We start from the raw sequence: 72,089 nt of genomic DNA, 5'->3' as shown, positions 1-72,089 counted from the left end.
GCACAGCAGAAGATCCAGCTGACATTTAAGAATTCTCTCCACATCTCCTCCTCCAAAACCCCCATGACTCCCTTGCTGGTCCATTGGCTATAAAATCCATTGCTTTGCCACTTAATGATTTAGCCACTTCCTGCTCTACAGTAAGTTCAGAGACTGTGGTTGTAAAAAGCAAAAATACCTTTAAAAACTTGGTCATCATCTGTCCTTCAAGGTTGACTTCTTGTGCACCTCCAGACCTTCAGATCACCTCTGCACCTAGAGTTCTGAGAGCATGCTTTGTGCATGTTCAATTGCCTCACATAGCTCTAAGTTGGGTCTCTGTCAACAACTTAGAGACCCAACGGCAACAGCTGTGCATCAGGTCAGGAGTCTAGGACCAGGAGCATGCTCATCGTTTCTTCTTGAAGTTCTCCTGATCAAAGAACAAGCACAACTGCGTGCTGGCGCTACAGAAATTATGATCTAAATGTTGTCGCTGTTTACTGTCACCAGAGAGCAGTGACACAAATATGTGGAAGGGTTTGTTACTTATGGTTTGGTCTGTGCTGTTGTTGATCTTTAAAGCTCAGAATAAAAAAAACTGCACTGTGGTTCTCATACTGCTTTTTGATTATTTTTTTATTTCTTCCTGCATTGGGCCAGGGTTTTTGACCCAGTGTTTTGATTTTGGTCTTTAAAGTTTCATCATGTCATCCTTTCTCTATTCTGTGGATACTATCCAGGGGTCACGGGCTGCCCCTTCCTATGTGAATGTGCCTAAAGACTTTCACAGACTTACAGCTATAAATCCAACATAGGATTTCAAAGCAGAGACATACTGTAACATCCTGGGGTGTCCGAGGAAAAACATTCAGAGGAAACCATTGGAACAGCACTGCTTGTAATGAAAACCTATTTGGCCACACCAACACAACTGCTGCTCATCCCAACTTTGTTCTCTTTTCCAGACTAAAATTCAGGTTGAAGGGTTGCTGTTTTGACACAGCAGGACCTCCAGGAAGCAATCTAAACATAGCAGGAGTTCTGGGAGTTAGCTAGCCCTGTACACGGTGACCACTTCAAAGCAGATGGGAGCCAACCAAATCTGTCTTTGATTGTTAGCACTGCAGAACATTCGGATTGCACCTTTCTGAATCTTCTGCTTGTGCAATAAGATATTTTTAAGGATCCACAGCTGCAGACAGCTTGTTCATCTCATAGTTTGTTCCAACGATAATTAAACAGGCATCCAAGACTTTGCTGGAGATACTTTTTTTAACATCCAATTATTTTTTTTTTCTTCTTTTCATGAATGTGTTAAGAAAGCTCTTGGAACTTTAGTTTTGAGAAAAAATAACCCTCTACGGTGTAAGTCATCATCATGACAACCCTTACCACAAACCTTAATGCCAACTCTAACCCTAGGCGATGAGAATATGTAACTATAGTTTTTATTAAATTGTTCCCCAAAGTCTAGGCAATCAAGGAACAAAGAAAACAATCATTCTGACTATTGTGCCAATAACTACCTTTTACCTAAATATCAAGTACGGTGGCTTAGACCTCAGGGAATTAAAGTTCTTGAAAGTTTTCATGACAAACAGCTTACATTTTTCCAAGAAGGGACATACATCATATGTAGACTTTGCTTCATCCAATAAACACCCAACCTTTTTGCTATTCGGCCCAAGCCTGGTGTATGGAGAACAGAGACAACAATGAGTGCAGTTTGCTTCATGAACCTGCTCTTATTTCTCAATTTTAGATGTATGAAGCTATTATATTTCATCATGTCACACATTCTAATTTCTGGTTTTCTCTTTGGGAGAAGCTTCTTGCATTTTACTGCTTACTTTGTTTAAATTTTGAAGTTTTTTCTCTTCTTCTGTTTCTTGCTGGAGTCTAAAAGTCTGTTTGACCCTAAATAAGCCTAAAACAAGCTGACAACAACTTGTGTCTGAGCTCAGAGAGGAAGAAGTGTTGAACATTATTAGGTCCATCAAACACGAGTGCTCAGAAAATCAAAAACACGAAGGAGGGAGAAAGGACAACATCCAAAACGTGCAGCAAATTTTCTCATCAAATCAAAAGCAAGCTATGGAAAAACTAAAAATAGAAAGCAGGAGGAGAAAATGAGGGCTTTTCACACATTTGAGCTGAAAGTTTCCAGAGTATCGACTATGGAAACATCATCACTATGGAAATAAACATGTTCATCAAGGACAAACTGCTCGAGGATTTGGATCCTGTGATGTTTAAGAGTCCAGCAGACATCAGTCATTCCTGACAGCTGAAAGTTCAAAAACAAAATGCTTAGAGGATTCCTGCTGAAACACCACCACACTCTTAGCATTACACAACACCCCCCCCACCACTCCCCCTGCCAGTGGCAGACGCCCTCAGACATCGGTGCGTTCGTGGTTCTTGGTGTCCGGGGATGGGCGTCCAGGTACGCACCGGCTCACTCCTGGTGGCTGCTTGTCGGGGCCTGGAGCCTGGGGCTCGCTCGGGCCCCTTCGGGGGGTGGGGTGCCCTCGGCCTCTCGGCCTGGGGCTCGGTCACTCTGGCACAGCTGGCTGCCGGTGGAGCTCACGGGCACGTCACTGCAACCCCTGCTCTGCGGCTGCTGTGACCCCTCATCTGGGGCTCTCCTCAGCTCTTTCTGGGAGAGTGGCACGGTTGCCCCTCCGTTGGTCTTCCTTGGTCTCTTGTGCTCTGAGGGTCTCTGGATGTCTGGAGCCTGGATCTCCTCCATCTCTTCATGCCCTGGAGGACGGCGCTATGGCTCCCCACACCCTCTAGCAGATCATTACATGAAGGAACCTTTTGAATACAAGCGCACTCATGCTCACAGGTGTACACACGGGGGCTCACACACACAAACTACACCCTTTTTGGCTCCTACCTCAAAGCACACTGTGTGCTGTCGATCTTACGTGCTGCACAATAATATCCAATATTTAGTATTTACTGTTATATTCACATAGATTATCGCGATGATGTTGTTTATTATATTGCTCTCTTTTTTGCTTGTTTTCTCTTTTTTCTTTCTCAACAGGTGATCCAGGTGATTGATATATATTTATGTATTTTTTGTCTGTTTGTTTTGTTTGTTTTTTGCCCTTTATCACCATTCCTCTTCCCCACTGTTTTTCTTTCCCTACCTCTTTCTTTCTGCAGCGATTGTGGCTCAAGAGTTAGGCGTTCGCCTTGTAATTGGAAGGTTGCTGGTTCGAGCCCCGGCTCGGACAGTCTCGGTCGTTGTGTTCTTGGGCAAGACACTTCACTCGTTGCCTACTGGTGGTGGTCATAGGGCCCGGTGCCGCCAGTGTCCGGCAGCCTCGCCTCTGTCAGTGCGCCCCAGGGTGGCTGTGGCTACAATGTAGCTTGCCATCACCAATGGGTGGATGACTGGATATGTAAAGCGCTTTGGGGTCCTTAGGGACTATTAAAAGCGCTGTATAAATACAGGCCATTTACCATTTTCTCCCTTTGCTTTCCTCCAGTCATGTCTGTCCCGTGTGTAGCAAGTGAAAATAAAATAAACAATAAAAACAAAGTTCAATCAAATGGACCAATACGGCAAGGCCGGGATGGTCCATTTGGTAAAGTTAATCCGTTGGGCATCTTTCTTGGCCTTTAGACAATAATTCTGATGGCAAAAGAACCAAATGGGACAGGCGGGGAAAAAAAACAAAACAAGTCCTTAAATATTCCTTCTGTCAGAAGCTGATGAAAAAATACAAAAATATTTTCCCTTTTGTTCCTTTATCTGTTTGTCATCAGTCTCCCTGAGTGTCTGAATTTAGTATGTCAGATGATGAAGAAAGAGATCTATCAGCAGCCACATCATTCTCTGCACTAAGACTGTTAGCTGAAAGTACTGTATGCAAAAGTCTTGAGTCACCCCTCACTCCTTTATATTTTTCTTGGAAAATGGGAAATAGGTGCACTGATTTATTGAAACATGTATTCACAGAAATACAGTATGTCAGGCAAAAAGTTTGTATGGTAAATGGCCTGTATTTATATAGCACTTTACTAGTCCCTAAGGACCCCAAAGCACTTTACATATCCAGTCATCCACCCATTCACACACTGGTGATGGCAAGCTACATTGTAGCCACAGCCACCCTGGGGCGCACTGACAGAGGCGAGGCTGCCGAACACTGGCGCCACCGGGCCCTCTGACCACCACCAGTAGGCAACGGGTGAAGTGTCTTGCCCAAGGACACAACGACCGAGACTGTCCAAGCCGGGGCTCGAACCAGCAACCTTCCGATTACAAGGCAAACTCCCAACTCTTGAGCCACGATCGCCCCGTGTATAGTTCTAAAGAACTTGAAAATCAAGATTTTCAGACGCTTTCCAGATAGGATTGTATGGTGGATCAAAATTTGATGACATTTTTCTTCATTCATAATTGCAAACAAGATCTCCAACACCACTGGTTGAAATGGAGCTCCGAGCTATGACAGAGCCTCCGCTGTGTTGTAAACTGATTTTCAGCCCAGTTCTTGTTTAAGTTTGGCATTGTTTGGCATTTTTCAGAGATTCAAATAAAGATATTTTCCATATACTGAAAGTAAAATAAAAACATTTCAACAAAAAACAACAAAATATTTAAAAATGTAATATAAAATGTATGCTAGTAGTAGTAGTAGTAGTATATATAAGGATCAAAGAACTATTTACACAAATACATTTTAAGAATGAAAACAGAGAAAGAAAGAGTAAAAGAGAAAGCATCACATTTAAAACCAGGAGAAACAAATAGACAATGAACCTGAAATCTTATTGTTGTTATAGCTTTTATTCACCTTTACCTCTGCTGTCAGTAAGTTGTTGTGATAATGAGTTTGACTGACACCTTCTGTATTTGCTCACTACGGTGGCCCCTAGAGATAAAGCACGTACAAACTCCAAAACACTTGCAAACTCCAAAACACATGCAAATTCCAAAACACATGCAAACTCCAAAACACTTGCAAACTAAAAAACACATGCAAACTCCAAAACACGTACAACTCAAAACACATGCAAACTCCAAACACTTGCAAACTAAAAAACACATGCAAACTCCAAAACACGTACAAACTCAAAAACACTTGCAAACTCCAAAACACATGCAAATTCCAAAACACAACGGAAGTGCTCCAGGACGCTAGGGGCAGTGTTGAGCTTTTGTTACCTAGTAACTACACAAGCCAGGAAGTACCAATGACCGGATTTGGGGTTTGCAGCCTTAAAGGCCGCATTTTAAGGCCGATTACGTCACAGCGACAAGAGAAGGCTGTCCCAATTCAAAGGCTGCTCTACATGCGGCCCTCAAATGCGTCCTTAATTTCCCTGAATTTTAAGGATGGGTCGGTGTAGCCTTCATGGCCCAACATATCCCAGACTTCATAGTGCGGTGGTGGTGTGGATAATTTTGCCGAAAAAAAAACGGTGGAAGCGGAGCGGAGGAAGAGTAAACTTTCAGAAGTAAGTATTGAATATTATGTCACTTATTTATGCGCAAATATTTTTTTAATGAAGAACATTAAACCATTATTGTTGGCCACATGTCGGGAAAGTTATGTGACATTAGCGATGTCTGTACTTTCAGAATTAACTTGGTCTTAAAGCCTTTACTTTAAAAAATATATATATAGTCGACCTTAATCTTACAGAGATTGTGATGATTTTGTGGATAATTAAAGTCAGTCACATATCCACAAACACAACAGGCTGAAAGTCAGTGATGCTGCTCGGTTTGCAGTCCTGAATATCACGGCCCAAGCAGGATTCACTGCACTGTTAATGTTAGCTATGTTATATTGCTGCCTCTGTTCAGTGGTGTCAAGCCAAACTGACTTTAACGTGTGTTTGAACGAGCTGACGGTTCACTCGTTAAGCTGAAAGAAAGATGCTTTAATCGCAGGAGTCACACATGTGTTCACTGTACCATCTGGGAACTCTTGTTTCGTAATAACACAAACACTAAATCCTCCTTCTTTTGTGCTGTTTTGTAGCAGTGTATACACCTGAGACTTTCACCTGTCTGTCTGTCCTGCACTCGCTCTCTGTTTCTTTCTCTCTGATTGTGTAATAAAAGTATGAACATGTGTTTATAAGTTACACTTGTGTTTGAATCCTGCAGCTTATCACACATTTGATTTCCATGTGTGACAACTGCAAGTGTCCAGAGTGAGGACAGACTGAGGGACACACTGCTGCACATCATCTGTGAGGCTTTGCACCCCTGATGATCCACCAGGACAAACTCAACAGTGTGTGAGGAAGAGGAGGAGGAAGAGCCAGCAGCAGCTGACAGATGGAGAGAATAGACAGACTGTTCCCTGTTTGTGAAGGACTGCTAGAAAAGTTTAAAATAACTAATTGTCTGTCCTGAATCAGTCTTATTAGGTAATGTTCAAATCATTTTATCATTCCAGTGTTTTCAGTGTGGGAGAAAGTACTCAGGGCCTTCAAGTACTCATAGGCCTTCACACTATGAAAGGCAGCAACAAGTTTAATATTCAGAAACCTAAAGTATGTATCAGCAGCAGAATGGACCTAAAAATAAATGTTTGTTCCAGTTCTATGAAGCTTTGAGTATTTTGGATCAGTAGCACTGCTGTGTTTGTTGCATTATATTGCTGTAATTGTTTATATGCTTTATATATTCTGAGGTAAGTTGATCTATAGTGTTACATCATATTCTATAAGGATGTTATGTGTTTGTATACTTTCTGCCCAGTTTGACCCATTTAGCAGAAGCCAGCCTGTTTAAGGCTCTGATATCTATTCTGTATGACTTAAAGCAGTTATGACATGGTCTGATTTTCTCACCCAATAAAGGAATATTTCATATATCAGTCTACTCTTCATTTTATCAGAAACAGTTGTCACAGCTTGTACATTTTCTTTTTATAAATATATGTAAGCAATGAGCCAAATTTAGTAATGCCAACATACTGAAGGAACAACCTTTGTCTCTTATATATGATACACCTATATATGCACTGTCAAAGATACTTGTCTTTGAGTGAAGATTTAAGGTGATAAGACATATAAATAACTGCAACTTGAATCTGTACTGAAGCTCAGTATTTGACACAGAGTTCATGTTCACTGCTGTAATAGCTAATAATGATTAATATAATAACTATAATATTGGCCATATTATATTTACATTACCAAAGTGATATGACTTTAGTCTCATGAACAACATCAGCTAATTCTTATTTACTAACTAATCTTGAAATAACTGTTCAGTAGAGAAATGAAGCCCAAAAATCATGTTTTACTGTCCTGTGGTCTCAGCCTCAGATACTTATCAAATCACACAAAGCTCTTGTAGAAACAAACAAACAAATGAACAAAATATGTTCTCCCTCATTTCTGTCAAACCAAGTTGTATGACACGTTTCCAGCGGTTAGTATCACGGTTGCTAGGCAACCTGGGAAGCGCGACGGAGACTAGACCGTCCAATACAGACAAACTTGCCGTTTATTTTGCAAATCGAGCTCAACACTGCCCCTAGCGTCCTGGAGCACTTCCGTTGTGTTTTGGAATTTGCACGTGTTTTTGAGTTTGCAAGTGTTTTGGATTTTGCAAGTGTTTTGGAGTTTGTACGTGTTTTGGATTTTGCAAGTGTTTTGGAGTTTGTACGTGTTTTGGAGTTTGCATGTGTTTTTTAGTTTGCAAGTGTTTTGGAGTTTGCATGTGTTTTGGAATTTGCATGTGTTTTGGAGTTTGCAAGTGTTTTGGAGTTTGTACGTGCTTTGTCTCTAGGGGCCACCGTAGGCTCACCTCGGTTACATTCCTCCATCTGACAGCAGTCAAGGGGTTATTACAAGAAACCTTCTTGTAAATGAAAACAACTGGAACATCCAGACTTTGTGTCATCAGACTGTCAGTCACTGTTAACACTTATGTTTATCAGCATTTAGTAAGTGTAAGTTGAAGCATACCATATTTAACTTACAGTTTACATTCTTTACCACAGAAATTTTGAAAACATTAGTGGTATATTTCATCCGTTCTCATTAGAAGGAAAAAAAAACCCTGTGAGACAAATGATTTTGTAAAAAAAAAATCCTTTTATTTTAGAAAAATGTGACTGTGCTAGCTCACAATTACACATCATGTCTGAATAGTTTTTTCTCTTCACGCTATTATTGGGTGAAAAATTATGGCTTGTTAGGGTTATTTTAAATCAGTGGAAAAAATAAATAATATAAAGAAACTTTCAGAGTGGCCAGACAGATTTAATAATTGGATAGAAAGAAAGAAAATATTAAGGTATATAATATCCTTATTTATAGTAAAAGTTTATATAAAACTGGGAAAGTTATGGAAAAACACTAAAACAGAAACTTGGAGTAGGATGATTTTTTTTTTTTTTTTTTTATCAGAAATTTACATTTTACATTTAGAACACTCGGGTTTGGTCAGAATATTCCCCTCCTGTGCTGGCTGTACATACCACATAGAAAACACAATACAAAACAAAACATGGAGGAAAACAGAAAGCCCGAGACCTGCATGCAAACCAATAGAACATGATCCATCAACTTTGCTTTAAAGAAGAATTTTGGGGTTGAGAAGCCATTTGAGTCACGAGTGACATTTTGAAACAGTTGTTTTGGATTCAAGCGTTCTAAAGTGACAAACATACACCAAGCCTAAACATATATGAAAACAAATATCAGTGGTTGTACTATCAACTACAGTTAGTACAAATCATTTAGTTCATAGCAACAAACAGAAAATTCAAGTACGGTACTTAAAAAGAGAAAACATAAAGACAGATTTTAAGAGGCTGTTTTGCAGATGAGAACTTCTATTCTATTTATTTCATCAGTCATAATAATTTGTCTCTCTCTTAGCACCTGGTTCATAAAACGGGAAGTCGTGAATTTTTTATAAATGATTGCTTTCATGTAAGTTAACATCTTGTGCAAACATAACAGCAAATGAATGAAATTTTCAAAACTTTCTCAGTGTAATTTACATGATATTATAATACCTCGTCAAAACCATAACTTCTTGGGGAAAGCTAGTAACTTGTCAGTACACAAAAATACCTGATTTGACCACCAACACCTTCTCAGAACAAGTCAGTCACCTGTCTGAATAACACAGTAACTTGTAACCTGTAAAATAATGTTTTACATTGGCAGAACAATAATAGTTACTTGAAACACGATAGGAATTTGTTCAAGCAAGATAGTAAGATACTGCCTTAAGAAAACAAAAAGTGCTATATTTATCAGAAACATAACACCTTGGTAGAAAACAATGTGTTGAAATGAGATAGTAACTTGTGCAAATACAATAATAAGAATATTAATTTCTTGAGAAAAGGAGAGGAACTTACAGTCATGAGAAGAAGAAAGTTTTCACAGAAGTGTAGTTTTGTGAAAAACCAAGTGAACCCAATGATTTACTGGCTTCTAGAGGGGGATTCTACAAGATGTATGGATGGAACTTAAAGTAATCGGTTTCTGTTTGACATTATCATGTCCCATCATTGTGTAAGAATTTTGGCCCACTCCTTTTCTTTGATGGTGCTTCAGCTCATTGAGTTGTGCACAGCTCTCTTAAAGCCCCGCAACAGGATTTCAAACAGGTTGAGGTATGGACTTTGCCTGGATCATTGCAACACCTTCATTCTTTTCTTTTTCAGCCATTCTGTTGGAGATTTGCTGTGTTTGAGATCATTGTCTTGCTGCATGATCCAACTTAACTGCTGGACAGATGATTTGACTTTAGAATACTTTGGCAGGCAGACAAGTTCATGGTCACCTCAATGACTGCAAGGCCCCCATGTCAAGTGTCTGCAAAACAAGCCCAAATCAACACCCTTCCACCACTGTGTTGACGGTTGGTATGAGGTGTTTGTGCTGAGGTGCTATGATTGGTTGTCTCCAAACATGATGCAGTGCATAATGGGTAAAAATCTCCACTTTGGTCTTGTCTGTCCAAAGGACATTGTTCCAGGAGTCTTGTTGTTTGATCAGATGCAACTTTCCAAACCTAAGCTGTGCTGCCATAATCTTTTTAGAGAGAAGAGTCTTTCTTCTTTCTAAAAAGATTTGCTGAGATGTCCACTCCTCTAAAGATTGTGGCATTGTGTTAACATACATCTGAATGCCCAAGACAAGTAAAATGCCCAAACTTTTGCTTTTGAAGAGGTCACACTCACTAAGGATCACTGACTAAAATGCATTTAATTAGCAGCACCTGTCTGCTACTTACCCTCAAGAATAGATAGTCTGGAAGAAGACAGTACCTGCACCTGTACCTGTACTTATGACTTGTCAGAACATGACGGTGCCTTCTCTGAAGAAGAGAATAACTTTTTGGAGAATGATAACTTTCTTGAACTTCACAAAGATATACAACACAGTGACAGGCTATGCATGTTCAATACATCAGTTAATGTTCCAGCAAGCACTGACTAACAAATGTAAACATTCCCATTTGCAAAGTGACTGATTGGGTGAACATGAAGCAGAAGAAAAAAAAAAGGAATTTTGCTGATTCAAGCATGGTTTTATAGTGATGTATATATTTAAAACAAGGGCTCTGAGATTCTACACATCATATCCCAGAAAAAGCTACCAGAGCAGCAAAGGCACTGATGGGGATGAGCGTTGCAAGTCACGGCTGTCCTGAAAAACCACGTCAGAAAAACAGAAATTAATACCAAAAGACACATATTAAAATAATGTTACTGGTGCAAAAATTAAAAACTATACTTCAGACGCGCTTCTTTAATATGACAGCAGTGACAGGCAAGTTGGGATATTATCAGAAACCCTTGAATTTAAGCTAAGGTGAAAGTGTAAGACAGAGGTATGCAGCTGTGAAACTGTTGAGAGGTTAAAAAGCAGTTACTGAAGTCTTTGTACAGAATAAATAAGCAACACAGTGAATACAGGAAAAGTTGAAGTTTCAAGGTAAGAGAAGAGGCAACCTCAAGGATCCCAAGTTCATTTCAGGGTCCCTCAGAAGTAAAACACTGTTCTTAGAAAATAAACTCCAAGATTGTTGAACATTTGGTCACCTTCACCTCTACTCCCTTCCTCAACACACAGACGAAGGCAGGTTTCTGTAGAGAAATTAGGACATTTATGCAGGTCAATGAAACGTTTTTCATCACATAAACAACTAAACTAAGCTTTTATTGTGCAGGAATGTCAGCAAATCTAAGGAGAAAATCTGAGGAGTTAAACATTTCCCAAGCTGAGATGTTTGCAGTGATGCTAATCCCTTTTAGCCACTCTAGATAAAGTCTTACTCTTAAGGAAATACATGGTGAGAATTGTTCTCTACATTTCCATCAAATACTCATTCTTTGGTCAAGACTGGGAGGTCAGGAGATACTTTTGGTTCTATGTATAGTTCGACTCTGAGACAACCTTTGTTGTTTTAGCTATTTACAAAAGAATATTAAAGTTCTTGTAAGAGTTCACTTTTTGAGGGGTTTAACAGAAATAAAGCAAGAACCATTGAAGAATTAAATGTATTTGTATACATAGTCGACTGTTTTCAGACACTCAAATGCAGTTGAGCAAAACAATGAAAAGCTGGACAAAATTCATAATATGTGTTCTTCTTCATTTAAGCAGATTGAAGATGTGGAGATGGTTCCAAGTGAGGAATTTGGAAGCTGCATCTGTGCAGCAAAACAGTATGTCCTCAGACTGCAAGTAAAATAAATCCATCAGAGAAAACAGTGGGAACATTGGGCAAGCATGAATCACAAATGTGTTCATTCAGAGAACAAAACAACACACTGGTAAGTTCACCAACATTAAAACCTGGACCTTCACAAAAGACAACAGAGGGTGATGAGTCCATCTCCATGGAAAATCCCTTCACAAGATCCAGGCAAGTGGCCAACACTCTCCAGGAAGTAGATACATGAATACAGAAAAATCACTTAATATAAAAAGATGAGTTCACAGGGAAAATCCAGAGGGTTCCTGTATCGACAGAAGCATAGAACTCAGGAACAGCGTTCTTTGGAAAAATGAATCAGAGATCAACCTGTAGCAGGAAAAGCTGGCGGTAACGTGGAACAAATCATGACCTGAAAGGCACACCACGAGCTGGAACACATTACAGTTGGAAAGCAATGCATAGATATTAATGGCTTCAAGTGGCGCTGCCGTTTAATGTTGATATGTTACAAGGCAGAAGAAAAAATATGTTATCTGTTCACGTTAATCCAAATGTAGGGAAACAGTAGAATATTGAACAATTAGACCTGAACCCAATGGAGCCAAATTTCACTATTGAAGACAAAACCAAAGCCAAAAAGAGCCGTGAATAAACAAAAAGTGAAGCAAAGAGGATATAACTTGTTTAGTCAATGAGTTCATTGTCCGCAAAGGATTCTCCAGAAAGGGTTGCAAATCAACAATGTAGCCTTAGTTTTATTTGAGACCCTGAAAATAAAGGATGGTTTATGCACTGTTATTGTTAAACTGCTCAACTTAAAGTCTGAACTTTGAGTCTATATTAATCTTCATATTCATCATGTAATCATCATATAACTTTAATATGTTCTGGGACAAAACTGAAATAACAAATTGCATATTTCCCTAAGACATGGTCATCTTCATAGACACATCAAGAAATGTAGAAGCAACATTTATTTCAGCTGTACATGACCTGTACAGATGAAATCAGCTTAGCCAACATTTTCCTAGTGGCCCAATATTTTTCAGACTTTCCAAAACCAACGATTTGACTTTATTCCACTTTTGCTTTCAGACATGTTCACAGTTTGCCTGTTTTGTTACAAATCAGTGAACAAATTGGAAACAGCGGCAGCAGCCCAGGGTTGGAAATCAAAACCAAGTCCTAGAAATCTACAAACCTTTATTAAAAATGTAAAAGAAAAAAAGAAAAAGATTTATGTGTCATGAGAGGAGGAAAATTAGAACAATGCTCCTGGCTGGGTCTGGCTATATTGTCTGAATATAAGCCAAGATCAACCAAATATCAGGACAACAGGAAGGAATCGCACATGGTGTAGATTTGTCTGTGGTTCAAAAATTGTATTTACAGTTAAATGCAGACACTGAGGTGTAACTATCAGTAGGCATAATGGAACTGTGACCACGCTCTTCATCCTCAGAAATGATCTAACTTTGCCATGTATTTACCTTAGAGAATGGGGATATGTTTCAGATAATTACTATCTCTGCTGTCCTGTAGCTTTAACTCTGTCACATTTTCCAGTGTACTGTAAATTAAATTTCAGTGGGTGGGTTTGTTGGTACCTGGTCAGAGGCTGCTGGATGGTTATGTGCTGGAGCTCCCTCTCCTCTCCAGGAATCTGGTCCACCAAACAAGAGAAAATTGGATTAGTTTGCTGGTTTTGGCTGCTGACTGATGAGGTCCAAACAGGCGACTTCCAAACCACAAAAAAACCCCAAATTAAACCGAAACATAAACAGGCGAGCAGAGAGAGGAAGGAGGATTATTGTTTGTATGTTTCTGCACATCTGAGGTCAGAGATAGTTTAAAGCCACCCGCCAGACCATTCCTGCTATTTTTAAATGTTTCCAATGTTTTTCCTCAACTCAACTCTCATCATGATGGAGATTAGGCTGAGTTTAAAGCAGTTTGTTTGGTCTGAAGCTTCTGCACAGGCCGTTAGTGTAACCGCTGAGGAAGTTTCACTGGGTTTTATTTCCCTGGAGTACAAAAGATATTTTTCATACACTTCATGATGAGAGTTTAAAATCATCAACTTAACCACAAAAACCTACAGAGTAAACTCATTACCAGTGGCATGGAGTTTGGATATGATTTGTTTGAGTTTGGCTTTCATTCATTGTATTTTTCATTTTAACATTTATGTACAAAGCATTTCTAAGTTATATTGAAACATTCAGTTTTTTTCCGGTTGCACACTCGTTTTAGCATTTCAGAAATCATTAAATTCCTCGCTCCATGTTAGTCATACTAGGATTAATCAGAAAATGCAGCTAACATGAAGATTATTTCTTTAGCTCTTTTTAAATTGGATGTTCACACCTTCAGCTTATGTTCACTCTACAAACAGCAATTAAAAAGCTTACATTTGAGTCTGTCGCACAAATTCTGCAAAGTGTTGATCCCTTGCGCACAGCTCGATTATCCTCAGGCGTTCTTGAATCTCCTGCAGAGAGGTTAGAGGTCAGCACAGAGAAAACATGTTTGTGTGAGAGTCGGTCTAGAGGAGAAAGAGGAGGGGAAGAACGAGGATGAGGAGTTCTTGCATGTAAAAATACCCGTCTGCGTAGTACAGACCTCCTGCTGAGACTGAAAACCTCTGATCCAGAAAAATGTCACAACAGTTGGCCGGCTCTGTCTGAGGTGTCAAATTGATTTTACTTGAAGTAAAGCTTTGTGTAGGAGGTGAAAGTCACTTCCTTTACCAGCTGCCCTGTGATCCAGAACTATAAAAATCAAACCCATAAACTGGGTCCTCTTGAAAAGTTTCCTTTTCTAAACATTGCTGATGTTATAAAATCAGCACCCTTATTGTTCTTGATACAACATGCTCAGTAGTTACCCAATTCTATGCTACATAATAAATTTTTCAAAATCCTAAAACTAAATAGAAATTCATATTTTTCCACTCAATATCTGACACTCAGCTTGTTTATTTAACCTACCGTTTTTTTTTCACTATTTGAGGGCATGTTCATGGTGTTCCACAAGGCTCAGTTTTGGGCCCATATTTTTTTGCAAATGCAACAAATTCCCCCTGTATGCAGATGACACCCAGCTTTACGCAGCAGAAATGTTGCCTTTTCCTACCTCTTTACTGAGTGTGGTGTTTTGATAGATGTTTTTTATCTCTTCACTGCTGAGGTCTTTAGAATCGCCTACACTGGCAGAGCTGCTGAAGTGAGGGAGCCCGCGATCAGACTCATGGTAGTACTGGGGCACGTCATCATTGTAGCGGCGGTAGTACTGGGCAGTAACAGGGTCACTCTCAAACATCGGGTTGAACTTGGTGGCACGTTCAAGTGTTGGCAAACTGTCACCTCGCCTGAAAGACAACGCAAGTTCAAAAAGTTTGCTTTCTAGAAATGTATTTTTTCTCATTTAATTTGTTGTTAAAACTCCAATGATATTGTTGTACCGTAAGGGGTCCTCTGTGTCCTCCCCATCATACTGCTCTTGTAACGACCTAGCCAGGAAAAAGATAATCCCAGCCGCCACCATCAGGAAACCAGCCACTGAGGCAATGGCGATGCCCACCACCAATGGCTCGGAAACATACTCTTCACAGTGTTCACCACGATACCACCAATTTTCTCCAACACGACACCTGCAGCAAAGATTACAAATTTGTAGTACAAATTTGCCGTAAAAACACCAAAGATTATACTGAAATGGTCTAATGGTATGCTTTCAGGCTTTTTCAGCCCTCTTTTATTTAATATTTCTAGAACTGGCCTAGCAGTAATGTAAGCAATACATTAAGTAATGTAATGCTGTAATTTTCATTCAGTATACAGCTGAACATCTAAATGCTTCACAGGTGTCCTTCAACCTAGGAACATTTTGTGTTCATATTATTTATATTCTCCAAAGTGCTATGTAGCTGTTTGCAGATGAAAAAGGTATTTATGTTTAAGAACAACTGAGACAGATCATACAAAGTGCCTTGTATTTTGTTATAACATTAATCACATATTCACATATTCACAAGGGCCACAAAGGACAATTTAATTTTAGAAATATATAGTGCAAATCAAAAAAACTTAAAACTTAAAAATGCAATTTTGTTGATAAGAAAAACATATCGAGGTAATATAAGCAGCTTTTATTTTGGAGGTAGTGCCCTCTCTTAACATTTATCTTTAATTGTCAGAGACCGTGCATAAAAATACTGACTTCATATCATAAAAGATACTTTATACCAGAATTCACTACTAGCTAATTTCTACCTGCTGTACCTGCAAAGGATCTTTTTACTTTCAATGGGGGAAAAGTACTACCTACATCTGTATCTACAGGACATTAACTGCTTAGTAAGATGCATTTTATTTGAAGAAAGCTGACTGTTTTCTCTTTATTTTAAAGTCTTCAAATTGGTGCAAGCAGACATATTGCAGTATATTTATACATTGTAAACTAATTAAATATGTGGTAATATACTGAAGAATGAAACCAATGAGGCATAAAATACAGAAACATTGTGAAACAAGAACAGCGATATTTAATTTTCTCTTACCTGCAGATGGCACCCTTGCCAGGGATGATGTCACATTTTCCATCATTAAGGCAAAAATCGTGTTGCACCTCACAGATGCTCTGACATGGCAGGCCATCCACACTGAGATATCCAGCGTTGCACACACACTCTGCTTCACTTGACCACTGATTCACTATACACCTGGAAAACTTGTTACATGCCTGGAACTTACAGGGATCAGCCCGGTCACCTAAGGAACAAACAGTGGAAAATGAAAGGAGCAATTAGAAGACACAGTGTCATATGAAACCATAAGAAAGAGAAGAAGATGCCATCCCACATAAACAGAGGTAAGGGTTCAAAGAGCTCTAGTAAACTCCAGGCCTCAGTAGTCTGCATCTGGTCAGCACTCAAATGACAAAATGTTTGTTGGCCTGGTCTTAATAAAGACAAAAGCAGCACAAGGATAAATCAGTTTATGTTTATGTACTTCAGCATACCCTAGAAAGTGCTGGAAAATCTTAGATGCTTTTCTTAGGCTTTTTCAAGTCTTTTTTAACACAACAATCAATGACTTTAAATATTTCCCATGGAGACACCAGACCAGCAGCAATAGTCCTGACTGTTTGTATCTTGGGAAAATCCTTAAGAGTTCAAGAACAACCAACCTAACTAACCTTTATATGACCCAATAAGGTTGACATGTGCTTGTGCAATGGAAAACCTGCCTCAAGAGTACAGGGAAGATGAGAGGAGTAAACTGATTATATGTACACAGTGAGTCCTGATGCAGTGACTCACTGCTATAGCTTAGGGTGATCAGGCAGTGAGGTGCTCCTCTGATTGGCTCAGACAGATTACAGAGCTACAGCTCAGCAGCAGAGGTGGAGGGAAGATGGAGTAATTCCTCCGATAACAGTAAATAAAATCTCATTCTTCTGTGGATAAATCCTAAACTCTGCTGAAATGCAAACATGTATGTCACTGGAGTGGCAGATTGGGTTACATGTAAGTCTTGAAACACTATTACAGCAACAAAAAACTTTCTTTTTGGACCTCTTGGTGGCAAATTGTTAATGATGTGTTAAGTGATTGTTCCACTCAGAGTTGTTGTTTTTTGCCAAATTCCACTATTTTAAACTTACACCACTTTCTTAGTTTTGGACCTGTCAAACTACTGTCTTCCTCATAGGATTAGAGACATTTTATATTCTCGTTGAATGTTATGATTCTGCAAAAATGTCCTGGTGCTAATTACATAAAAACAAAAATAATACTTTTCAGGAAAACGGGACAGTTATTTTAGCAACATAGTATACAGACCTAAAGAATTAAAAGTGAACCACAGTGTTAATCTGAATTTAACAAGTAAAATGATTTCTCCCTCCTTTTCTCCCTCCTACACCTGTTTAAGAGCTTCATTTAACACATACGTCTTTACACTCCTTTCAAAACCCAGATAAGAATCCTCACTGTCTACACTTAAAGACCTGCAGTTACTGCAACTATAAAAACCAGTCTAGGCTCAAAGGAGCAGCTCTAAGCAGCGGCCATGATGATGTCCCATCAGGGTGAGTCAGTGTGTGCTGCTACTGATCACGTTTCTGCCAGACAGATTATCTCGGGTATTAGATCGCAGTCCTGACAGCTGAAGCCTGTCAGAGCTGCTCAGACACTGCACATACAAATTTAGGATTTAACAGTCTGAGGAGCATCATGGCAATAAGTGCACAAGTAAACAGTAGCTTTGATTTCATTTCTCCACAGCAATAAACACATCTGACTGTATTCCACTTTATTCTACATTAAAAATAACTTACTGGAAAAAGAAAAACTATCATTACATGACTGGAAAATAAAGTTCTGTGTTCAGATTTTGAAGGTATTTATTTATTCATATAGGTATTGAAGGGATCGTTTCTGTTTACCCTGAAATTCAAGCCTTAGATGCATAAAACCATGAATCAACTGGATAAAATTTTTAATTAATTCTGTACATTGTGGTTAAGTTGCCACATATAGAAGACAAATGTGTCCTGGTTTGTCCCTAACACCTAATCAGTTTAGGGATGTTGTTTTTCGTGAAGCCCACTGTGATCATAATTGAAATATGCTAAAACTGGAAGACATTGATAGATACATTCAAGATGCTGGTATCATAATTTTAGTAACTGTATTAAAATTCAAGGGTCTGTAGTTTTAGAGAAAAACATTTTCAACTTATGAAACAGTTATTTTTAATGAATGCAAACTGAATATTTTCAGAATAAAGATAACACCTCAGTATCAGTTTTAGAGACCCACAACTGGCAAAATTAGCATCTTCATTAAAGCATTAGATGTAATTCTGCACGAGCCTGGTTCTCCCAAAGGTTCCTTCCTGTTCCCTTGTAACAGGAAGGAACCCACTATCGCAAAGTGCTCACTCATGTTGGTGGGGGGGTGGGGGGTCATCTAATTGTTGGGTGAACTGATTTGAATTGAATCCTACCTGACTCAACATCAAGTGAGTACTTGTCAATTGCGAGGTTCATGGTCTGATAGGCAGTGTTGGCAAAGTCTTCCAAGATTAAATAGACAACATTGGTGACTCCTCTGTGTACTGGTTTACCAAACCTCATCCTACTGTTTACCACAATGCTGCCATTTCTAAAGTTAAGGATCTCCAGGTTCTGGAAGTTGTTCAGGTTTGACTCCAGGTATGGGACCAGCTATGAGGTGAAGATAAAGATGTGTTAGTAGCATGGCATATGAATCTGGAAGGTTCCTATTCACTGAGTCATGATTCTTTGAATCCTCACCAGCTGGAGGAAACGCTGCTCCAGAGCCTTGTATTCCGGGGAGCTCTTGTTGAACAGGTCCATTGAGAACACCATATTGGTCACCCTCAAGCTGAAGAAAATTGTTAACGCCCTGCCAGGTCGGGTTGGCAATGCAATGGCATCTAAATCAGAGGCCTGAGCTCCACTGGAGAAGCCACTGCTTTCCCCTTCAATCGACACCCCGCCATACTGGAAGACATCAAAGCTGACAGCGATGCTGGGCACATCAGAGACACCATGTTCAAAAGGTTGGAGTTCAGTCACAGGAACGTGGTCATCAACTTTCTGCACAGAGGAAGGAACAACGACTGCTGGTTTTGACTGTGGATCTGAAAGTAGAGTGTGTACTGGGGTTTCACTAAGATCTTCATGTCTTGTGTCCTCACTGAAAACCACAGCTGGTTTTGACTGAGGAACCTTTGGAAGTGGTGTGTTTTTTGAAGCTTCATTATGATCTTCATGGTTTCGATGCTCATGGTGAACCACTGCTGGTTTCGACTGACGACCATCTAAAGACGGAGCCCTCACTGGAGCTTCAGGAACATCTTCATGGTCCTGATGAGGAATCACTGCCGGTTTTGACTTAGGACCATCTGGAGAAGGAGTGTTTACTGGAGCTTCAGGAACATCTTCACGGTGCTCATAATGAATCACTGCTGGTTTTGACTGAGGACCATCTGGAGAAGGAGTGCTTACTGGAGGTTCAGGAAGATCTTCATGGTTTCGATAATCAAGGTGAACCACTGCTGGTTTTGACTGAGGACTACTTGAAGATGGAGTGCTTCTTGGAGCTTCAGGAAGCTCTTCATGGTGTTCATGGTAAACAACTGTTGGTTTTGACTGAGGACCATCTACAGGTTCTGCGCTTACTGGTGCTTCATTAAGATCTGTATGCTTTGTGTGCTCATGGTGAGCCACTACTGGTTTTGACTGAGGACCATATGGAGGAGGAGTGCTTGATGGAGCTTCAGGAAGATTTTCATGGTGTTCATGATAAATCACTGCTGGTTTTGACTGAGGAGCATCTGAAGGTGGTGTGATTACTGAAGTGTTAGTAATATCTTTATACCTTGTGTGTTCATGGTGAAACACTGCTGGTTCATTGTGAACCAGATGGTCTAACCCATCTGGAGACTGTGTGCTTATTGAGGATACAGTAAGCTCTTCATGGTTTAGTTGCTCATGATGAATCAGATCATCATCATCTGGCACTGAATCTGACACTCGAGTGAATGGCGAGTCCTTCTCTGGTGAGAGTGCAATGCTACTGTGGTGATCTGGCCTTACTGATGAAGTTGGGACTGGAGTAGTAGTTGTAATGGCGATCATCACCTCATCCACAATCAGGTCCTCATCTTGTACTTTATTTGCTGGTGCTGTTGTTGTTGTCCCGATATGCTGTTCTTCCAAAATTTCAACCTGATCTTGGGCTTTTATTCCTGCCAGTAGCAGTTCAGGTTTTTCTGTAAGAACTCCAACTATTGATGGTGCATCAGTGATGGCATCAAAGCTGAAATCATTGCCTGTGATTGTGTGTGGGGTAGCAGGGCTGTCCCAATCAGGTACTTTAGGTGGTCCAGATACAACTGTAACTTGAACATCTACATTCTCAGGTCCATTTTCTGCATATTTAGATTCAGTCGTAACCATTGAAAGCTCTATTGTTGTTTCACTAGGCACTTCCACCTCTTCAGTGGTTTTATGAAGCCCAATAGCTAAATCCGATGGTCCAGTAAAAACAGCTTCCTCCTGAGTCCAAGCCCCAGGTTCAGGAGAATCTGTAACTACTCCCACAGGGGTTTGAGGCTCAGTCAAGGAGTAGTCATCATACATGCCAGACGCTTCCACTGTTTGTACAGAAAACTCGACAGCCAGAGTTTCTTTGGGTGAAAAAACAGGTGCATGAGTTGTGGTTGAGTATCGGGGATCAGTGCTTATGTGCGGAGTCACCAGGACCTCATCCAGAAAAGGTTTTTCAATATGTCCTTCTGACGATGCTTCTTCAAAAACAGGAGCTGCTGTTGCTTTTAAAATAAATTCTACTTCCATGTCAACCAAAACAGATTTCTTAGTAGTTAATGGTTCAACAGCAACCTCGCCTAAATCAATGTCCTCCTCTTCAGTCTCCTCCAGGTCAGGCGGTGGGAGCATGTCCAGGCTTCCACCTTCATTGTCACTGAATGTCACTGAAGTCTGCCAGGTCCAAAGATCAGCTTCCTGGTCGTCTCCAGAGGACCCAGAGCCAGAACCATCATTCTGAGTGAGCCCAGGTATTGTCTGCTGGTTTACAGGAGGGGGTTGTCTGGCTGCAGAGGAAATTTCAGGACTGACAGCATCATTCTCTCGGTTGGCTTTGTCACTGGCAGGGGGAGAATTACTCAAGAGGAATCCCTCATCTTCAATTTTTCCATCACCTGTAGAAACGAGAAAATCAAGAACAGAACAGGTTTATTATATATTATTATATATTCTTGTATATATATAAAATATCTAATATTTTATATATATATATATACACACATATATGTATATATATATATACCTGTGCACTGGTCAATTTTTCCTGATTTTTTCAAAATCATCCCTTTGACTATTAAACCAGCATTTTCTTGCTCTTTGTAAATCTAAAATATAAACAACAAACTCCAATCTGCAGAATTCAGAATCACCTTCAAGAATTTAGATAGTGTTCAATTCAAGCCTTAGAATTTTTGACCAAGCTATTGAACAATTATAAGATAAACAAGTGTGTTCACACTATACTTCAATTTAAAATTCACTATCCTGTGCAGTAAGTAAGAATTTACTGTTTCGAGTCTCCAGATCGAAGGTCTTCTGTGGAAATTCAGGGTTCAGTGGAGACGCTGTACTCTCATCAAGCAAAAAGACATCATTCTCGCTTGTCCTGTCAAGCTGCGGAGCTTTCCACTGGCTGAAAGGATCGAACAGGAAGTCCTCCTTCTTTGAGAAAACATCATTGTCATCCGCCTCATGCGTCGGTGCATCGGGAGGCTTCTCTGCAGCGAGGACATTGTCCTTGAAACAGAAATCATTTAAAGAGTGTCATCGACATAAAATTGTATATATTTTACTAGTTTCCAAGAACTATGATTTGCCATATTCTTCATGTGAGAGAGTTAGCAGAACAGTATAAATGCACACTCATCTCATGTTTACTTTAATTTTTTATCAACAGTAATACAGCTGGATGCTTGTACTTTATAAGATGGTCGATACTTTAAAGGAAATGAACATATGTAGAACATGTACTGATAATTTTAAGTATGTTTAAGTTCGACTCACCATGTTGTCAAAGGTGTCAAATGGTTGACTTGTTGGTTTCACAGGAGGCAACAAGTTCTCTGCTGCAGAAAGAAACAGGATCAGTTAGAGTTGAAGATCTGTCTGATGGAATATATTTATTTGTTATCGTGAAAAAGAGTAAAATGGATTTGCACTCAGTTTTGTTTTGAACTGAGCTTTAAATAGTTTTTGGTTTTATTTGAGTTGTTAAAAGCTTATTATTTATTTCTCAATAATAATATTAAAACACTTGAGGTAAAGTGTCGGGTATGGTACCATTCTCCAACAGCAGTGGGTCACCCTGTGTCTCCAGGCTATTGTTGGTCATGAAGTTGTCTTTGTGCAGAGCCTCAGTGATGTAGTTGCGGAAGTCAGTGATGGTGTAGACAACAGTGGGCTGCTCAGCGGAACCAGGGTAGTTCTTCTCCACAAGGTTGTTCTGCAGAGAGATGAAATCCAACGTGTCGTTGGCAATCCCACTCCCATCCACCTCCAGAGTGATGGCATAGTGCACAAGGACCACCAAACCCCTAAGAGGACGAAAACAGGACTGGTCAGCTTGTTTCACGATACTACAGGAACCTGAATCTCATCAGGTTAGTTTGGTAGGGAATTATCAGGCAATATTGGGAAATTATCTTGACATCAAGATGTCTTTTCTACACTAACCCAATGCCGCTGAATCTTTGATTTTATTTATTTTTTGCTGTGTTTTACTTGGATCTATTTGAAAGAGTAAGTGTAAACACAAAAAAATATTTTATTTTATATCCTGACATATGCAGAAAATAGGTTTAAATGTTAAACAAATTTCTTCAAGTTGCATATAACTAAATTTTTGCTTGATGCAATGTGCATAAAGTTAAAAGATTAAAACTGTTAAAATAATTTTTAAAAAGAGACTTTTTCATTTGATTCAATTTTATATGATAGATTATGCAGAAAAAATGAATTGGGCTGAAATGTCTGTATTCAGGTTGTGTATACTGTTTTTATAAAGTAATAAAGTAACTAATTACTTTTTAAAATAAGTAATCAGTAAAGTAACGGGATTACCTCCTTGAAGAAGTAATCACTAATTGGTAACTAATTACTATTTTCAAGTAACTTGACCAACAGTGATCAAGACATTATCTGGAAATGTTAAAAAGATGTTGCTTTATTATCCATAAATTATCACAATGTCAATTAAGATAAATATTGGCAAATTGTTATGAGATTATCACTAACATCTGAGGAAATTATATCCACTGCAGTTCTTAATAAAACCTGCAAGTTATAAGGCTATATTTAGTGAAAAGAGTAACTTTTTACTGATGTCTGATAATGTTGTTTCAGCAGTTTGTTTCTTTAAATCACAGCTGACATGCAAACATCTATAATCTGATGATTTTACAGCCTGACTGTTTTCCTCCTGCAGCTCTCAGAGTTCAGGTAGCTTTAGGGGCTCACAAAGACAGACTAACCTGAGGTGGGGTTTCCCGGACAGAATAACAGTGAGCCTGTCATAAACCTTTAACGGTAACACTACAGGGTCTACAGGTGGCCTGAAGCTACCCAACGACTTATCCCACTTAAGAGGTGATTGACTGTTGGTAAAGACATTAAGTGGCAAGTAGAGCAGAGCTACAGCAGAGCCGTTATTTACTTCAAAGGGTAGGTCACAGGGGTTGTGAAGACATGATGACGTGGAGAGCATGACATTTGGACTCATAATCTACAGGGTACCTTATCTCCACACGAGCTTTGAGAAGTTACTTTACTGTATTGTCTGTATCAGGTAGCGAATCTATAAAATCAGGGGATAATAGAAAAACTAACGTTTGTCCAACTTACCGCTCCAGATCCTTCTGGGGTCTGAAAAAACAGGCAAAACACAACATAATATAACTAAAACAATAGTCAATGACTTATTTTAAAATTTGTATCTTTTCTTTAGCAAAACTAATTTTACATGAGGGCTTGATAGGTGCTCTTTTTGTACTGTATGCCAGCTGAATTGTACCTGAATTCCACAATGTAAACCGTCTTGAAGCCCGGCACTCTATGAAAGGCGTCTTCAATCTGTTTGTCGAAGAAAGGAAGAAAACATGAGTGAAAACCTCTAACATCAGAGTCAAACCAGACTTTTGTGAGGCCAAGTTAGCAACTTATAACATATATATATATATGTGTAAAAATAAAGCCCTTTTATGAGATCACAGCTTTTTCTATTGGTTGAACAACAAGTGGGTGAGGCTTCTGTTTCTCAAATGACTATATTAGGGGATATCCATTTTTAGGATGTCGTGCAAAACCAAGGGTAGAAAAACATTGTGTGGAACTGAGCATTTAGAAAAGTCTGAAACTCACAGAGATTTCTTATATGTACACTGACCTCAGTGCACTCTAGGTCTAATCCAGGTTCTGTTTCTAGTAGAATAGGCCTGAAACACCTTATCCAGGAAGTGTTCAGCACCAAATCATCATGTTAAATCATCCGAGTGGTCACAAGAGCCAAGTTTATAGTTTCACAAGGCAGACTGGTCCTAGGTGTGAGGCTAGACTAAGAGTGATTATGAATATCACTATGATAAACTACAACAGCAAAAACCAAGTTATTCTGCCTAGGACAAAGTTACCAAGCACCTTACTCTAGTCCCAGGCCAGGGTTAGTAGCTTAGGATTGACTGCCTGGTTGAACGAGCCTTAACCCATGGGCTTCAGTGTATTATGGACTGAGCAGTCAGGGCATGATATTAGAGGCAGAGCTGATGTTGTTTTGCTCGGAACTGCTAAAGAACTGATGAATATTTCTGGAGAGAAGGTGGACTTCTCATTTGTCAGACAGTCTCATAGTTGAGATGAAAATAATCTCTTTAAATTACTTTTGGCTGTGAAATGTGTGCAGCTAAAAGCTGCAACGAAGGATGAGTGGACTCAAACTGTCAGAGAAAGAAACATTGACCTTTACTTAAGACTGCAATCTGTAAAGATTTAATACACTGTGAATAATCGACTATATAAATATATGGCTTTAAGTTGTAACAGTGGAAGTAAGTCTTTTTCCATATGAGTATTGTTCATGTCAGCCCTTTTTCTCCTTTAAATTATCAAGAAAAATGATCTGCTGATGGTGAGACGTACTCTGAAGACCTGCTAATGTTCATAAAGCTGGAGGTTTATACAGTCTTCTCAGAGAGTGACCACTGTGTGCATTTTTAAACACGTATTAGCTCTTCAAGTTGGAAGTCTTCCCACTTTGTAAAACCATCATGGAAAGACAAACTGATAAATTGTTGGCCATTCGGTTTCTTGATGCCCAGTTAAAGTCATGCTTATCTGGATAAAAACCAGCATTTTGCATTTGCCCTCTGCTTCTTCTTCTTCATGTGTGTTTCTGTGCTGCAGCAGAGCTCCTGCTGTTTCTATTATCCACTTCATACTCCCTCATTAACAAGCCTGACCCCGATACTCAAACCATAAACTGCCTTCCCGCGTCACTAACGTGGAGTGGAGCCTGAAAGCCTCCCGGCAGTTCGGGAACTCACCGGCGCTCTACTTTCCTGGCAAAGCAGCTTTTTTTCCAGCAGCTTGTGGTGACTCACTGCTAGTATACTGTACTGTATGTCCTCTGCAGTTTTCCAGCTCTGTTTCTGCCTCATCGGCTCGTATAGCCGATTGCTGGCAGGGGGGAGGAAACTGAGCTCAAAAGCGTGAAGAATCCGAATGCGTGAAAAACAGGCAAAAGCCTTTAAAGACACAGCCAAACTCCTGAGTCTGCAGTTTGTGGGAAACCACAAGCAAGTCAGTTTGGTGATGAGTAAGTATGGTGGACGTCAGAGAAAGTAGTTAAAGAGAAGGAAGGAGGGAAGAAGAGGTGTCAGCAGGAAGCACAGAACCAAAACAAGGAGGAACAAAGTTAAAAACATTCTGAGATAAAAATCATTTCCAGAAAATCCCTGCTGTTTCCAACATAAAATAGCTCACAGAGTACAAACAACAATCATTGAGAAGGAGATGCTCCTCTTTTTAGGCCCCTAGACTCTAAACTGCTACTTTCATATGTTTGCATTTGCTTTGAACAACTTTGTGTTCAACAGACAAAAACTACAGTTACATTAAACAGGTCTCCTGGCACCTATAGCCCCAGGTACAGTAACTTGACCCATGTGTAAAGGGTTAGATAAACCGACACCAAGTAAGTAACAAAGATTGCAGTTCCTCTAATGCAAGGCTGGGGAACTCCAGGCCTCAAGGAACAGTGTCCTGCAGATTTAAGATATTACCCTGGGTCAACACACCTAAATCAAATGATTAGTTTATTACCAGGCCTCTGGAGAACTTAAAGACATGTTGGGGAGGTAATTTAGCCATTTAAATCAGGTGTTTTGGATCAAGGACCCATCTAAAACCTGCAGGACACCGGTCCTTGAGGCCTGGTGTTCCCCCACCCCCCTGTTCTAATGTCTACTTGAGGCTGGCTCCAGCAGTGATTCAGTGTTAGAATATCCACCTTTACAGCAGAAATACACATGTTTACCCGATACAAAAGCCTGTTACAAAAAAAACCCTAATTTCCCCCTTCATAACAACTATACAGGGGATAATTTTTTATAATTCATCTTTTCAAATTGTATTAAGACTCAAGGTTTGTATTATTAGAGGCATGACCTCGTAGACTGGCAGACAGATGATGACATATGGAGCTGTAGCTGCTAGCTGTCTTCCAGGCTTCGTGTCAGCAAATTGATTCCCTAGGATAGACTGTGTTTGTGCTGTTGAGCTTTTTGGAGCATTTTAAATGTAATTGTGTGAGTACTAGTATGGCTGTTCTATGCTTAATTGTACTAATAGGCCATTCAAGAAGTCTCTTTTGGTGAGCGAAATTTTGGGATTTTATTTATATGTTAATTAGCACAAATGTACAAGTATTTGTGTCAGCTTGCTGAGAAAACTAGCTAGCATTTGCCAATAATTTGGGACTCCACTCTGACTTTGACATTTTCACTTCCTACTCCAAAAAAACACCGCACCACCAGACCTAATATTAAGCCTTAAAAAGAGTTTTCAAATCCATTTCACTCACTGAAATAAACTCAATTAAATAGCTGCACTGATTTCATGAAAGATTGACCACAGATTCTAAGGTTCTTCTTCAGATTTGTTGAGTCATTAATATTTGCATTAATATTCTTGGTTTATATGAATGAAAAAAGAATCACACTCCTTCTCCTACTCTTTTTCATTTGACATTTTTGGCTGTTATCTAATGCAAAGAATTTGCAGTCAAGCATATAAAATTCTTTAGAAAAATACCCGTGAGTATACTCTTAATGCTGTATACAAGTCACTGTTCAGGTAATGACTACAGCAGGTATGTTGATATCTCAGAAAGTCATGTATATCCAACCCAACATTTCATAGTGGTAAAGCATCTTAAAAAGTGCACTTTACATGGCATGTCTGCACAGACCCCTTCATATATAGAGCAGATTGAAAATATAGTTGACTCACCCTGCGTTTGAAGTGTCTGGCCAGCTGCTGATACTCAAAGCTGCTTGGGTCTCTCAGCGCATCGTTGTAGGTTTCCTCTTTCAGTTTCATGCTCAACTCTACCACCTCATCCTTCAGGGGCCTCGGGGGCAGAAGTAACGTGTCTATCTCATTGCCAATCTAAATTTGAAGGTAGGCATACGGATATAGGGTTGGTACTGGAATGTCATGTATGAAGGGATTACCTCAAGTCATCTGATTAAACATATCTTCTTACCAAGTTCTCCTCATCATCATCCAACTTGAAGCCATTGTTTCCAAAAAAGTTGCCATTTACGTCATAAACCCTCTCTGTAAGATCGGGAAAGTTGCCATTATTGTATTCGACCACATACTTGGTCGTAACCTCCAAATAGGAAGTAGGGGTAGACTCCTCAGTGGCACCCAGTGTAGTACTTTGTGTTCTCTCTTCAGTGAAATCCACAACTGTTTCTAGGGTGATGGAATCAACTGACTCAGGTGCCACTTCTAGTGGAGTCTCTGTTAAGATTTCATCCACTTCTTCAGTTGGGGAGTCACCCTCAGCTGATTCTTGATCAGGGTCTTCTAAAGCTACCGGGATACTGCCCTCATCTGAGGCACCATCTTCCTTACTGGGAAGCTCTTTAGGAGACTCTGGGGTGACCTCCTTAGGGGTTTCTACCTCTGAAATTGTGCCTGGTTGGGCATCAGTGACAGCTTTTGGAGATGTTTCAAGTGGAGCCTTTGAGATTTCTTCCTCACTTCCCACTTCAGATCCACCTGGAGGTTCCACTGTTATCTCAGGTGCAGATGTCTCTGTGTCTTCTGGAACAACAACAAGCACAGGAGTGATTTCCTCATCAGATTCTGAAGGGGTCTCTGTAACTTCTGGTGAAGTTTCATCTGTTTCTGGATCTTCAAATCCAGCTTCTTTCTCCGTTACCTCATCTAAGCTCTCAGAGGCAGCTTCTTCTCTGTCCTCAAATGTTTCCCCTTCAGCTGCTTCTTGAGTTTTATTGACAGATGTTAAAACAAAATCAGGTTTATCATCCTCCGTTATTATTTTGGGTTTTGATTGTTCTATAGATTGTCTTGTTGGTTCATTTTTTTCACCAGTTTCTTTTATAGATTCAATTTGGGCTGGTTCTGTTGTGGCTTGTGTTTTTTCTGTAGTATCTTTGATGAGTTCGCCTTCTCTTGGTTCTTCTGTGGGTACTGCTTTGAGTTCTGGTCCTTCTGCTTCTTGAACTGGGTCATTTTTGAGTTCAGGTTTCACTGCCATTTCTTCACTTAGTTCTGTTTTTCTTGTCGGTTCTCTCTTGGGTTGTGGTGACTTCTCATGAATCTCTTCTACGGATTTGGCCTCTGTCACTGGTTTTTCTATTAGTTCTGTCTTTTCTGTGGTTTCTTTAACAGGTTCCAGTTCTTGTGCCAATTCTTCCAGAGGTTTAGTCTCTTCTCTGATGACTTCTACAAGTTCTACTTCTTCTGCTGGTTCTATTGTGGGCTCAGTCTCCTTTGTTGTTTCTTCTATGGGTTTGACATCCTTTGTAGTCATTTCTGAAGGTTCTACTATATCTACAATTTCTTCCACAGGTTTGAGAGGTTCAGGTTCATGTAAAGTTTCCACTAAAAGTTTTGGTTGTTCTGTAGTTTCTTCCTTTCTTCCTTCCTCCTGTACAGTTTCCCTAAAGTCATCACTTGTATCATCTTCATCTTTAACTGGTTCTCCTGTAGCTTCCGATATTTTCCCTTCTATCTGTGTTACATGTTTTTCCTCTTCAAAAGGTATTTCTACAACTACCTCAGCTCTTTCTTCTTCTGTTTTGTCTGTTGCGACATCGTCTGAGGTTATTAATGTACTCTCCATTATAACTGTTGCCTCTTCAGCTTTTTTGTGTAGTTCTTTTGCTGCTGCTGCTTCTGGTGCTGTTACTGTTACTGTTTGAACTGCAACTTCTTCAGCAACTGTATCTTTTGGCCCTTCTACACCAGTCTGTGTTATTTGTTTAGTCCTATCTACCAGAACAACCTCTTCTTGTTTGACTTCTGCTTTTACCTCCTCTTTTGACACCACTGGTATTTCTTCTTTGCTGTGTTCCTTGGATGTAGTTATCTGTATTGTTGGTGGTTCCTCTGTGACACTATATTTTTCACCTTTGTTATGTTCTAATATTAGAACAGGCTTAGAAGTAACCTCAGCCATTAGTGTTGGTTTGTCCTTCGGAATGTATTCAACTGTTACTTCCATCTTATGTGTTGTCGTCAGAATTGAGGCCTGGGAGGGGACTTCTGTTTCTACATTTGAGGCAGATCCTTGTTTTGGAGTCACATTATTGAATATTTCAGCTTCTTCTTCTGCATCTGTTATCAGTAATACAGTTTCTGTTGCTTCTGTGATGACTTTGGTTACTTCTTGGCTCACCTCTACAACTGCCTTTGAAGGATGTTCTACTGGAGGTGCATGTATTTTGTCTTCAGCTTCTTCAGGAATTGGAAGTGGTATTGCTTCATCAATTGGCTCTTGTAAATCCTCTGAGGGTTTCTCTACAAAATCCTCAGTGAAAGTTTTGTCATGGATATCCAGAGATTTTTCTGGAATTCGTTTAATTTCTGTCTCAACAGCATCCTCCGTGGTTGCCTTAGGGATGTGCTGTATCATGACTTCTGAAGGAGCCTCAGAGGTCACCTTCGGATGTACCTTCTGCCCTAATTCCTCCAATGTGATAGTTTCTGATGCTGTGGTGGGCTTCTGAAGAACCACAACAGTTTCTTCTGTGGGTGCTTCATGGGCCACAACCTCTAATGGAGGTTTCTCACCTTTTGGGGTAACTTCCTGAATGACCTCAGAGTCAACTATGATCACATTTTCAGGGATGATCCCAATGATCTTGTCATCTTCAACTACAGCCTCCTCCTTATCTGATATTTCAGGGATAGTTTTGTCTTCCCCAATTTCCTGATCGATCCAATCTAAAGGCTTATGTGTAACAGCGTAATCAGCCTCTGTTGCCACCTCCACAGAATCCTCAAGCAGGCCCCCAACACTTAAAACCTCAGTGTTAATGTGTGCCGTAGACTCTTGATGTGGAACTTTAGTCACAGAGACCGGAAGAACCCAAGAAGTGACTTCAAGATCTACAGTAAGATCGTCTTGCTTGATTGTGATTGTCTCTGATCCAATGATGATGTCACTCTCTCCTATAGTTGCAAAAAAAAGAGAAAACTTGAAGGAGGAGGACAAAGAAAAGGTAGCATTTTAAGCATTACAACCAAATTCTACTGCAGAATTTTTAAATTTTGCTCACCTTATTGTTGATACACTAATCTCGAATACAACAAATAACAACATCAAAACATTTCTGTATATATATTTAACTTATCAGATATCCCTAAATGGGTTCTTTGTAACAATGAGGGTAAGTATAAAATGCTTAAAAGAACTGAAGAGAAGAGCACCAGTTTTTAAGAAATACTCAGTTTATCCTCGCTATTGCAGTTTTCAGCTTCATAAAACAAGGTGTGTCCTTCGCCTCTTTGTTCCTGCTTGTAATTGACATTGACTGCAGAGCTGAAGAATGTTACTTAACAATGCTAACCTGTGACCTAAAGTTCCACTGGAAGTCTGCCATGTTTTCCCTCTGGATAAAATAACTTCCAGGTCTGCCAACAAGTAACTAATCCTTAAAATGATCTGCTAAAAAAAGGCTGCAATTCATGACTTCTGACAGCAGGGGTTCTGTTGAGAATCTCATTGAGATCTGGGGACTATCATGAACGTCACCGACTTCATGAACCAAGAGTGTCATGAAAACATTCTGCAGTTTTCTTTCTATTGGATGTCAATGTGAAGACCTCATAGCCGATGCACTTTGACAGAAATCGTACTGATGATGACATGAAACAAAAACAAGGTCAAAATGAACCATCTGTAGCTGTGATTTCACTAACCCTGATAGTTGTCCTGCAATAACTCTGTCATGTCCACATTTCTGCTCCCAGTCCTCTACTCAGTCTCCATCCATTGACCAGACACTTGCCCGTAAATAGGCTTACAGATCTATTCTGAGAGTGGAGCGTGTCACGGGAATCAGCCTCCTGCACCCACTCCTACTTCACATAAGTCAGATTTGGTTGTAAGGTGAGTGACTGTGGCTGCTGACACTTTGTGCCACCAATTGGGGTTTCAACAAAGACTTTCAGTGGCTCGTAAAAGAGTCACCAGTAAGGCACTAATCTGTATGCACATCCAGTCCATAGATTCCTTCAGCTAGTTGTAAAGCCCATTCATGAATATTTGTTAGGGCTATGCCAAAGATGGCAAAACATCCCTAAACTAGAAGTTTTTGGCATGCACGGGGGCTTCTCAAATCAGTATTTTCTTTTTTCAATTTATCAGTTTTAAACCAAAGTCCTGGTGTCCTGGTGGGTTTATCAACTTCCTTGACCCACAATTTATTAGGGTACAATAGATAATGATAACACCCTTCTCTGTACAAGTTGGCTGAGATATATCTTTGGAGATGCATGAATCAAGTAATCAGCAATGGTCCACCTTGTGTACACGTGTAGCTACATGTTGAGGCTACAGTGAGCCGTGATTGGCTTTTGTCCAAAACGTGTTTCTGGACAAAGCTGAGCTTTCTGACCAAACAGAGTAAAAGGCTCTGTCTGCCAAGTTACTAAGTTACTACCAAAAATATCTTCATGTACTTTGCGTTCTTAAAAAAAAAATTGGTTAAAGTTAAGGACGTTTTGAATAACTGGCTTATACTGACCAGAGCACAGAGCTCAAAAGACAAATATTGCCAGATGAACTGATTACCATGATGGGAATTATTTCTGATACACTGGAAAATAACTAAAGCATCTAGTAGTATCTTAAGAATAACTGCTTATTGTATTAAAAGCTCATTAGAACATTGAAAGGGTAATGGAGACTCCCTGATATCGAAAATATTTACCTGGTGAGATCTCGGTCACTGCATCTCCAGTCTGAGTGGTCGGTGTCTCCGAGCTACAAGACAAACAGAGACAAAAAGCAAAGCATTTAGCAAAAACGTGATTTATCTCCTCTAGCACTCAGCTGAGAGAAACATCATTTAACCAGTAGGACAGTGCCAGCTTCTTTAATACTAATGCTTTAATACTTCTGTTTTTGTCCTCTTCTGTGATGGTGTGCTGTGAAGTCTAACTTTGTCTAGTAAACAAAGATTTGATGTGCTACAAAAGACATATAAAGCATGATAATGTGACTTCTAAAGGGGAACATCATCTGTTTTAAGGTTTCTATGTCCTTCTTGTTTCCCAGTTTAGTGAGAGAACAATTTTAAAGTCTCATATTTATGTCCAACATTTACCAAACCCTACAAGTCCACAAACCCTGGAGCCCCATTCATTGTCAATGTACACAAAACATCTGTGAATCCTTAAAATAGTTGGCATTCCCCTTTAAATTTATTAAACTGCAACAATTCCCATGCAGCTGGACTGAGGCATTTTTATTAACAAAAACCACACAACTGTAAAATAAATAAATAAACATGCAGCAAGCCAAAGAAAGCAGAGATGATAAACAAGCCACACACGCGAGCACTTCCCTTTCTCTTCTCCAACCTCTAAAACTGGCCAGCGTCCTGCCAGAGTAGAAAGCAACAAAGCTCAGTTTTCTGTCTCTGGGATGGAGTCATTAAAGCTCTTCAAAATCTCTAGATTAGACTAAAGTTGACATTTTTTTATTTATTTTCTACTCTGATACATTTTGATCTTAGTGCTAATGCCAACGAACACTGTCAGATATATGCTGTAAACATAGACATAGTGTTAAATAATGAGTTAACCACTGTTCTTTCAACTGTCTGAACTATGTCATGCATTTATTTACTACACACAGCTCAGAAAGTCTGATGTTTGCCCCTCAGCTGGCTTCCAGAAAAGGGGGTAGGGTGGGGTGGGGGTGTTAAAGAAACAGTTTAGAGTACAATGTCAGTCACATGTGTTTAATCTCTGTAATATTCTCAATATTTATATTTGTATATATATATTAGGACCTGATTTCACTTTGTAATATATTGCATTATTTAATTTAGTTCAGTCATTTACCCTCCTTATTGATTTGGAGCAATTTCCTTAGAAATTTATAGAGTATTCTGATTCTAAAGGGCTGCATAGAGATTTAGCAATTATAAATAATAAGTAATAAGTTCTGAAATCCCAGAGTCAGAATATAGAGCACTAAATTAGCAAAATAGGTCTCCTAATTCCACTGCCTGACTCCAGCCCAGCTCTGTGGTTGGTGTTCAGTGTCTGCAGGCCTACCTGCATGGAGTAGGGCTGATGGGCACACTGCAGCAGGTGATCAAACACAACATAGATGTAAATACACAACCACCACTTTTAGTTTTTGAACTAATCACTGCTGGTACAAAAAGTCTAACAAACCATTTACTTCAATGTCAGGTCCTCAGAAATCTTATTGATTTAATACTGATTAAACTTAATTTAATACTGTTAGGCTATACATAGTGCATAAACTCATAATTTTCTTTGAACTAGCGTTGTACAATGTGTTGTATTGAAGTGAGATATTTTATTTTAAAGACCACAGACTTATTAAGTTAAAAATAATGTTCTAGGAAAGCAATAAACTAAGAATTACATGTATCCATCCATTCTCTTCCACTTATCCAATTCAGGGTGGCAGGGAGCTATCCCAGCTACCATAGGGTGAGGGGCAGGGTACACCCTGGACAGGTCGCCAGTCTGTCGCTGGGCCAACACATAGAGACAGACAACCATTCTCACTCACATTCACACCTGGGTAATTTAGATTCAGCAATTAACCTAACCCCACTAACTGCATGTCTTTGGACTGTGGGAGGAAGCCAGACTAATATGGACGCAAATATGGGGAGAACATGCAAAGTCCACACAGAAAGACCCTAATGGTTGAATTATACTTAGGACTTTTTTGCTGTGAGGCAACCGTGCTAACCACTGTGTGACCGTGCTGCTGAATTACATGTAATGGTAAATGGCCTGTATTTATATAGCCCTTTACTAGTCCCTAAGGACCCCAAAGCGCTTTACATATCCAGTCATCCACCCACACATTCACACACTGGTGATGGCAAGCTACATTGTAGCCACAGCCACCCTGGGGCGCACTGACAGAGGCGAGGCTGCCGAACACTGGCGCCACCGGGCCCTCTGACCACCACCAGTAGGCAATGGGTGAAGTGTCTTGCCCAAGGACACAACGACCGAGACTGTCCAAGCCGGGGCTCGAACCGGCAACCTTCCAATTACAAGGCGAACGCCCAACTCTTGAGCCACGATCGCCATGTAGACTGTTTATAATTAGCAGTATTATCAAAGTTGTTGATTAAGATTTTGTTGCTTGAAAGCTTTCAAAGTTCAAATCGTTAAATAGTCCTGTCTGACCTGACAACATTATTTACTGTTTTTTACTTTTTAAGATATCCATGGACATGACACGTCACTTAGTGATTTGTTAAATTTATATTTGTACAGTTTACACAATAACACATTTGACTGTCTAATTGCTGGTAACTTACATGTTCATTGCAGCAACCAGAGCAACTCTCTGAAATACAGAAAAACACATAATCAGCAAAGAATATCACCAAAATTTACAACTTCTCAAAGAAGCACGAACATGGTTTGCTTTAGCCTGTTAATTTTAATTTAACGTGGAAGGGGAAGAATGGAAAACCACAGCAATCTTCTTTTTGTAAATGTATAATGATGAGAACAGTGGAGAATAAAACGTTTTGCACCAATACCACTATCTGAAAGCAGGGCTGCAACTTATAAATATTTTTATTATTGTTTAAGATATCAATTAATGGATCAATTATTAGCTTTAGTGGTGTTCTTACACTCCTGATGAGACTCCGATGCTCCTCTGATTGGCTGAAGAATCTGCCTATGTCCATGACACTGATGGAGCCATCCATGCAGCGGCTCACCCAGCCCTGGTACTCATCCCGCTCGGGCAGCCGATCCCAGAAGATCTTAAAGGCCTCCCAAACTGTCTCCTGACACACTAAAACACACAGAGACACCAATTACTGAAGATAATAAGATCCTGAAAGGTAAAACTTACTGTTGGGTCCACATTAAAAAACAAAAGTTGTCTGTAAGGCTGTCATTTGTCAGGTTTGTGGTCCTCACAAAGCTACATGACTATTTTAGACATAATCTTGCCCTAACAAGCAGCTTTTTGTCTGCCTCCATTTTTTTACTTCAACAACTAATAGCACCCCTGCAAGCTCTGACTGATAGGACTTTTAACCTATATCTGACGTAATGTAAATGTGAAAACTCAACAGGTAAATCATATCAACCCTCAAGTCTGAAGAGAAGAGGAATTATTGTTGGATAACACCTCCCACCCACTCCATGACATGCTGGTCAGTCACAGGAGCACGTTCAGTGAGAGACTGAGATTACCGAAAAGCACCACTGAACGACACAGGAAAGCTTTCCTGCCTGTGGCCATCTCCCTGTACAACGCATCCACTTAACACACTGTTTGCTGCTACAACTACACATGTTTCTTTTCCAGCTATTTATTTATGAGTGACTTATGTATGTATGTATATATATGTATATATTGTACTATTCTTAGTTAGCGTATTGTCTGTCTTGTCTTAATGTTGGTTTATAATGGAGCACTGTAACAAAAAATAATTTCCCCCAGGGATCAATAAAGTATTCTGATTCTGATTATGTATTTACTGTGTTGATACTTGCAGAAGGGCTAGCTGCCTTTTATTTTTACTTATATGGACAGTGGATACATCTTTTCTTGAGTGAGTTAAAAATTCCTTTATAATAAGAATAAGTGAATGTTTTCCATAAGCTGCTGTGATATTTTCCCAGATTTCTTTACTCAAATAATACTTGAATACATTTGTGAAAGAGTCAAAAAGATTTTTTTGGGGATGAAAGGGAAATTATCACAGAGGAATCTGCAAAAAGACCCAAGGTGGTCGAAAACAATGGAAATCAAAAAAGAGACTAAAATTAGACTATAAATGTATATAAATATCTGTAATTCCATATGATTAGAGGCTTCTTTAGATAGTGCTCTGTTATTCAACCAAGTGGTGCTCCACTCAAGTGTTTTTGAGACGGTACAACATTTCCATATTATCAATCAGGTCCACATCTAAAGCAAGTACATTTTAAAAACACCTTTGTCTTCAGGCCAAGATCCATCCACCAACAAAAAAGCCACGGTGCTGCTTCTATTTGTTGCTTTTTGTCACTTTGAACACATTTCTTAATGCTAATCTCCTGGGGCTACAGTGGACATATAGTAGTTGTAGTAAGTTACATAATAATGTGAATGTGCTCAAAGAAATCAATGAATCTGAAGAGAAAGAGTGCAATGGAAAAGAAACGAGGCCTAAAAAGAGCTGGAGGGAAAGAAACATGATGGATGGTTGATGAGATGTAATTTCAACCACATCTGCACTTTGAGGAAAAAAAAAAAATAAATTCATCTGAGCAGAGCTGAGGTGATTGATGAAACCCTGTAATAACGTCTGTTTCTTCAGCAATATCACATTGCTGTTGCTTTATACAAAGTTTGAACCAAGAATACCACCCCCCCCAAAGGAAAAAAAAACTGAATGTGTGAATGTGTTTAAGGGGTTGGTAGTTATTGGTGTGGGATTAGTTTTTAGTTAGCATCATGCCAGCAGAAACCACGTCCAAGCATTGATGAAATCATAAGCATAACTAATTTTAATGTTATAATCATGCACATGACACAGGAACAGTATGTGATCAGAGAAATTTAAATCAAGGAACAAATTCCAGCAATGAAGGTCAGAAAATAGCATCAGTATAAACGAGGAAATACTTTCTGTTTCTGGCATCAGAGAAAAGAAACACAGATGTTTCATTTGCTATTTAATTAAAAAGATTTTTTGTTCTGTACAAAATGTCATTTATGAGTCTGTTTACATGAATTCAATCAAATCAACAGTAAGATTATGAGGCATATGGAAGAAATCCTTTCATGCCAAAAGCATTCAGTGCTTGTTTCTGAAACCTTCCCCGTTGTGTTTACTTTGGGCTTTTCTTTCCCATTATTACTAATCATTGTATTATTTTAATATGTTCAGGTTATGAGACGGATGAATTACGAAGCTGTTGTATTTGTGGTTCTTTGTGTATTTGAGTGCATTGTGTTAAATCCTGTTGCATGACTCCTGCCAACATTTGTTGTAACAGCAATAAAGTTAATTTAGTTCATGTGTTGGTCCAGTTTGCTTTGGCTCATGTTGCTGCTATTTAAAAAAAAAATCTGAACTTTTTAATGATTGTTCTGTTTCTTTTGACCCAAATAGAGACTGGGACACACAGAGACATGTGTGTCCCAGTCCCAGAAGCTGATTGTTCACCTTGGAACCATGTGAGCTTTACTCAGTGGTTTCTTTAAGTGCTTAAGTCTGTGTTGTTGTGTTAAGGTCTAAGCCATAGCTAGACTTAAATACAGAGAGATGTTTTTTGATTGATATAGAGGGATAAACTTGATTAAAGTCGAGATTTGACTCATGCTTTAAATCTGCTCAGAAAATCCCAGCAACTCAACACAATTGACAGAACTGAAACCAAAAGGCCGAACGAGCTGATCGGCTTGTTAAGAAACAGTGCATCTGGCGTTGCATGACCTCTGACCTCTGCCACAGAGGTGACAGCAGACTTGCTGCTCAAGCTTATGCTTTGATCAGAGCCTAAGTGAAAACGCTCTAGCTTTGAAGAGAAGATGAAGGGGAAAACCTTGTCGCCTGCAGGCACAAATATCAAAATTAAGGCAGGTGAATCGAAAGAAGTGCAGATGGGCGGAGAGATGTACCTCTGAGATGGAAGTAGCTGAGGTGGTTCGCAATAGCTTGGTCGAACGTCTCCTGAGAGCAAAGCTTGACTCCGCTGGGAAACAAGACGTCCCTCTTCCTTCGAGTTAGAGCACCGTGTCGTCTGTATAACAACTCATCAGAGGCCGCCATTGGCTCTCCTGTAGATTCTCCACTCTCCTCCAAACCCACCTCCAGCTCAAAGGTGGCATCTGTGGTGTAAATTAATATTAGTGCTGCTTTATACTTAATATTAAGGACAGCTAGTACATGGCACTGCTTTACAGGTACCTGACTGTTACCTTAAAGTTACTTCATATTTAAAAACAAATTATAGGTTCTGTCTGTTTTTGTCAGGTTTTTTATTTTTTTATTTTATTTCTGTTAGGACCGGAACTAACAGTGCTTTAAATTATAATCACCTAATCAAAATATTTGCCAAATAGCCTTCGGTTGATTGACTAGTTGATAAATCAGTTGATTTTAAGGACGCAGGTTTAAACTTTATTGAAGTTTATTGTTGCAGTTTGAGTTTGACCTCATTGTAACATAGTAAGTTACCACACTGAGTACCAGAGGTATAATTCTATTGTATTTTCCTCCTTAAACTCTATCCCATCCTTCCCATTTTTAATGTGTCACTGGTCTTCCTTTGACGGCCACACCTCCCCAGATTAGGAGCCGCTGATTAAAATGGCTCCAGCAGGAAAACACTACTGAAGATTCGATGTGTCAGGATCAATAATCTGATCAAAGTAAATAGAATTAGTGCTACTCCAAACTTTCACTTGACTGATGGTGCTGTTTTTCCCCGTTATGCAATTCTTCAGCTCATACTAGAACATTTTTATTAAAAGAATCAAAGCATGTGATACATCGGTCATGACTTTTACTGTGATATTTTGCTGATGACACTGTGCTTTTACTTTGTAAAGCAGCACTATCATTCAGAGCATTTTATCAATAAAAGGAAAGAAATAACTGTTAATGACATCAACATACAGACCTGTTTCCATGTACAAGCAGCATGAAAGCAGCATGGCCCCAAGCACCCACAGCACCAGCTTCCCACACTTTCCAGCCATTTCTCAAAAAAAAAAAAAAAAAACACCTCCCCGAAAGATCCACCCTGGACTCGCTGCTCCTTATTTCCACGTTCTCAGCTCATCAGCAGCTTCCCGCTCATCCATCCACCAGATCTCATGGCAGAAGAAACAGAAAAAGAGAAGACAAAAGAGATCCTAAAGTGTGTGCTGTCTGTAGGCCGCTTCCTCTCAGGTGAGCAGATGGGACTTTGCTGCTGCTGCCGGAGATTTTTTTCCTCTTCGCTCTAATCCTATTTGTTAAGCTGCTGGAGTGGATGACTGTCAGAGCCACGGTGCGACGGGCCAGTCAGAAGGAAATCAAACAAACAGGCTGTGTCGGGCAAGGAGACAGTGCACAGGGTTAAAACTTAGTGGTAAAATATAGAGTTAAGCCCAAGAAAATGTGAGGCGACAGGTTAAATCCAGACCTAGGTAACAACATTAACCACCACAACCATGCTGAGAGAAACAGAAAATAATCCTAACTAACAAATGACTGAAAAAAAAATTATGACGCCCTGTCAGATAATCCAGTTTATTTTGTTTTTGTGCTCAAATGCAGCTCTTTAAAGTCCAAGATACATTATCATTAAAATAAATCTTCTACAAAAAAGGTAATTTCCTTAAAATAAAATGAAGTTCCACCAAAACAACTGACATTTGTGAAGGAAAAGTTCTTCTGTGGTGCAACCAGAACGATGACCATAAATTATCCTTTCCTTTATTTTTCTAGGAGCAAATTCAATTTCCACTAAGACAAAGTCGCTGGCTGATTCCAGCTACAATCCAACTCAAATGCACCACAAGTCAGTCAAGCAATAATCCAGCTAGATTGCATCAGAAATCAATAACCAGAATAGGTCCATAATCCAGTCTGAGACCAGTTTGAATTCAGATGGAATCCTACCAAAGTCTAGTCTGGTTCCATTTTTAGCTCAGTAATTGTTATGTTTAAAATATCCTGCATTTATTTTCTGGAGCTCCATACATTTCCTCTCCACTAAGAAAAAAAATTGCTGTCTGAATACATCTACACTCCAGCCTGGTGAAATACTAACACGACTGATTCTAATAATGACCCTAAATTAGTCTTCTATTTATATTTATGGGATCAAGTCCATTAAGGCAATTTTTTATCTAGAATGCATCATACAAGAATCGACTGAGCTGAGATTGAGTGGTTGCGTTTATAGTCACATTTCTGATCCAGTAGGACAAAGTTAGTGTCTAATTCCAGCCACAATCCTGCCAGTTTACAATGAAAACTCAAAGAATGTAGCCATAATCCAGTCAATCCATCTGAATTGACTGGTTGTATAAGTGACCATGCATCCTGTACATATTTTCCTGGGGTTATGTCCACTGATTCATATTTTCCAGCAGAATCCAGTCAGAAATCAGCAACATTCCAGGTAGATTACAGCCAAAATCCAACCAGTACGTGGTTTCAGTACAATCCATCCATCTTAAATCCAGATGAAGTCAGTGGTGGCAGTGACAACCATAAATATGTCATATGTTTATTTTTCCTTGAGTAACATTACAGTCTTCACAGTCATTTTTAAAAAAAAAAAAAAAAAGGGAAAAAAAACCAAAAGACTTAAGTGACACTAAATATAAAATAAATTCTCAAAAGCTCCTGAGAGCATGAATAACCCAGTCAACCCATCTTTACTCAGATTACTTTGTTAGGTTTTGCATTTTTCAGATTATTAATAAGGTTTAAATGATTTATTCATTGTATTTTTTATGATTTCAGCAGAACGTGCTAACATGTTAAAGATTAAGCTCACAATCGTTTTCAATACCATTTTAATCAAAATCTTCCTGTATTTTAACATTTTTTGCAGTCAATAACAAAAGACAAACAAACTACAATACATGACAAAAATCAAACCACTTAATTTTGCATTACATGTCACATGTCCATATTAACATAATTTACATGAAATATACAAAAATGATATGTATTATTATCTTTACATGATCTACTTTATCATATAGATATTTTCTACAGACATAGTGAAGAAACCTAAAGAAACATGCAGGTTGAATGACAACAAACGGAGAAGGATTTATTCGAGCTATGACTTCCAGTTTTCCGTCTTCAGGGCTCACTTAGATTATTTTGGGAGGTCTCATAGGGGCCATAAATCTGTCTAATCTCAACCTCCCATCGCTAAGATTAGCCGGTTCTATGGCCTAAAGAGGAAAGAAAAAAAAAAAAAAAAAAAAAAAAAAAAGGTCAGTCAATCAGTTCAGAGTCAAACCAGGACCAGAACCAGAGAAGAGACAGAACAGAGCCCCAATGCATCCAGGACCAACGCCCGAACAAAAGAGGGTTGGACCAAGTCTAGATGTAAGAGATACCAGAGTCCATCCAAGCCTGGGACCAACAGAGGGCCACACTGGGCTGGACTATGACTCAGGAGTCAGGGGCTCCCTAACAAGAGTCAACTGGAACCAAAAAGGGACCAAACTGGGCTGAACTGATGTCAGACCAAGGCCAGACAACAAACACATTTAGACCAGGAGAGTACAGGCCGACATTTCTAAGGTGTCTTTAATGTTTTTAAACTTAACAAGTTTATTTTGGTTAGAAAACTTTATTCTCTGACAGCCGTTACGTTGACATGCGGCGGCTCTATGGTGCATCCCACCTCAGTTAAAAAAGTTTTTTTGGGCTCCATAGAGGTGAGTAATTAGCGGTCATTATGCTCATCCACTAATCTTGGCCTCTACTGTGGCGCTCCTGTCTTTAAATGTATAAGCCCTCCTTGAGGCCGGCGCCCCCTCCTGTCTGATCCACTTAATAAGCGGTAAGCCGATTGGTTCTCAGTGGGGGGGCGCTCGGCTAAAACCACAGAGATTACCCAACTAGCCCACACAATCGAACGAACACAAAAGCAGACATAAACATGTTTTAACACAGACACAGAAATAAAAACATCGCATCATGTTCGAACAGGAGACGACTAAAACATGAAGAAACGGAGAAAAATAAATTAAAAAACGTGAATTAAAGAAGTCTGAATGCTAGAAAACACCAAGACACTCACTGGTAGTAACCCAGTGACCTCTGACCCCAGCTTAGACAAACACCAAGGACACACTCTCCTCACTTCACTCACAACTGATTACCAATTAATTCATCAATTACACGCTTCACTCTGCAGCACGCCAGCTCCAGGCTTTCAAAATAAGAGCCTCACATTGTAAAATTTAAATAAATACTTTTATTTAAAAACCAGAAAGTGTCAGTATAAATTTATGTACATTCACAGACATATAGTTTGACTGAGTGAAACAGGAAGCAGTCAATGAAGCAGCAGCAGCGGCGGTGGCGAGTTAGCGGCTCGGCAACGGTTTTAGCTCCTCCTCCTTCAGCTGACTCTGGTGCAAACTCATGATTAGACTCCGGATCTCATCGCGCTTCTGTCGCGCTCGCTGCCGCGGAAACCAGCTCTCCAACCGCAGCGGGATGTCAAAGTGCACCACAGGGTTCTGGAGGAGCCAATCAGAGAGCTCGATTAAGCCTCAGACCATCAGGACATCAGACAAAGCGCACCATGAAGATGATAACAGAGCGACGCGAAAAAAAAGTTTCTGTAAGTTTATAATAATTCTAATTAGGGCTGCACGATATTAGGAATACCTGCGATGTGCGATAACTGTGATCAATACTGCGATAACAATATGACTTGCGATAAAATAAATAGCAAAAAAAAAAAAAAAAAAAGATACATAATTTCCATTTTACTGCAACAGTTTTATTTAATGAAAGCTGCTGTATTAGCAGTGTAACAACAAAGTGCACTTTAACATTGAAACATTGCCCCCATAAAAACATTTCTGAGGTTTGAATTCTGAAAGACATCCTTCCCGGTCTCTAGAATTCATTTTAAATAAACATAACTTAAATTATACTGCAAATTATCTCAGTGCAGCTGTTCATCATTTTACCACTCACCAAGTAGTTATGATGCAAGTCAAAACTGGAGAGAAAACTTTACTGTAGTTTTTTACTGTAGCTCAGTTCAAACATGACGGTCTTGCGGCATGTTTCATACATTTGTGGAATGGCAACATGGGAAAAGTAGTTTCGTGAGGGGATGCGGTATCTCCGGTCCACTTTATGTATCAGACTGGTGAAGCCCTCTCTGCTAACTGTATGTATAGGCATCATGTCTTTGTCACAAAATGTGTAATGGCCTCTGTTATTTCTTTGTACCGCTTCGGCGTTTTCTCATAAGGAGATCCACTTGAAAAACTCTGATACAGAGACGGCTGTTGGACTGCTGTGCTCTTTGTCTTAACATTAGCAACCTTTGTTTGGCTAGCCCTGTCTTTCTGGAACTATTCAAACAGTTCTGTGGTTGTATTAAAGATGATGGTGGAGTTTCGTGGCAACCACCAGAGGAAACACGACTAGTGTTCGGCAAGTTTTGCAGAGCACCTGTGTTTGGAGAACGTCGTCTTTATCAAATCCAAAGTACCTCCAAATAAGCAAGGTACTATTTTTTTCTTTTAGGCACGAGTTCATAGTCAGTAGCGTTCTCGTCATGCGTCTCGCTCTCAGCCTTTACAACTATGACTCGTTGCTGCAGCGTTGTTCGCTCCCCACCTGCGTAGGAAGCGGGCCTCTAATCCATTTGATTGGTTAATGCCGTGAAGGGCTCTGTTCGACTGGTCAAATGTGTAAAGGGGATTCTTTGATTGGTAATTTTTTTAAAGCACGTGTGTAAACATTTTAAGGTACCCAATTATCGCAGTTTACGCCGTCTTTTGCGATGGGCCCATCGCGCAGGCTGATATCGCGATGACAATAAATTTTCAATTTATTGTGCAGGCCTAATTCAAATATTATTTTTAGTCATAACGTCAGAAAAACGCACTTGAAATACGATTCAACACATTTACCCCCAAAAACATAACAAATAAAAGGAACCTAATTAATATTTTCTTTATCAGCATCATTCTGTGATTTTACACATTTTTTTCACATATTTCAATAGAATTTTTAATGTGTGGTAAATATTATTATGATACAATTTATTAAAAAAAATGCCAAAAATAAATAATTATTTGGAGACTTTGTTTTACATTTTTATAATTACAATTTATTGTTTTCTAGATAATTAAATACATTCTTGACATGCTTCACACAGTTTATTACTCTTTTGTTCTCTATATCTTTTGTTAAAAATATTCACACCTGTGTGTGTGTGTGTGTGTGTGTGTGTGTGTGTGTGTGTGTGTGTGTGTGTGTGTGTGTGTGTGTGTGTGTGTGTGTGTTCACCTGTAGGAAGCTCTCGACATACTGCAGCAAATAGAGTCCACAGTCGCTGCTGTTGTCCTGCTGAGGGACTCTGCAATTGAAGCTCTTCATGGTGTCGGACGTGAACAGGCGAGGCGACTTCCTGCGGACCTCCCACTCCACCTGCAGGTAGCTGAACAGAGAGAGGACCTTTAACCCTGCAGCTTGGTGGGTCACAGTTAAATATGTTCAAATACCACAGGGACGTGAAAGCAACTGTGACACTAACATAAAACCCCAAACATTTTTACTCAGTGAAACTAAGTCTGAACGTGATCAGTTGATCAATAATATTCCCTCACTTTATTAATTTGCAATTGACATTGATTTAGGTAATTGTGTTGACATCATAATACCTTTTAATTAATTTTTGGTGCATGTATTAAGCATTTCTTTCATTATTTCTTTATTTATTTTTTGTACTTTTATTTAATTTTTTTATATAATATTATTACATTTAATAATATTACCGTATTTTTCAGACCATAAGGCGCACCAGATTATAAGGCGCATTAAGCAAAGCAAAACAGTCAAATAAGTCAAACTTTACTCAACTTATTCTTCTTGCTTCCTCCACTTCCGTACCATTGATGTATTAATGTTGAATTCTCTCGCTGCTTTATTCCCATGTTGTTGCAGTATATTAATGACTAACCTCGTATTGTGGATGGATTATCTCAGTTGTTCTCCTGACTGAATTTTGGTCCATTTACAGCATCCTGCCATCAGATTGCATTTGTCTCTAACATCGGGAACCCTCTGGAACTTTTATTGAGTGGTAAAAAGTTAGCGTTCATCAACCAGCTTTACTGTGTTTATGTTATGCTAACACAGCTGTGTCGCTAGCAATCACGTAACACATCATTATATACCAGCTAGCCCAACTTCAGCAACCCTAAAAAAAAAAAAAAAAAAAAAAAAGTCACTGCTGTTTAGTTTTGTGTTCATTTATGTTGGAAGTGATAGCAGAGCTGTACATTTTAATTCTTTCATAAATCTCTCAGTCAGAACATGGTATATCATGTTTAGGTGGAAGCTAGCGAGCTAACTTCATGCTAACTTCTAACTCCCATTAAATTTAATAAATTCTGTTTTCATGGATGCCTGGATGTTAAACTTAATTGTTACACCTGTTAAAGCAGCAACGCTGATCATTTTATTAAAGATGAAAGAATTTAGACAGTTTTTAACTCTCAGTTATGCTGCAGTGTTCGTTTGACTTTGGGACCTGAGGCGGATGTAGTTTTGGACCCAGATTACTCTGCGAGGCTCCTGACTACGGTAGCTGTAATGCTCCAACAATCCATCAAGCGGTGCAGCTTCATAGCTTACCCAAGTCGTACTAAAACATTTTTTGATAGACTTTTGAGCGCCCACATAAAATCAGTTCGAGGACAGTAAGCACAACCAGAATTCATACACAAGGCACACTGTCAATTTTTGAGAAAATTAAAGGAAATTAAGTGCGCGTTATAGTGTGGAAAATACAGTATATAATTTTTTTCATATTTTTATGGGATCCTAAATATTTTCAACAATTTATTACATTGGAAATAAAACAAATTATACAATTATTTTAGAAATTGCTTTAAAAATATTTTAATTGTGTTAACTATGTTAATATTAAATATTTCATTAAAAACTAATATAACATTACTGATAAATGTGGGTTTGGTTTGTTTTCTGTCCTCTGTGCGTGCTGAGGTGGAACTCACTCTCTGATGAGTCTGCAGACGTTGTCGTGGTACGACAGTTTCAGTGAGTCCATGACCAGGAGGCAAGGCCTGCAAACGATGACAGTGTTACACAACCATGGAAGGAAACTGGACAAACTGCAAATAATACAAAAAAAAAAAAAAAAAAGAAAACGGTCCACAAATATAAAAAACTGAACAAAAAAGGAATAAAAACTGGGGGGAAAATGGAAATCTGCATGAAATGTCACAAAAGTAATGAGAAAAAGCAAATAAACTCAAGAAAAATGAAGAAGAAAAACATGAAAAGGAACATCATTGACATGTGTCTGGTAAAATAATGAACAGAAACCTCCATGATTGAAACGAAATGATGTATAAACTTGATAAAATCTGTCATATGTAAAGAAAAAGTGACAAGTTAAATAAAAAATAAAAAAAAAACTAGAATAACATCTGATCATTTCTGATTGATTTCGATGTAAAATCTCATGTGGGTGAACTCTGACCTCTTTAAGACTCCGTCCTTCTTCCAGCCCTGCTCACTGGACTCCTGCAAACACACAACACAGTTACTCAAACCCAGGATTTTAAAACAATAACGGAGAAAAACATCTCAGTGATTGTAAAGAACGCTGCATCTCCTCCTCTTCAGCAGCATCAACTAACCATCACATTTCACATTCAACACAAAGGTCAGCCCATGTTTTCCCAAACAGATCTCACTAGAAGATTCAACACTGAACTGATCATCTGAGCCAAATAAACTGTGTGAACTAATGAATGTGCAGCGTGAAATCTCAGAGGATCAGTTTTACATAAATATAAATAAATAGTGTCGTCACAGCTGTACGAAACGAGGTGGAAACCCTCCACAGACTGAGGACACCTGCTGCATTTTGATGGATTTACAGTCTGTACTTACACTTTAAATACCAGGTACTGCTTAATTACTATGAAACCAGTGGTAACTTTAACATGTAATTACAGTTTACTACAATCAACTTCACACCTAAAGTGAAAAATTATATTTAAACGGTAATTAAAGGGTAGTCAAGTTCAAGTTTAATTACAATAGTTACTGCTCATCAGTCTGTGTAATCAGTGGAGCTGATCTATAATTACAGTATGTTTACACTGTACTTACAGTATATGTGGATTATAATTAAAGTGTAAGGGCCATAAATAAAGTGCCTATGAAATTAGTCCTGTACTTACAGTCACAGTATATGTTGGTTGTTTTTTTTTTTTTTTCCAGTAAGTTTCCCCATTGCCAGGTTTCTAAAATTTTATTAAGAGACCCTCACGACTCATCGAGTGACACCATTGATTAGCCAATCAGTGACATGGAGTCTGTTGATGTCACTTTCTCAGATCAGCTCAGAACACTTAGAATCCTGGCTGAGCAGGTAATACTGAAAAAATGGTTATTTATTGCTGACGGCAGGTTGCCAGTGGACATTTCAGGCTCTGGTAGCCTAGGTAACCGTGTGATGCATTTACATGCGAGTCAAGGCTATCCTTTCACTCTCATCATTCCAGCTTCAGTTGCTCACCTCAAAGTTGAGAAACATTTTAGACCCACACATGTCACAACCTGAATGTCACCGGCTTTCTGTGGTCGTGACACAACTGGATATTTACACCACACTGAAAGCAATGACAGTGTATGAACTTACTGGTGGCTGCTGCGACACGAGACTAGAGTTTGGCTTTCCCACAGCTCCGGATTTCCCTGCAATGACAACAAAAACACATTCGCGTCTACACGAGCAGCTCTAAATAAAACTACATGTGAGGTTAAACATAGAACACCAAAGAAAAAAAAGATCAATGAATGAAATGGAAAGATGGTCAAAGAAAAAAAAAGGAGAAATGAGCACAGATGATGAACCAGATGTGACCTCCAGTTTACTACGAGCTGATTTATAGACCATAAAGATTCAAAAATGTCTAAATGGGTCTTTAGTGGAGAACATATTTAAGTCTGGAACATTTAATCCTTTAATTTTGGGTGTCAACTTCGAGCATGGTGTTTTAATCAGCGCTGGCGAACAATCGTGCCCCAAATACCCTAAAACGCTGCCTCACAGAGGGACGTAAACACCAGTATGTCTGGTGCCCATTAGAGACGCTCTGCTGAACGTGACCGAAGCCACAGCTTTCATTCAGCCACCGAGACAAAAACCAGGTCAGCTCACCTGCTCGCCTCTGAAACTCCTCGTACCGAGCCTCCTCCAGACCTGGGAAACACACCACCACCAGGTACCAGTGAGCTCTGCCAACACAAAACCACAACATACAGCTGAGGAGAGATGGACAGAACAACCCAGAACCAAAGCTAAAAACACACACACACTCACGGTTTAAATATTTAAAAAAAAAAAAAAAAAAAAAAAAAAAAAGGGGGGAAATAAGTCAAGACTGGAAAAATGTGGTACAACTGAGCTTGTACAGAGAAAAAAAAAGAATGTGTAAGAAAACAAAACTATACAAAATAAGTAAGAAGGTCAAAGAAAAGAAAAATGGACATTTTGCACTAAAAAGTTTCATAAAAGACCAGTAAAAAAAAATAAAAAAAAATAATTGAATTAAAATTTTAATTATTAAAAAAAAAAAAAAAAAAAAAAAAGTAGTGGCTACCAAATAAATACATGTGTTAAAAAATTTATGTCCCAGAAGAAAGAAAACAAAACAAAACAAAAAAAAAAACCAAACAAACAAAAAAAAAAAAAGCAGCATAAAAATGGCACAAAACCACAAGAAAAATGGCCTTAAAAATTGGGGGGGGGGGGAAGGCTAAAAAAATTTATAATTAAATAAACAAAACAACAGAAAGAATAGTAAGAATATTTTAAAACAAAAAAAAATACATAAAACATTTTTAAAAATAATGAAATAACGTGAAAAAAAAAAAAAAAAAAAAATGGAGATAGTCCCACTGAACAACCTCAAAATCAGCAGACGTTTTATTCAACAGTAATAATAATTTAAAAAAGAATGTTTGTCTCCATTTTATAATGATTAATAATGGGACATTATAGACTATGTGCACGTTAGCATATGCTACTTCCAGTGCGGAAACTCCTGTGGGGAGCTTTGTTTCCGGTGTCCTATTTGCGCCTCGTTTACGGTCCAAAACAAGTTAAGCAAATGAATGAATCAAGCGGCGATTTACATTTCTATAGATGTCTTGGGCATTTATCCAATATATCTGTAAATTATGTTCATCGACTTGTTGATATTTTTCCCCCGCGTCTCAGGGATTCAAATTTTATATTTCTCAGTATCTGTAAACAGCTGTCCCTCCTTTATCGCGGATGTTATGTTCTAAAATTAACCAGCGATAGGTGAAATCAAGTAGCCAATTTTATTTTTTGACGGTGCAAAACGTTTCGTCGACATACAGTACTGCACTTCAGAGTCACACTGCTAGCGATCGATGCAGCGATTCTGTACTGTACAGGAGAGACGTCACGGAGGAGATCGTCTGCAGCGATCAGGACGCAGGACACAATGTGACGTAAAAAGAACAAAAAAAAAAAACAAAAAAAAAAACATGCAAACTTGCACTAAAAAAAAATCTGCGAAACAGCGAGGTGAAAGGTGAACCGCGTTATAGCGAGGGACCACTGTAATTTTGAAGGTAAGTCACAACATACCCTTCGTAAATACTAATGTATAGAAGCCCTTACCAGCAATCATTCATTTTTTGTGTGGCTTTTTTCACGGTTTGTTAACATGCTATGTAGGTGTGTACTTGACTAGCTGATATCGACATAACAAGGAAACATCTGGTTTGACTATTCTTCACCTGTAGTTTGAATGCTGAACATTTGCCTGTTTAAATCATAAGACCAGTCACTATACAGAGATGTGCTTCTGAATGTGGACGATGTGTCTTCTGCTGCAGTGATGCAGTTCTGCTTGTGTTGAGTGATGTAAACAACTGATCGATCTGAACTCTTTAAACATCAAAATTGATCATTAGATTTTTTATGACACAACAGTGGTGAGTGTTCCCACCTTCTGCTCTTTGTAACTTAACGCGATCTTTCCGTTTTCGAGTTTTGGTCATGATTTTGGAGTATATCTTCGCAGTAGCCCTACATCCGGTCTCAAACCAGGAAGTTAGCATTTTCTCGTGCACAGGGTCTATTGAAACTGTGACGTTGGTGCTGAGAGCTGACCAGAGGAAAACAAAGCCAGGTTTTCTGTGGTTGTGACTCTGAGTGGGAGTTAAACTGATTTGGTTGCACTTTTTTTCCCTTTTTTTTAAAAAAAGAAAAAAAAAGAAAAACAGAGTTGAATGTGTTTTTCAGGCCTGAGTATTTCATGTGGATATCTGCTGTATGAACGTATGAAGGTGCCACATTAACACTGTGCCTCTGAAAATATTCTCAGTGTGGAGGTAAAATGTCGCCTGGCCTCGTTAAAAACACGAAGGAATGGTGCAAAGATGCCGTAAAAGCAGCCTGAGGTTTAAGATGTCCTGAGCAGGTCTGGATGTTAATGAGGACCCTGGGGGGGGGGGGGGGGGCTGGGGTCAGAGTGGAGCGACAGTGGAGGAAGCGTCTCTGGTAAAGCCATCACGTGCGGCCAGTTGGCAGGTACGCGCGCTGATGAGGTGCTCGAGTGCAGCTTTTATTGAAAAGTGGCGTCTCTGAATGTGGGGCGAGGAGCTGAGGTCAGTGCGGGCGGCTCCAGGAGGTTTTATTCCAGCTGACCACAGCGCCACTGTGAAGGTGGAGGAGGAGAGGGACTTACTCTTGATTGACAGGCACGAACAGGAAGTCTTTGGTGAAAATGTCCACGTGGCGAGTCCACGTCTTCACCCGCTGGTGCCGCGTGTGACGGTCACTGAGGACACATGAGCACAGAGACACTCAGACATCTGAAACCTCGCACACCTTTTTTTTTTCTCTTTTCTTTAATAAAAGAGATGCACACGCTTGCTCGTACGGGACATAGGGGGCGGTGCCCTCGCCGGCCGCTCGCCGTCTGCTCAGCTGCTTGTAAAAGAAGCTGCTGAAGATGTGACTCCTCTCAGCCACCGAGCCGCCAACACCCTCCAGGAGGAGATACCTGCAGCACACAGAAGGAGGGGAGAGGGACCCCTGCAGGTGACCAGCAGCTACTACAACCTCTGAAACCTCTGAGGGAGGTGGGCGGGGGAAGGAATCAGGGTTGGGAAGAGAAAACAGTGAAGGAATAGGGAAAAGGGAAGGAAGTAATGAGAGAGGAAAGTATAGAGGGAAGAAGGAAAGTAAAGTAGAAATGAAGGCAGAAGGAAGGAAGAATAAAAAAGGGGATGAGGACGAGTGGATGAAGGAATCTGGTAAAGAGGTAAGGAATGACAGAAGAAGGAAGGAAAAACAGAAGAAAAGAAGTGAAAGGAGGGGATGAAGATAGGAAGAAGAAATTGGGGAAGGAAGTAAAGAGGAAAGTAAGGAAGTAACAAGAAGGATGATGGAGGGATGGAAGAAATGAAGGAGGGAATCAAGGAGAAAAGCAAGTGAAGAAATGAAAGAAAGAAGGAAGAATGCAGAGAAGGTAGAAAGGAAGGGAAGCATGAGGGAAAAGAAAGAAGCAGCAAGAGGTTAGGGGGCAGGGAAAGAGGGGAGGAATGTAAAGAAAGCAAAAAGCAAAGGAAGCAAGGACAAGTGGACAAACTGACTTGAGGTAGAAGTCGATGATGACATCATTGAGGAACTCGCCAGCATCCAGACAGGCCAGGTCCTCCTTGGTCACGGTGATGCGGCCTTTGCAGGGGGCCACGGGGTACTGGATCAGCCTGGAGACCAAACTCAGGGTTAAAGCCCATATATGTACTGTTTGTCCTGGTTATACTGGTTATACTGGTTTTACCTGGTGGGAAGACCAGCAGAGTTTAGGCTGGACTTGTTTCTCTGACCTCTGCTCAGTTGATTCGACCTCTGTCAGGAAACACACATCTGTGACTTTAAACCTAATTGTGACTTTTGACCTTTAATAGTAACGTTTTGTGACAGACTGATTAGTTTGTATCAGGTTACAATCTGTGTCTCTTTATTTAATGATCTGTTTTCAACCATAACTTTTAGTCTCATAGTCTGTCCTGATGGCGTTCAGCGCCACGGCAAGAGCAGAGGAGCTCAGAGGAGGTGAAGGGAGAGGACGAGTCATCTCTTACCGTCGAGTGTCCCAGCAGTCTGAGGAGGTGCTGGTCCACAGGAGGAGGACAGCTGTGGAGGAGCAGCAGGCCGTTGGCCCAGTCCAGAGGGGAGGCCGGGCCTTCAGAGGAGGAGGGGGTGGCGACTTTGTACTCCTCCATGTCGAGGATGGAGGCCAGCAGGGCGGCCTGGAGCTCCTGCAGCTGCTCCTTCAATAGCAGGAGGATGAAGCAGCATGGAGGACCTACAGAGAGTAGGAGATGCCAGGTTATCCAACATGAGTACATTAAAACCAGTTATAAACAGACTGGTCCAGGATCAGCCCAGTCAGCCCAGCGCTGTGATGTCATTGAGCACTGTGAGCCCAGTTGAACCAGTGAGAGCTCTTCTATTCTCCCAGTAAACACCAGCAGCAGCTGTCTCTCTCTCCCCGTTTCCACCCACAGGTCTCTCTGGCCCCGTACAGATGACCTCACAGCTGGAATCGGTACACTGTGCCTCCGGCTTGCCACGATTGGCTGATGGCTGGGTATGGAGCCCTTTGATTGGCCGGCAGGGGCCCGGCCCAGCGCTGCACGGCTGCAGAAGTAAATTTTCCGTGAAGCCTCAGAGTGAAGCTTTGATTTTGGGCTTTGTGCAGAGATCCTGTGTGAGGCTGATGGATCACTGCATGGGGAAAACAGCCTGACTCTGTAACAGTTTTATAATTGAATCTAATAAACCGACTCCAGCCCGGTTATCCTTATCCTCTGAACACCACCTCAGACTCTGCAGGTTTCCCTGGGAGGAGGTCGGGCTGGTTTGGTGATGTAGAGTGAGCGCTCGCTGCAAGTTAAACTGGGAAGCAGCTGAGTGGAAACTGTGCGGTGATGGAAACTGAGCAGAGCAAACATCAACCGGAGCTTTAACCCTCGCCTTACCCGAGCAGCAAGACGAGGAGGAGGAAGAGGAGGTCTGGATGGAGGACAGCTCCTTCTGCAGCAGGTTGGCCTGAGCATCCGTCACCCACAGGAAGAGCAGCGAGGGGGCGGGGCCTTCCCAACCAGCCAGCAGAGTTCCACCGCGGGCCACGCCCCCGTCCCACAGGCCGTAACCCCGAACCTGAGACGCCACCACGCTGACCTGACACTCCTCCACCCCTGAGAGGAAAAAAAAAAAAAAAAAAAAAAAAAAGAATTAATTTGTCTCCTAATTCTGACTTTTTAAACTCATCTTCATCTAATAAACTGTGACTTTAAACCCATAATTACACCTGATCATCTAACATCTGTCTGATGGAAAACAAGAGGTCATAACATCTGTGGAGCAGTGAGACCTCCAAGAATGAAGTGTTGAAAAGATGGCAGTAAAAGGAGTGTTTTTACTGATGCAGTCTCCATGTTTAACAAATCAGGTGAGACAGCAACTTGTCAATCACAGGTAGCTCCATCTTAAATCCTTTAAGACTAATGAATCCATCATTTACAACATGAACATCCTGTTTTATTGAAGAAGGCTTTAAAACACAGACCGAGACCACAAACTGAACTCTCAGTGAGAAGTCTTCGACACAAAGAGACGTTCAGGGTTTGAGAAGCTACATCCATCTTTCCTCACAGACACCTGAACGCTTCTTCCAGCTTCTTCCTTTAGAGGTCACCACAGCGGCTCACCTGCCTCCATCCAGCATGTCCACTTTTAAAAACCATAGCTGCGACCCTTCACGAGACATCTATCTCCAAAACATGACTTTTGAATTATGAAATATGGCCTTTTAGTAAGATTGAAATCATAAACGTTGCACTTCGTAAATCAGAATTGTCAGTTTCTAATCATTACGTGTGTGAGCGCGCACACACACACACACACACACACACACACACACACACACACACACACACACGGGGTGCAACGATACTCGTATCGATATTGAACCGTTCGATACAGTGCTTTCGGTTTGGTACGCATATGTATCGAACAATACAAAATTTTTAATTTATTTTATCAACTTTTCTTCTGATGATGCTGTCTGTGTTGAGCGCTCAGTGGATCTGCGTTCGACTACTCCGCCTAGGCTGCACTGTCGAGCGCAGATCCACTGAGCGCAGCACAAGCTAGCGAGACAGAAGCTAAGCTCATTGCAACATGGCAAATTGAACCTCCCCCACCCTCATTCAGATGTGGCCTTTGGAACTATTTTGGTTTTCATGTGAAGTATGACCCTGAAGGTAAGCACGTCATGGACAAAAGTAAAACAGTATGTTGGATGTGCCATGCAATGCTCAATTACATGGGTGAAAACTACTGCGTTAGCGCAGTTAGCTCGTCTTGACGGCGTTCAGCCCCACGCACGGGGCGATCCGCGGTAGCTCGTTAACGGAGATTTGCCATGTTGTGCCGTTAACGTCATATCAGATTTACGCTGACAGCACTAGTGGGAACACAACAAATATGACTGCACATTTACACCGACATCATCCTAGTGCAAAGACAAGTGGAAGCAGACAAAAACAACAAGCACGCATGCTACAAACTTTACCCGAGTCATTTAGACAGCCGTTAGCACATGATTCTCCTTATGGGGACGTGATGTGTTTAATATGCTGCTGAGAATATAGCCCAGAAGAAGTGTATAGTATAGCTTTTATTTTGGAAAGAGCCATTTCTCTGTAATAAACTCTCTTTTCCAAAGATGAGTGATTCCTCGATCAGATAGATTTATTTTTTTATTACTTTGTTTCAGCAACATTAAATTTAATAAAAACTGTACTTTCGAGTAAAAATATATGTTTATAATTTTAATAAATGACAAATTAAAAAAGCATGAACATTTTTTGTATCGAAAAAATATCGAACCGTGACACCAAAGTATTGAACCGAACCGTGAATTTTGTGTATCGTTGCACCCCTAATAAAAAAAAATTATAGAGAGAGAGAGAGAGAGAGAGAGAGAGAGAGAGAGAGAGAGAGAGAGAGAGAGAGAGAGAGAGAGATATAATTTTTTTTATTATTATTTTTAAACAGTAAATGGTGAGTTTAAGTCTAAAAATTACACTTTGACAACTATTAAAGAGTCTGACTGACTGCATGTGTCAGTGTTAATGTTTCTGTCTAATCAGTGGGTGGAGAACATGAACCAGAGGGTGGATAAGTTACCTTTCATGGGGATCATGATCCCGCTTTCAGTGATCTAAACAGAGAAAGAGATCAAACTGTTAGACAACAAAGAAATGCTGCTTATGACTTTAAAAGTTTATTTAACTTGAGTTGAACAGACGACATTCAGAAGCAGACCCTCCACTGACCCCCTGACCTCCTCCTTTTTAACAGCGCTCTAACTGAACCTTTAATCACTCGTTACAGGTTGAAATGTTTACGACCTTGGGGGAAACAAACAAAGCCGCTTCGTAAACTCAGAGTTCGGTGATTTCTCATCTGAGCTCTGGCTCTTGTTTTACCTTTGCTTCAGCATTTGTATCCCACCCTCACACACTAAAGAAAATAAAAGATGCTGGAAAAGATGTAGGATTATTAAAAGTGCAGAGCAAGCAGCAGAAAGTTGGACTAGCATGTGGAAAAAAAAAAGAAAAAGGTTAAACTTTTTTTTTTTTTTTAAACCCAAAAACACAGAAGCTGGACACAAACACTGGAACGTCCCACAGCCACTGCTTGGCAGCAAACGCACCGCAGATTGACCTCAGCAAACAGGTTAAACAAGGGAAAACCACGACTGCCTGTGGAGAAAGATCATGTGATCATATGACTGAGCGCTGCTGGGCACGTGATGCTGACTCCAGTGTGACCAGTTTAAGGTACTAGGATTATTATTATTAGATTATTTTTAGATTAAAAACGTGAATGTAGATCAGTGAGGTATCGATTTTAAAGAGTCAATAAATGTGTTTCATTATTGTAACATTATGTGCCTTCATTTAGACCCTTCGATATAAAAACGTCACATTTTCACAGCAGCAAAACATTACAGTATGTTAAAGGGTTCAGCACATCTGGAGCTGGGAGACAGGGTCACAGTAAAAATACCTAAAGTTTAGCTGTTAATTTAAATATATCAATTAAAAAAAAAAAAAAAAAAGGAATATTTTATTGTGTACATTCACAAAACAAAAGTCTTCTCTGAGATTTTAGTCATAATTTATTGGAAATCTAGATATTAAAAAAATTATATTAAAAAAAAAAACAGGTAAATTTGATGGAAAACACTTGGACACTCTTAGATAAAAGTTGCAAATTTATGACAAAAATGCAATTAACGACATTTTGAAATTTTTACAATGAAAAAAGTTGTAAATTTACAATCATGTGACTAAAGTCACATATTTTCCTTTCATTTTAATTAACATCTGAAATTTTCATTGTTCCACCAACAAAAACACCTGCAGTTCTTGGAGACAGTCAGAAAACAGAGCAGAGGGTCTAAGAGTAGAAAAAAAAAATGTATCTATCAGCATAAATAAACGTGTGAGGGGAAAGAGGAGCTGTAAACATGCTGTTAGTGACACTCCTGTCTGTGGGCAGGAGAGACCCCACAACAGTGACTCAGTAAAGCTGCCACACCTCATAGATCACAAATAACAGAGCACTGATGCTCCTGTGTCCCGTCACACTGAGCGTCTCCGTGTTTATGGTTTACAGGTTTATGTGAAGCTGTGACAAACTGTCTCACCATAATCGGCCCGTTAGCATCTGCAGCCGTGAGGCCGGCGTGAAGAGAGGCGAACTCCAGCTGCAGAAAGGATGGTGGCGTCACAGGAACTGGTTTGGGAGCCTGTCAGACAGCGCAGAGGGACAGAGTGAGCCCACAGGTACAATGTGTGCGAGTGGAAAAAAGCCACTAACACACAGAGCAGTAAAAATACAATAATGCAAACAATAAAAGCGCCGCAGACGCTCGGGCGAGCGACTGTTTGTGCAGCAGATGGTGGACTCTCAGCTGGGATCAGGTTCAGTCTGTAAACACAACAACAAACACTCAGGTCCAATCTGGATCTGCTTAGAGGAGCATTTACAGGCCGGCAGAGCCACAAACAAACGAGGTGACTCACCGCGGCCTCAAACATGCGACCGAGAGCTCGCGGACGCCCCGCAGCTAAACTGGGTCATCTTAACAGGAGAGACCGCAGCAGCTGGCACTGATTACCACACAGGTATCTGATTCTCACTGAGATTATTAATCTGCAGCATCAGGAACAGTTTAAATCAGGGGAATTCACCATTCTACACTCCATCATCTGATTATTTACACATAAACTGTAATTAATTCTTCCTCCTGTGCTCAAACTCTTCCTCACACACGGAGTCATTATTGTGAAGTTTCCGGTTTTTCCTACAGATTATTAAATCTTTGCCAAATCAAACACTCGCATTATCACATGTGGTGCCTCCCTAAAGGCAGCGGTCGACAGAGGAAGATGATCTGGACCGGTAATGGATCTTTGGTCATTCATAGTCTCCTGGAAACGTTTTATTCATCGAATTCTTGTTGCAAATTAAATATAATCTGCTGACTGTGCAGAGTGCAGTGGGTAGTCCTCACTTTAGCAGCTCATCGACTAGGGTCTGGTTGGATTTAAGACCACAGAGGAGAAGACAAAAAAGCCAATGAAGACAACTGCAAAGAAAACAATGAAAAAGATAATAGTGAAGAAGACGACAGACAAGACGAAGAAGATGATTACAGGACAAAGGAGAGAAAAAAGGAGACTGAAAAAGAGATGTCTTAAGTAAGACAAAGACAAAGTCTTTGTCAAAGTCAAAGGAGACAAAGAAAAAGAGACATAGATGAAGTCCAAGATGATGGAGTCCATCTAACCACGGAGGGACTGCAGATTCTGTTAGTTTAATTTTCACTGTGGATCTTCCTATTTTGGTTTTCATTCTTCATACATTACGCTTTCCAATGTTTCTATTTGCTCATGAGCCTAAAGGTGGCCATGTTGGATTTTACTAAACCTGATGGTTTGATGCCAAGTGTAACTGTGACTGTTCTTGGTTGAGCCTTGCAGGACTTTCCAACACTCTGTAACTGACTAGTCTAATACACTTTTAGTAACAAAAACAAATCACACTAATGATAAAACAATGAAAATGGTCACTTGCAGTAGCCTTCTGTCTCGTTGGGCTGTTTTTGGTTCCTTTGCCTATTGACCCCTGCTGTTGTTCTCTTTCCTGTCCAAGCCCACTTTTCAGCATTCTACCAACACCATCATCACGTCACAACACTGTGCTGGGTTTCTGGTGGACTGCATGCAAACACATCTGCACCGGCTGCACGCTCCAAATCCTTTTAATACCTTTGAATTTCATGAGTTTAATAAACATCACCTCTAAGGACCCGTGCAGAGCCCAGACTCTGCTCTTTGGTTAAAGTGGATCCTGGTTTAATCATCTGCTGTTAAACTTAATAAACAGAACCACATTGTTTGGAAAGGCAGTCTGAAACGTCTGCTTGTTGTGGATGAAGTGATGGTTTTAAAATGCCGGATTTGTGGGTCACACGAGTGCACCACATTAAGCAGCGTCCTGTTTCTGAGCAGCTGCAGGTGGAAATGAAAGCCTGCTGTTCTTAAACGTGACTCTCATAAAGCAGCAGCAGCAGCCGCCACCGCCGCTTGTCCCGCCAGCGAGATCCCCCCTGTGCTTTTTTCGAGTTATCTGAGGAACAACCCGGCTGACTTCTGGGTGAGGTTATCATGAAGCCTTCGGCCTTTATTTCTCACTTACAGACGTTTAATTATCGCAGATGTCACGAGTCAGAGGTAATCACTTTGTTCCTCAGTGCCCTGCATTCTTACAAGACAACACTTATGTCATATTTTAACAGCCTTTACCAGCATTTGTACACCTTAAAACAACAATGTGCTCTGAGCTTTATAGATAGAACATTTTATTCTGTCCTGAAAGTCCACGCCTTAAACATGCTCTAAACCTGGGCTAAACGACAAGAAAACAAAATAAAGAAAATCAAACCAAGACTGGACAAAAAAAGACTGAATCATCCTTGAGCTATAAAATAAATGCAGAGGACCAAAAACAGAGCCCTGCGGAACACCATGAATAACTATTAAAGATGTCCACGTGATTTTGAAGCCGCTGTTGTCGAACATGTTATAAAACAAAGTTACTTTATTAGTTCTGCAAGAAAGCATCAAACCTGAGTTTCCAAAGAAGAAACTTTGTTTCTGTTCTATTTACCTACCTGCACCTTCTCAGAGTTTCCCTGACGAGATTCATCGATCTGGTTGCTGCTATGTGACGTCCTCTTTGCTTCGTCTCCGTTTCCCTCACAGTCCTCCTCCTCCTCACTGGACAGCACGACTAAAGGAAGAAACAAACAAGCGACATCAGAACCTTCAAATCATGTCACCATTGTCACTTTTCCCCCATAAGCATCAAGCTGTGGGGCTGAAAAATAAACATGATTTTCCAATTAATGCCAATTTACATCCTAGAATTTCACTCACTAAACATGGAGCATATACTCCATCAAATAATTGGTGGAAGTCAAACTCACTCGGCTCAGTTGGTTGGCTCAGCTTCGGTTTGGGTGTCCTCAGTCGAAGGTGGAGGACAGCTGACCTGTTGTTCTTAGTCTTCTCTTTGAACTGCCTCCACCTCTCTCTCTCCTTCTCCCTGTCGTTGACCTTCAGGTTGCTGGTGAAGGCAAGTCGCACCCTCCTTACTGGCGTCGTCGACGACGACGATAAGACCATGGAGATGGTCTTATCGTCACCCTCAGGCCTTTGTGGGCCTGAGGGTGAAGTTTGATTCAATCTGGAGATAGAAGAGTTCTTTGTCTGTTGTTTCAAAGGAGATTTGGGAGGATTTCCTGTGTCGCTCTGAAACAATCAGACCGAAGGTGAAGATCCAGTTTGTAACAGGAAATTTAAAGTTTACAAAACATTCACAATAAAACCTTTTTTATTCTCTGCAACATTTTCCTGCATCTCAGGTGTACCTGTTTAATCCTGAACAATTTTATTGTGAAAATACTGCCTACTCTGCAAACCTTATTTTTCTGAAAAACCTTTGATGATTTTATTGCGAAAATATTGCAACTCCCCTCACTTAAGTTTCATGACTTTACTTTTTGTGACTTTCATTGTGAAAATGCAGCAACCTTTGACCTTTACCTTCTCAGAAGTGTCTCCATTAGACTCAACTCTCCTCCACCTTTTGTCTCCCAGTGTAGAAGAACTCAAACTCCCAAGATGCTCGTCACCTCTGAACTCAGCCAGAGAGTCCACAGAGTCCACTGAGATCCTTTTATTGACCAAAGCTGCAGAAGAAATGACGATCAATCACGTTGATCAATAAATCTCAGACAGTCCTCTCTCTACCTGTGAAAAGCTAACCTGACAGCTCTTTCTTCTTCTGAGGTGGAGACAGGTGCTCTAAAGCCACCTCAGGCTGCAGCAGCCGGTCAGACGCTCTCTTAGGACGCCATCTGGTGGAGAAAACAGAGACACTCAGTGAGATTATTTAAATTATCTCGCAGCCTGCGTCACTAATGAAAGACTTAAAAGTATATCAGAAACTTCTTTTTTACAATTATAGTTAATAACAAAATAATTCCAATGAAATATCATTGGAATTAAAGTATAAAAAAATCTAAAGCCTGTCAATACGTGTGAAGAAATATTGAAACATTTAATAGTAAGTAGCATGAAACAAATCTACAAAATTTTTAGAGAAAATAAAAAGTAACTTTCCAACTAATAATAAGGACATGATTAATAATATTCTAATAATATTTATTGTAATATTATAACTAATAAAAAAATAACTAAAAATCTTTAGAAATGCTCCCTAAACACATTAGGTTGTAAATAAATAAATAAGAAATATTTAAGTAGAAACCTAAAAATATTATTAAAATATTGCACCACAAAGGACATATTAAAATATAAACTCTGTAAAACCGCTGCATTAAATGTCATTAAAACAACAAAACAGTGGGTGAAACTAAATTTATGAAAGATATTTGAAATGTGACAAAATACTACCAAGTAGAAAATAAATCATGCTTATAAATTTAAATACCTGAAGATTTTTTAAAAACTGTAAACTCTCAATTCAAATGAATGACATGTACAAACAAATAAGTCAACATTAGTAAATCTAAACATTAAGGTTATGATTAGAGATGCAGAGGAGCCTAAAACTTGTATTAAAACCCCCCAAAAAACAAACAATAAAATTAGTTTAAAAAAGATTTTGGTATGAAGTCTATGGTTTTAAGCGGATGTTGGTGCAGCTTCAGCTCGTTAAATTATTGAGTGCAAAAAGAAAAACTCACCTGTTTGACAAACAGCTTGAGGTCACTTCTCTCTGTCCTGCTTGTGATTGGCAGCTCCAGCTGCCTGCTGCTCTTTGATTGGCATCTGAAGCTCCGCCCCCGATGGGGCTCTTGAGTACCTGCTGTGTCTTGAAGTTTCCTAAGAGCTGCTTACACGGTGTCCTGCAAGGAAATGACCTGGTTACTTTTAACATTTCATGGAAAGTGTAATAAACTATTTAGACTGCAGAGGGTGCTGCACTCACCTCTGTCTGGCTGACAAAGCGCCCACAGGATTCCCAGAATGCATCCTGTCAGTTCCACCTCTGCCAGACTGATTCCCGTAAAACTGCACACAAAACAAACAAACACAACCGCTTGATTAACTCAAACATACCACCTTAAAAAAGGTCCAACACTTTATAGATACCACCTTAAATGAGCCTTTCCTTAAATAACTGAATGGGTCGGACACTTTAAAACAACAACTTATATCACCTTAAGTAAAATCAATCTTACTCAAAACAGCCTTAACATAAATCATCACCACACATCAAGAATATGGGCTGGTACCACCTTAAAAAAGGAGTGGTGTCTCATGAGTTGCCTCCTGTTCAGCGGGGAAGGTGACTGAGTGGAAGGAGTGGAAGTATCCTGATATGCACTCTGCACACTCTATATAAGGGCAACTCCTTCCAATCAGTCACCTTAAAAGCAGAATTTTCAATTATTCGACCTTAAGAACCTATATCACCTTAAGTATCGAAGGTTTCACTGGAGACAGTACCACCTCAATAGTACTCAAAACTGTAGATTAGCTTTTCTTATGACTAATCAACTAAACATGAGAAAGTTTACAGACACCATCTTTAAATATCCCAAACAATTAACCTGTCAGATCATTAATACCACCTTAAACGGTTAATCAGAGGATTAAAGGAATGTAATATCACTTCACGGGGACAAACGGATGACACGCGGAAGATTTAGGAATACCACCTTTAGTCGAGGGGTGGAGGTCTGGAGGCGGGACAGAGGTGACTGCATGTCTAGGGGACTGGAGTCAGAGCCATGAGGATGTTTCTTCTTGGGAATCTTGAAGGAAGATGCCATCCTGCAATGACACGAATACCTCAGACCATACAAAAAAAAAACAAAAAAAACAATCAGGCAAAAGTACAGGAGCCGCCTCATAGAGCTGCTGTATCCAGAGAATTGAATGTACAGGGGACGCTATGCCAAATTCCATTAAAAAAACTGGACAAGTTATGCAGAATTTCATCACACTCAGTGTATAAATAAAAAAAATAAAAATAACAGTAGATTTAAAGCAATTTTGTCACATGACTGTCCTGCAGCTTTAAAAAAAATAACAATATTAACTTAAAGAATCCTACAGTAATTAAAAACTAACTTTTTCTATAAATATGGGTAAGGACTGCTACACCACGCACAAAGGATTTCAGGAAATTTGAAGCGTAGTTATTATGTGTATTAATCTGTAGTCTGAGCCCTCAAACAAATCAGACAAAACTAATCTGTTCAGAATAATATAGCTGCTTTAAAAAAAAAAAAAAAAAAAAAAAAAAAGGGTCTTACATGCATTTCTGAATGGCCACATATTGGGCTGGGAACTCTAACCACCAACGTTCAGATCAAATCAAAAAATATCCCGGAAATTATGCCTGCCAGTGAATTTTAAACATATGCGAGTAAACACGATATAAAACTACTGTAAAATCGATGCTGAGCAGACCAAAGTCCATTTGAAAATTTCGGGGTTTTAACCTCACCATCGTTCCCTGCCACAAAACACAACTCTGTGTTTTCACAAACACTGGGACATTTGATGTTTTATACGTACAGGTTTAAATAAAAAGGTAAATGACCGTTATATATATTATCACCAGAATTTGTGGTAGTTCTCCCTCAGATCTTCCTTTAACTATAGAAATAAATATATTTGCCCCGTCTATCACAGCTGGTGGATTATTTTTGCGCCGAATTTTCAAAAACAAGTTAATGATTTGTAAGGTGTTCACTGCAGAAAGCTACCACAACTGTGGACCCGTTAAATAATTAAAAACCGAATAAATTTACCAACCCGAAGTCCGCCGGGGGAGCCAGCTAAGCGGCTAAGTAGCCGGGGCTAGCCGGTGAGCTAAGCTAGCTGCTGGCGGACTCTACGCCGTTAAATGTCGCTGAATTATCCGGACGCCTCATGGGGCGGCAAGCGGAGAAGCTGGAGGAGTCCCACCGTCCGGTTAAGCTTAACCAACTAATTCAAAAACATCTTTCTCTTTGGGCTGGACACTCAGCAGGATAACTGCTAAATAACAACAACCACAGCGTAGCGACGTCACTCTGCGTGATTACGCCACGTGGTTTCCTGTTCCCTCAATAAAAAACAACTATGCAAACAGCAAATAAATTTATATTTATTTTATATTTTATAATTATTTTACTTCATTCTGTTATATATCGTCCCTTAATATTAATGTTTGTAAATATTTGCATTATGTTTTTACTATTTTAACTGTTATAACATTAAAAACGTAATAAATAGTTCCTCTTTTAACAGTTGCATTTTGATGTTGTACATTTTTGAAGAACTCTTACTTTTTCTCAACAAGAAATTAATTACACTAAACACAAATCAATCAAGAGAGGTCAAAGTGAACAAACATGTTTTCTTCTTTCATTGGCTGAGACATTGCTCTAAATGGTGAGGTGATTCACATGGTTCCTGAAGTCCTGCTCAGGTGGCCTCTTTAGCTTGGTCAGCTTAAAAAAGCCTTCAGAGTAACAGAACAGATTAAAAGTGTCTCCATCTTCACAGCTGATCATCTTTTAAGCCTTCAATTCCATGACAAGAAGGTGAAAGTATCTAATACCACCTTAACAGCCAATCAGGCTACAAAAGTCACTTTCATTAAAGTCAACTGATGAGTAATACCACCTTTTATGAGGCTGACAGACAGAGGAAACTTGTTTAAATAAAGTTTTATTTTGAAACATAAAGATGCATTTCACTGAATTTCTTCCACGCATGAGGGATTGATCACTGTGATTGATCAATGGTTCGCATGACTGGGTGATTCACAGGCTGGTGGTTCTTTGGTTTGACCTTTAACCCCAGCACAGCTGGATGTTTAGAGCGTGTGTGTGTACGCAGGTGAACAGGTGTGTTTCAGTCCTCGGGAGGAGCACTAAGACCAGATCAAACTGGATCATTCTAGAAGTTGTTTGTGTCAGATCAGCAGAGTGCGACTAACACTCTCACCTCCTGTCCAGGGTCTGCTCACATGACATGTTCCTCGACATGCTAAAGCTGAGGCCACACTTCCTCTTCCTGTCACATGATAAGTCTGTCAGTTTTTAGCTCTGTGATGTGGTTCAGCTTGTCTGATCGACGGTGGTGGCAACGTCATCCGAGTGTCCCTCTGCTTCACCATTCCCACAATCCTCTGGGCTTCCTGTGGCGCTGGCTCTGGGCACCGTAACCTCCTTATAGTAGCCCTCCCTGTGCAGCTGGCGGCGGACCGTTCTGGCTGACACGCTGTGGCTCCGCCCAGCGTTCACGCTCTCCGTCACCTGAGCCAGCGTGGCACTGCGGTTCTTCTTCACAAACTGCACCAGTGCCCGTGCGTCGTGCTCGCCTAATGAGCGCTGCCGCCCGCAGTTCCCCACGCGGCTCACCGATGATTTCCCCTGCGTCTTGTACGCCGCTGTCACTTTTGTCACTGTTCCTATGGAGACGCCGGTAAGCTGGGCGGCCTTGGTGACTGAAACTCCCGCCATCCGAGCCCCAACAATGACGCCACGCTCAAAGTCGCTCAGATCCCGACCTCGGACCATTAGGGCACCTACAAAAGGAATCACATCAGACCCGGTCAGGGGTCATGGGGAACACCTGAGAGAACACATGCACCGTCACCCTATTCAGACCCACCTCTGAGAATCTGCTCCAGGTCTTCTTCTGGCTGTGTGGCCATAGATTTTAAGGCGGAAATGATAGAGCAGCTCTGAGGAGAAACAGAATATGATTCAAACCCAGCAAGCGTTATGTAAAACAAAACACTAAAAAGGATTACTAATACCACATTAAAATGCCTAAGGATCATCAGCAACAACCCTTCATAACCCTACACTGACAGTTCAGTAATACCACTTTAAACCACCAAAATCCTAAGGGACAGAAGCTGGAAATAAGTTAAAAACCACCGTAAATCAGTCACAGGTGCTACAACTTTTACAAAAATGAAAAGCTGAGTAATTCCACCTTCAAGAGGTACCTAACTGGATAAAGTTAAAGTGAAGCCGACAGAGGGACACTTCACTGCGGCTTCAGGTGAGGAGTAGAAAAAGGGGGAGGAGAAAGAGGGGCGTGAGGGGGGAGTTGTGAGGAAGAGGAGTAACTCCACACTAACGAGCTTACCTGGAGGTCAGCCTGCCGCCCTCTGACCTCTCTGCTCGGACTGCAGTCCTCTGTGTCCCGTTCTGTAACACACTGGAGGTTATTCAGACCTTTAACTCATCTCTGGCCCGCTCATCTCGCTCCTCCTCTCGGCTCCAGCTCCTTCTTTAGCTCCGTGTTCCAAACACAGCTTCCACTCGGAGACTGTTAGCGCCGTCCCACTCCGCCTTCAGCAGAACCGCTTCTCCTGCCCCAAAATGGCGGCCGAACTTTTGTTTTCTTCCTACTGGGCTTGTTCTGGTTGACCCACTGCACATGCGCATTCGTGTTTTCCAAACTGGGCCCGCCCACCACTTCCCGCTCTTTTATTTTTTAATGTTTTAAACTTTATTAATATCAAACATATAAAAAAAAATTACGAATCCCCTTTATAAATTATTTATTAAATATATAATTAATATACAAATGTTAGTAAATAAAATCTATTATTACTAATGTTAGTAATGTTAGTAAATAATATCTATTATTACTAACATTATATATATATTTATATATTGTAATTAATTGTATATACAGGATACAGAGACAGTAAAAAACAATTATACACTCAGTAATAGCCAAAGGTAAATACAACATTCATGTAATCTATCATGAATTTTTTCCACTGAGTTTTTTTTCCAGATAAATAATCCTGAAGCATGAAGATGAAGACTTATATGTGCATCAGGATAACATATACCTGATACACATAAAAAGCAACTAAACCCTACTCTAAATTCAATCTACATCACAGTTTCAGCTCATATAAAATCTGTGTAATAACATTAAACAGTCCTATCCCGGACTGTCCGCTGAAGTCCATCGAGCAGGTTGGGGAGGAGAGGATGTTATCTAAGCTAACATCCATCATGGACAACACCTCCTACCCCCTGCATGAGACTGTATGAGCACTGAGCAGCTCATTCAGCTGTAGACTTTTACACTCACAGTGTAAGAAGGAGCGCTACCGCAGGTCATTCTTACCAGCAGTTGTCAGACTCTATAACACAGTTTAACATCCTTTTGGTTATCTTACTAATCAGCTTGTTTGTTCACTGCACATTTTATACATATCTCTGTACAATTTTTCTATACATATTTCTGTACATTGTTACCTGTATATACGAACTTCAGTTGCTTATGTATATAGGACCACGTTGTGTCTTCCTTTCATATTTTATATTCCCCTTGATATAAGAGCCGTGTGACCCCCAAATTTCCCATCCGTGGGATAATAAAGGTTTTTTTCTATTCTATTCTCCATTTCTCCAGAAAAGACTGACTGTGTGAAACAAATGCGGCAGCTCAGAGCAGACACACAGCAGCATCATATTAAACAGTCATTCAGCATCATTTAAAGCATAAAAACACAAAAAATACACTGGTGTAAGTCCTTTCCCTTTTATCGTGGCAAAAACTTCTAAATAAAGACAGAGAGAGAAAAGTTGTATGTCCACCAGGGGGATCCACAGCTTCACTCTCAGGTCACCATCACTGATCCACCACCATGAACATCATGACAAACATATCTGACTGTGTCCTTCCTTGCTCCTTCTGCTGGTGGTCGTTGGCTGTGTCCCAATTAAGAGACCGCACGCTTGAAGTACGCGCACTACGCATACTACGTACGGTGCGTACTATAAGTACGAGAAGTGCGGAAGTGAGAGGCTTGTGAAATGAGACGGTCTAGCCTTCGTCGCGCTGTTCAGGTTGCCTAGCAACTATGATACTAACCGCGAGAAACGTGTCATACAGCATTGTGTGACAGAAATGAAGGAGAAAAAAATGTTTTTTTGGTCATTCAATTTTGTCATGACATCACTTTGATTAGTTGAGTATCTGAGGCTGAGACCACGGGACTGTAAAACATGATTGTTGGGCTTCATTTCTGTACTGAACAGTCATTTCAAGATTAGTTAGTAAATACCAATTAGCTAATGTTGTTCATGAGACTAAATTCATCTCACTGTGGTAATGTAAATATAATATGGCCAATATTATATGTATTGTCAGATTATTATGATATATATATATATATATATATATATATATATATATATATATATATATATATATATATTTTTTTTTTTTTTTTTTTTTTTTTACAGGATATATTACAGCAGTGAGCTTGAACTGTATATAGTAACCATTGTCCTTAATGTAAATATATAAAAAAAATTGTGTATGTTTCTGTTCTGTGTCCTGTTTGTTTGTATGTGTGTCTTTTTGGCTGCTGTTACAACCAAATTTTCCCTTGTGGGACAATTAAAGGATTATTCTATTCTAACTCTGTGTCAAAGATTCAAGTTGCAGTTATTTATATTTCCTATCACCTTAAATCTTCACTCAAAGACAAGTATCTTTGACAGTGTATATACAGATGTATTGTATATAAGAGAGAATTATTGTTCTTTTAACATGTTGCCATTATTACATTTGGCTCAATGCTTACATACATGTGTAAAAAAATGTACGAGCTGTGATAACTGCTTCTGATAGAATGAAGAGTAGACTGATATACTGAATATTCCTTTATTGGGTGAGAAAATCAGACCATGTCATAACTGCTTTAAGTCATACAGAACAGATATCAGAGCCTTAAACAGGCTGACTTCTGCTAAATGGGTCAAACTGGGCAGAAGGTATACAAACACATAACATCCTTATAGAATATGATGTAACACTATAGATCAACTTACCTCAAAATATATAAAGCATATAAACAATTACAACAATATGATACAACAAACACAGCAGTGCTACTAATGCAAAATACTCAAAGCTTCATAGAACTGAAACAAACATTTTTAGCTCCATTCTGCTGCTGATATATACTTTAGGTTTCTGAATATTAAACTTGTTGCTGCCTTTCATAGTGTTTCACTTGAAGGCCCTGAGTACTTTCTCCCACACTGAAAACACTGGAATGATAAAATTATTTGAACATTACCTAATAAGACTGATTCAGGACAGACAATTTGTTATGTTAAACTTTTCTAGCAGTCCTTCACAAACAGGGAACAGTCTGTCTATTCTCTCCATCTGTCAGCTGCTGCTGGCTCTTCCTCCTCCTCTTCCTCACACACTGCTGAGTTTGTCCTGGTGGATCATCAGGGGTGCAAAGCCTCACAGATGATGTGCAGCAGTGTGTCCCTCAGTCTGTCCTCACTCTGGACACTTGCAGTTGTCACACATGGAAATCAAATGTGTGATAAGCTGCAGGATTCAAACAGTGTAACTTATAAACACATGTTCATACTTTTATTCCACAATCAGAGAGAAAGACAAAGAGAGCGAGTGCAGGACAGACATACAGGTGACAGTCTCAGGTGTATACACTGCTACAAAACAGCACAAGAGAAGGAGGATTTAGGGTTTGTGTTATTACGAGTGCTAAACAAGAAGAGTTCCCAGATGGTACAGTGGACACATGTGTGACTCCTGTGATTAAAGCATCTTTCTTTCAGCTTAACGAGTGAACCGTCAGCTCGTTCAAACACACGTTAAAGTCAGTTTGGCTCGACACCACTGAACAGAGGCAGCAATATGACATAGCTAACATTAACAGTGCAGTGAATCCTGCTTGTGCCGTGATTATTCAGGACTGCAAACCGAGCAGCATCACTGACTTTCAGCTTGTGTTGGGTGGATATATGACTGACTTTAATTATCCATAAAATCATCACATTCTCTGTAAGTTTAAGGTCAACTATTGAACGGCGTATATTTTAAAGTAAACATCACTAATGTCACATAACTCTGCTGACATGTGGCCAACAGTAATGTTTTAATGTTCTTCATTATTAAACAGAGGCAGCAATATGACATAGCTAACATTAACAGTGCAGTGAATCCTGCTTGTGCCGTGATTATTCAGGACTGCAAACCGAGCAGCATCACTGACTTTCAGCTTGTGTTGGGTGGATATATGACTGACTTTAATTATCCATAAAATCATCACATTCTCTGTAAGTTTAAGGTCAACTATTGAACGGCGTATATTTTAAAGTAAACATCACTAATGTCACATAACTCTGCTGACATGTGGCCAACAGTAATGTTTTAATGTTCTTCATTATTAAACATTCGCACATAAATAACTGACATCATATTCAGTACTTACTTTTGACAGTTCACTCTTCGGCCGCTCCCTTCTGCCGTATTTTGCGGCAAAATTATCCACACCCACCGCCGCGCTATGAACTGTGGGATATATGGGACCACGAAGCGTGCACCGGACCACGCTTCGTGGTCCCATATATCCCACCCGTGTACGTGTGGACGTAGCCTGAATATACAAGATCACATTTCTGTAACAAACACATTAGTGAGGTATCTTCAGACCTTGCCTCAGAGTCTTGCACACTCAGGGAAAAATTCTGCCGAAGAAAACTTTAACTACTGTGATGGAAGTGGGAATGTTCCATGTAGTTTTGTTAATTTAATGAAAGCTTCATTTTACTCAGAATTGTTGCTTTATTGTTTATTGAAGGTGAAGAATGATATTTTTTGAGTGCTGATGCTGTTACTGATGATGATGATGACTTTTAAGCTTTCTGGGAGTTTTCAGTATCATCATGTTTGTTCAGCACTTTTTTAACTAAACCTGGAAGCAGCAGGTGAGCCACCTGTTGAAACCAGGCTGAAACACATCAAAACCTCAATCAGCCGTGGTCACATGACCTGGGTGTTTTGAAACCTCAATGCTTCATAAACTCGATGACACAGCATGGAAATGGCAGCATGGAAACGGCAGGCGAATCCTGGATTATCCAGCCTTTCTTGGTGATAGTGAGATCATAATTCTCATAATGAACATATTTTATCCATCTGCTTGTGAATTTGATCACCTAAACTTGTTTCTCAGCTATGAAATGTATTTATGTACTCCAGAAAAGGGCCAGTATAGGTTACCACCACTTCATCACACTGTGCAGGTTCGTAAATCATTACAGACATTCACACTTACTGTCACTGATCTGAGAACTGTCCAGCTCCATCTAACGCATAAACACTTTATGTTATCTACACTCAGCTGGAGTAGAGACCTGTGCACCACCTACCTGTGATCCACCTACACCTGGCCTCCAGGACTGTTTGTCTTTTCATATTCATACTCTTTCAACCTCTGTATCTCATACTAGGCTCTAAACCAAACTATGACCTCTGCAGCTGTCAGAGTTTCAGTACTGATGCCTTACAGATAAACTGTGGGGTAAATAAAATGTCAGTTTAGTTCAGTTAGAGTGAATTTATGCATTTAATCACAAAAAAGACAGTTTGCTTCAAATTTAACACTCACAAACTAACCAAACAGCGAGAGACTCTGCCAAATGTCCTCTAAAAGTTATTCATTTAATGTCTCATGGATGTAAAGCTTTCAGTCTGCTTAACTTTAGCTCCCACTCGACAAGCAG

The 72,089-nt window shown here is 39.9% G+C and overlaps 2 protein-coding genes across 7 annotated transcripts; both read right to left on the bottom strand.

Moving 5' to 3' along the window:
- Positions 1 to 8,350: 8,350 nt before the first annotated feature.
- Positions 8,351 to 39,795, bottom strand: LOC120718175 (interphotoreceptor matrix proteoglycan 2-like). Of its 3 annotated transcripts, XM_040006594.1 has the most exons (21): positions 39,701 to 39,795; positions 38,697 to 38,906; positions 35,704 to 35,870; positions 35,380 to 35,408; positions 34,121 to 34,147; positions 32,767 to 32,819; positions 28,059 to 31,003; positions 27,803 to 27,961; positions 24,312 to 24,370; positions 24,143 to 24,163; positions 22,583 to 22,836; positions 22,307 to 22,368; positions 21,811 to 22,039; positions 18,983 to 21,417; positions 18,673 to 18,892; positions 16,221 to 16,431; positions 15,123 to 15,311; positions 14,795 to 15,029; positions 14,071 to 14,150; positions 13,267 to 13,322; positions 8,351 to 11,084 (listed from the first exon to the last, which is right to left on the bottom strand). In XM_040006594.1, the coding sequence occupies exons 1-20, from the start codon at positions 39,777 to 39,779 to the stop codon at positions 13,289 to 13,291; spliced, it is 7,698 nt and encodes a 2,565-aa protein (XP_039862528.1). In that variant the 5' UTR covers positions 39,780 to 39,795; the 3' UTR covers positions 8,351 to 11,084; positions 13,267 to 13,288. The 3 variants fall into 3 exon arrangements, with proteins under 3 accessions (XP_039862528.1, XP_039862527.1, XP_039862529.1); XM_040006593.1 differs by having other exon boundaries at positions 8,351 to 13,322; XM_040006595.1 differs by lacking the exon at positions 34,121 to 34,147 and having other exon boundaries at positions 8,351 to 13,322.
- Positions 39,796 to 41,871: 2,076 nt separating this feature from the next.
- senp7b (SUMO specific peptidase 7b) lies at positions 41,872 to 65,658 on the bottom strand. Of its 4 annotated transcripts, none has more exons than XM_040006599.1 (22): positions 65,500 to 65,658; positions 63,216 to 63,330; positions 62,483 to 62,565; positions 62,238 to 62,399; positions 61,294 to 61,385; positions 61,072 to 61,217; positions 60,453 to 60,777; positions 60,138 to 60,256; positions 57,606 to 57,707; positions 56,078 to 56,111; positions 53,863 to 54,081; positions 52,963 to 53,186; positions 52,659 to 52,726; positions 52,468 to 52,584; positions 51,741 to 51,875; positions 51,558 to 51,650; positions 48,992 to 49,068; positions 48,470 to 48,525; positions 47,300 to 47,343; positions 46,812 to 46,880; positions 45,079 to 45,229; positions 41,872 to 41,981 (listed from the first exon to the last, which is right to left on the bottom strand). In XM_040006599.1, the coding sequence occupies exons 1-22, from the start codon at positions 65,538 to 65,540 to the stop codon at positions 41,898 to 41,900; spliced, it is 2,556 nt and encodes an 851-aa protein (XP_039862533.1). In that variant the 5' UTR covers positions 65,541 to 65,658; the 3' UTR covers positions 41,872 to 41,897. The 4 variants fall into 4 exon arrangements, with proteins under 4 accessions (XP_039862533.1, XP_039862530.1, XP_039862531.1 ...); XM_040006596.1 differs by lacking the exon at positions 41,872 to 41,981 and adding an exon at positions 42,996 to 43,283; XM_040006597.1 differs by lacking the exon at positions 41,872 to 41,981 and adding an exon at positions 42,996 to 43,283 and having other exon boundaries at positions 51,753 to 51,875.
- Between the last annotated feature and the right edge of the window lie 6,431 nt (positions 65,659 to 72,089).

This window comes from Simochromis diagramma, unplaced genomic scaffold (genome assembly GCF_900408965.1).
Source record: "Simochromis diagramma unplaced genomic scaffold, fSimDia1.1 OVJJ01000518.1, whole genome shotgun sequence".
Classification (NCBI taxonomy): Eukaryota; Metazoa; Chordata; class Actinopteri; order Cichliformes; family Cichlidae; genus Simochromis; species Simochromis diagramma.
Note: the sequence above shows the minus strand (reverse complement) of the source record. Positions and strands in the feature narration are given on the sequence as shown.

Excerpts from the sequence above, each read along its gene's own strand:
- LOC120718175 (XM_040006593.1), bottom strand. The coding sequence starts at position 39,779 with ATGGCTGGAAAGTGTGGGAAGCTGGTGCTGTGGGTGCTTGGGGCCATG. Across the intron at positions 32,820-34,120 it reads ATCAGCCCTACTCCATGCAG|CTCGGAGACACCGACCACTC; the intron begins GTAGGCCTGCAG and ends TTTGTCTTGTAG. Across the intron at positions 24,164-24,311 it reads GTTTACATTGTGGAATTCAG|ACCCCAGAAGGATCTGGAGC; the intron begins GTACAATTCAGC and ends CTGTTTTTTCAG.
- senp7b (XM_040006596.1), bottom strand. The coding sequence starts at position 65,540 with ATGTCGAGGAACATGTCATGTGAGCAGACCCTGGACAGGAG. Across the intron at positions 60,257-60,452 it reads GAGCCAACCAACTGAGCCGA|TCGTGCTGTCCAGTGAGGAG; the intron begins GTGAGTTTGACT and ends TTCTTCCTTTAG. Across the intron at positions 45,230-46,811 it reads GTCTGCAGACTCATCAGAGA|CTACCTGCAGGTGGAGTGGG; the intron begins GTGAGTTCCACC and ends CTCTCTGTTCAG.